Raw genomic sequence first — 72,089 nt, 5'->3', positions numbered from 1 at the left:
GTTTGCGTGAAAGTTTGTGCGTGACATATGAGTGTCGGTGAATACCTCGTTGCTTGTAAGGCAACTACCCGCATGTTCCAAAGTTGCGATGATCTCTGATGAGAGATGGCCTAATCATGTGGTGACATGAAGGGCAGCAAGGTGGTACTGTTGTAGCATGCCAGCCTTGCGTCATCCGACGAATTCCGACGTTAACGTGGACGGAGTCACGTTATCGTTCTTTTCCCCTCCGTGCTACCACATGTTTCATTTGCCAGGATGCGGTTTAGTAAGTTGGTAACCTCTTTCCGTGTACACACCAAACAGAGAGGCCGGGATGATGGTACCTTGGCCCAGGATTAAAGCCAGTCATCCGGTCAGGGGGCATGGGTGTTTCCGGTTGGGACCGAGAGGGGGGGCACCCCCTTAGAGCGCGCGTATAGAAATTTGATCCCATGCTACGCGAGGTTGTAGCCTCCCCGTCTCAAGGTTTTTCTTGAACGTTGCCGAGGGTGATCCCTGGCTTCGGAATGTTGAATTGGGTGTGTACTGGTTAGACGTGTTTCTTCCAAAACACCGTAAACGGAACTAGTCCCCGTGACTACTGAAATCTGTTGGCTGTGGTTAAGTACAAACTCTGCAGAGTCAAATTCTTCCAAATCATTATATCCATGATCTAGTAGTGAAATCAGTATATCCATATCTATCCGTGTGGAAAACTTATCCCCGGTGAACAAGCTCAAGTGGTAAACCCAGTTTAAATGTTATTACTATTGTGGATGGACTAACCTTATTTTTGTCTCGTACTTGTAATAATTTATAATCTCGAGCTACTGAATTATTGAGCTACAATATAAGCCCTTTATGCGACATCGCGCAGACGTCCGACTGTGGCGTGTCTTTGCTTCTTAGTTTAAATATAAGCCTTTATGTGATGTCGCTCAGACGTCCGACTCTGGCACGCACTGCCTTTATTTTCTGTTATAAGCCCTTTATGTGGTGTCGCCCCGACGCCCGACTGTGGCATTATTATTCTGCAGTTTCCTCTCGAGGAGTCATTCAGACACTCGTTTGGCACCAGTATTACTATTCTGCAGTTTCCTCTCGAGGAGTCATTCAGACACTCGTTTGCCACCAGTATTACTATTCTGCAGTTTCCTCTCGAGGAGTCATTCAGACACTCGTTTGGCACCAGTATTACTATTCTGCAGTTTCCTCTCGAGGAGTCATTCAAACACTCGTTTGGCACCAGTACTACTATTCTTGCAGTTTCCGCTCGAGGAGTCATTCAGACCCTCGCTTGGTACCCAGTATTTATTATCTCTATGTCTGAGCGCACTGGTTAACTTGTTCATATGCTTCATGTTTACATTTGTTATATCTTATGTCCGAACTGTCTTGCGAGTACTTTCATAGTACTCACCTGGCTTGTTGATTTGGCCAGATGTTGACGAAGGCGATCTCTTGGATGAAGAGTTTGATAGCGCGTCCGACGCCTAGAGGAGTCCCAGTCAGTCCTGCACGATCCCGGATATTGGTCACTTGTATTATATTCGCTTCCGCCACCCGAAATAAGTCTCCTCGAGCCTCACTCCGACGCTCGAAGAGCCGTAGTCTTTAGGAGTCATATCACTCGCTTCGCGGTGATATTTCCACCACCGTTTTTACCGCGAGTTAGTAGTTATGCCACCCTATCCGCTGTCTTGTTTTATCGGCGTGCATGTAATAAATTGTTGGGCAGTTTCCGCTCAACTTTGTATTATATTCAATACTCCTGGTATTGTTCTTCTGTGACCATGATATTGTCTAACAGTGAGAAGGAATTCTTCCTTACTGGTCCGTAAAAGGGATTGGTCTCTCAATAATTATATTATTGAAAAACCGGTCGTGACATGAATGTAGCAGATCCGTTGACTAAACCTCTCCCTAGAGCTGAACATGATCAGCACCAGGACGCAATGGGTGTTCGATTCATCACAATGTAACTAGATTATTGACTCTAGTGCAAGTGGGAGACTGTTGGAAATATGCCCTAGAGGCAATAATAAATGGTTATTATTATATTTCTTTGTTCATGGTAATTGTCTATTGTTCATGCTATAATTGTATTGTCCGGAAATCGTAATACATGTGTGAATACATAGACCACAACATGTCCCTAGTAAGCCTCTAGTTGACTAGCTCGTTGATCAACGGATAGTCATGGTTTCCTCACTATGCACATTGGATGTCATTGATAACGGGATCACATCATTAGGAGAATGATGTGATGGACAAGACCCAATCCTAAGCAGAGCATAAAAGATCGTGTAGTTTCGTTTGCTAGAAGCTTTTCCAATGTCAAGTATCTTTTCCTTAGACCATGAGATCGTGCAACTCCTGGATACCGTAGGAGTTCTTTGGGTGTGCCAAACGTCACAACGTAACTGGGTGACTATAAAGGTGCACTACGGGTATCTCCGAAAGTATCTGTTGGGTTGGCACGGATCGAGACTGGGATTTGTCACTCCGTATGACGGAGAGGTATCTCTGGGCCCACTCGGTAATGCATCATCATATTGAGCTCTATGTGACTAAGGCGTTAGTCACGGGATCATGCATTGCGGTACGAGTAAAGAGACTTGCCGGTAACAAGATTGAACAAGGTATTGGGATACCGACGATCGAATCTCGGGCAAGTAACATACCGATTGACAAAGGGAATTGTATACGGGATTGATTGAATCCTCGACATCGTGGTTCATCCGATGAGATCATCGTGGAACATGTGGGAGCCAACATGGGTATCCAGATCCCGCTGTTGGTTATTGACCGGAGAGGCGTCTCGGTCATGTCTGCATGTCTCCCGAACCCGTAGGGTCTACACACTTAAGGTTCGGTGACGCTAGGGTTGTAGAGATATGTGTATGCGGAAACCTGAAAGTTGTTCGGAGTCCCGGATGAGATCCCGGACGTCACGAGGAGTTCCGGAATGGTCCGGAGGTAAAGAATTATATATAGGAAGTCAAGTTTCGGCCACCGGGAAAGTTTCGGGGGTTACCGGTATTGTACCAGGACCACCGGAAGGGTCCCGGGGGTCCACCGGGTGGGGCCACCTATCCCGGAGGGCCCCGTGGGCTGAAGTGGGAAGGGAACCAGCCCCTAGTGGGCTGGGCGCCCCCCCCCCCATGGGCCTCCCCCCTGCGCCTAGGGTTGGGAACCCTAGGGTGGGGGGCTTCCCACTTGCCTTGGGGGGCAAGGCACCCCCCTGGCCGCCGCCCCCCACCCTAGATGGGTTCTGGCCGGCGCCCCCCCCCCTCCCAGGGGGCCTATATAAAGGGGGGAGGGCAGTAGTATTACAGCCTTGGGCACCTCCCCCTCCCCCTGCAACACCTCTCTCTCTCGTATATGCTCGGCGAAGCCCTGCCGGCATCCCGCTACATCCACCACCACGCCGTCGTGCTGCTGGATCTCCATCAACCTCTCCTTCCCCCTTGCTGGATCAAGATGGAGGAGACGTCGTTGCACCGTACGTGTGTTGAACGCGGAGGTGCCGTCCGTTCGGCACTCGGTCATCGGTGATTTGGATCACGGCGAGTACGACTCCGTCATCCACGTTCATTGGAACACTTCCGCTCGCGATCTACAAGGGTATGTAGATGCACTCCTTTCCCCTCGTTGCTAGTATACTCCATAGATGCATCTTGGTGAACGTAAGAAAATTTTAAAATTATGCTACGATTCCCAACATTTGATTTAAAAAATGGCGTGGACTAAAAACCCGGATGGACGTAGTAGCCCTCCATTTTTATTTACTCCGCATATTAGATTTGACTGAAGTCAAACTTTGTAATACTCTCAAACCTTTCCGATAATTGAAATTAAAATTTGGCGCATTTTTATTTGTACACACTCTCACACGTTTCCGATAATTTGGCGCATGTGTGGTTGTTCACTTAAGGGAGGGTAGTGTACCACACGTGAATGACAGGAAGTTCGACCAGGACACGTGGGCGTGGATCGTTAGTTCATCGGAAGTGTACTAGTTTTCTTCACTATACATTAAATAAAGAGTTTCGTTTCGTACTTACACAATTTAAAATGATTGTTATGGAGAGAATAAGAAAACCACTCCACTATATATTAGTCGTATACACGAGAGTACTATATGGACGCAGCTTCATTGACTTAGTGCACCTGCCTTTGGATTTATGACAGGTGGGCCCAAAATGTGGCTGGCTCACCTGTCATACAACCAAAAGCATGTGCAGTGAAGGCACCGGAGCTCAGTCCGTACTACAGTAGTATATATATAAGCGGGAGCCTCAGCGCTTGTTCGCTAGGGTTTGCACTCTCCACACGCTCACCGCACTACATATATGTTACACGCTCGAGGCTCAGCATTCATTTGCTAGGGTTTGCTATATTCACAGTCTATCACCCTCTCTTCACCAGATCTAAACAAGACTGTGTTGGCCTCTTGTCTCTCTCTCCCCCCTCACAGCTGGTGAAGGAGGCGTCCCTATCCCGTCGCACCGGGAAGGGGAGGAGGTGCAGCGTTCACTCTATTGCCTTCGGCGAGGGAGGCAATCCACTGTCGGCTGCGCTGTTCTCTTTCACCCAACGCATGTGCGGGAGGGCCACCGACCCCTTCTTCCTCGCTGCCGTACGTAGTGTGGGCAGATCCGACCTCCCGCCGCACGCCTTGCCACATCCCGACGACCCTAAGGTATAAGTTTCTTTGAAACCGTCGTTGCTCTAGCTGCATGTGGATCTTTTTCGATCTATAGTCGAATCTAGGTCTTGGTTCAAAGAGGAAAGAAGGGTGCGGTGGGCTGGAGCAAGAATCTAGGACGTGGTTCAATGAGGAAAGGAGGGGCGGAAAGTAGTACAGACTGGCTATCCAGCCGCTTTGTAGGTCGAAAAGGGAAAAGGGGGTAACCCAGTACACACATTTGTAAGGAACCGATCTCTTTGTTGAAAAGGGAAAGAAACTGGGGGGTCGGGTAGTTTGTGCAGGACTAGATTTGCTGCCCTCACATAGGAAGAAGGTTCAAAGAGAACAAATATGGGACCAGCGCATATATGCTGCTTGGCTACATACTCTGCATCACCCATTTATACGTGTGGACGCACATACGAATATTGTTTCAAGAGAATGTCTCTGTTAATATGAATCAATGCAACCGTTTTAGAAATGCTACTGTCCTACTTTTTTTTCCATCCAAGATAAATTAGATGCTTCTTTCTGTCACCGTTTGTTTCATCCTCCTTTATCGACAAGTAATTGTTTCCTTTTTTGCCTCTGTTAAAACAGGGGTATCGATCCAACTTGTTGCTATTGCGACATTTTGCTTCGCTACTCGAAACACTTATGTTTTAAGAGTGTTTTGTGCAGTTCAACTTGAATGTCACACCGGTGACTTTGCTTAATTTTGGTGGAACTGCACAAAAGGAGATCGAGATTTGTTTCCAGTCTTCGTGGCGAGTTGTTTCAAATCTTGGTCTCAACCACATGATGTGCAGTGTGCTTTGAGATGTTGTGCTACTTGTTTTGGTACTATTTTAAATAAATGTTGAATTGAAGCTATTGTATTGTTGTCTTTTCCCATTAAGTAGTGAACAAAAATGGGACCAACCCAGACATGATGCTTGTTGCTTTGTTACAACAAATTCAGCATCACCCCCTTTATAAGCCAGTAATTGATGCCACTCTCAGAATTAACTACTGAATCTTATTTCAAAACTGCAACACTTGTTAGGGATTGGCGGGATTACCATTTTTGTGGCCACATGTTTCATCCTCCTTTATTAGCCAGTAATTGATTCCTTTTTTGCCTCTGTTTAAACAGGGATATCTATTCAACTTGTTGCTATTGCGACATTTTGCTTCGCTACGCGAAACACTTTGCTTGATTTCAGTGCAACTGCACAAAACGAGATTGGATTTCCTATTCGTGTTGGCAGATTCGTATTTTATCTTGTCCGTCTCATGAAAGGTCAGTACAGGCCTTCATCCACATGATTGTGTAGTGTGCTTTGAGATGTTGTGCTACTTGTATTGGTACTGTTTTAAATAAATGTTGAATTGAAGCTATTGTATTGTTGTCTTTTCCCATTAAGTAGTGAACAAAAATGGGACCAACCCAGACATGATGCTTGTTGCTTTGTTACAACAAACTCTGCATCACCCCCTTTATAAGTAGATGGAAGCACATACTGTTGTTGCGCCCACTCTGCCCTGGAAATGTTTATGCTTTTCGTTAATCTAATGCCGCTGGTAAAATTAAGCAATGCCACTCTCAGAATTAATTAACTACTGAATCTTAGTTCAAAACTGCAACACTTGTTAGGAATGGTACTATCCTGCTTTGTAGTTCTTTCTACATGTTTAACCAAGGTATTGTTAAGATAATGTCTCTATTAAAATGAATCAGTTGCATTATTTTAGGAATGGTACTTTTCTGCTTTGTCGTTCTTTATACATGTTGAAACAAGGCATTGTTAAGATAATGTCTCAGTCAATATGAATGAATCACACTGATGGAGAATTGCTACTCTCCTGCTTTGTTTCCCATTAAGATAAAGTAGATCAGTAGATGCTTTTCTTCTGGGAGTACAAGTCATCAATAAACCCAAGTTGTCGCTCCTCAACACGATGATCACTTCACTCACCATATTCGCTCTCTGTGCCCTCAAACTCCCACCGAAGATTCTAGAGCTGCTTGATAAACTCAGAAGAAAGTGCCTTTGGACAAGAAAAATGGAGCAAGGAGATAAATGTAACTCCCTTGCGGCTTGGGACATGGTTTGCCGACCAAAACAAAGTGGTGGTCTCGGTATCATCAATCTCCATGTCCAAAGCGAGGCCCTTCTCCTCAAATATCTTCACAAATTCTACAACCACCATGACTTGCCTTGGGTGGAGTTGATATGGACAACATACTACACGCACAAGATCCCACACGCGTCGGATCCATGCGGATCATTCTGGTGGAGAGACGTGCTGAAACTCACACCAATATATCGAGGTATATCCAGGACAATTGTACATGTGGGAGACACGGTTCTTATGTGGAAAGACCTATGGTTGGAATCTGTGCTGGAAGAATCGCACCCGCGGGCCTTCTCCTTTGCATTAAATGAGGATATCTCTGTGAAAGATTTCTTGGGATCCACCTCCCTCCATGAAACGTTTCATCTTCCCCTTTCAGTGCAAGCACATGGAGAAGTCCGTGACCTGCAACAAAAAGTGCTACACATTGGTAATCTTGAGGACTCCCACACACATGACAGGTGGGTATATTGTTGGGGTTCGACAGACCTCAAAGCTAATAGATACTACAAATTCTACTTTCGGGATGTGAAGGCCCACCAATCCTACCACTGGCTCTGGAAGTCCAAAGTCACGCTAAAAATCAAGATGTTTGGATGGTTGTTACTCTCTGACCGACTCAACACTCGCAACATGCTCAAGAGAAGGCATTACAACATCGGAGATGACTTCAGCTGCCTCTTATGCAACCAGCAAGATGAAGAGGATGTGGAACACATGATCTTCCAATGCCCTTTCAGCAAATACTGTTAGTCCAAACTAGGGATCATGTGGGAAGAATCTGGCTCCAGACTGCACTGGATAAGCAAGGCCTCTAATGATTGGAACAAACCCCTGTTCATGGAAATCTTCTTACAAGCAGCTTGGAGCATATGGAAAGAAAGGAATAACAAATACTTTAGAGGCATCCCTCCAACATACCACGGCTGGCTTGATAGGTTCAAGCAGGATTTCACCCTTCTCCAACACAGAACAAGAGTAGACTTGAGAGACTTTATTCTCTCTTTTGTAAACAATCTTTCACCCCACTAGCCAATCTAGAACTTGGTCAAATCACACTCTCCCCCAAAGTGGTGGATGAGATGCTTGTAAATATGGATTGTACAGTGTACCTTACTTTTTGAGTAATACAATCATAGTCGGAGTCTCTCCCACTGTACAAGTTCCCAAAAAAATAAAGCCGGAGAATACCATGTGGAAGTTGACTTCAAATGCTAGGGGATTGTATAGATCTTACATATTGTATATGTATGTAGCCAGTAGTCGGATAGATAATACGAAAACTTGTTGTTCGACCAATCTCTCGGAGAAGGAGAGGTCGATCACTTCTCTTGGTATGCACGACGAACTTCTGTACTTAATGGTTTCCTTCATTTTCTTACTAGCTAGCGTGCCGAGGGCCTCTCTATACGTATAGTACGTAGCGTCAACCAAGCACAGAGATAAGAGAGGACACTTTTCTCTCTATTAATTAATTAGCTACCTAACACAATATATGAAACATCTTAATTAACCATACAAAACCCCCAAATCCACCCCCCTTTCAGAAAAAAACAAAAACCCCAGCCACTGAAATGCTGACAAGTGGATGCCTATTGGTCCCGGTTGGTGCCACCAACCGGGACCAAAGGCCCTCCTGCCTGGGCTCCCCGCACCGGCCACGTGGACGGCCTTTAGTCCCGGTTCGTGTAAGAACCAGGACTAAAGGGCTAGAGCATTAGTAACGACCCTTTAGTCCCGGTTCCAGAATCGGGACTAAAGGCCCTTATAAACCGGGACTAAAGGCCCTTTATCTACTAGTGTGTGGAGAATAATAATGTAGATAGTATTGTAGCTCAAAATTCTGAGATTTTCTTATGGTACGATGTAATTCTTTGAGATATTTGTACTAATGCAATCTATCTATCTATACCTATCTATCTATCTATCTATACCTGTACTAATTACAGACTTCCAAGAAATTACCACAATAATCAGTAATTAGGAGCCGTTAATTCGGTGGGACCAAGTTATTACGGGGGAGATTAGCCCATCCGTTAATTCGGTGGGACCAAGTTATTACGGTGGAGATTAGCCCAATAATTCCAATAATTCCCATATTAATCATAAAAATGAGCCGTTCACTAGCAGGATCAAATAAAGAGATCAGATCCTTTTTTCAAGTTGAAAAAAGATCAAATCCTAATTTCCTTCAATCTATTGTTCCACCGTGGCTTCCTCCATATTCTTTCTCCCCATGGAAAATATTCCACCATCCCTCTCTCCCTTCCTTTCTATTCTATCTATCACCCTCATGAAACCTATTCCACCATCCCTTCTCTCTCCTCCATAGAAAAGTCTCTCAAACTAATTGAAGCATGTTGGGGCATGGATCTGGCGTACTCAAGGGGCTTGCTGCCTCAATTTGTTCCTCATCTGGATCAAGTTCTTTTTTCTCGCACTATTTTTTTGCTGATGTTTTGTCCATTTGCTATTCTATCTTTTCTTACGGATTCAGATTCAATTAGTTTTTCTTGTGTGATTTGTTCGTGTTGTGCTCGAATCTACTCCTAAAAACTGCAGCCACTCTAAAATTCTTGGCAACCTCCAATTTGTGAGCGAGATTTGGCCCACCAGGCCACCCTTCAGATCTGATGTGGTAGGTGACGAGCAGATCAATCTATCTAGATGAAGTTCATGCGCCGGCCATGTAGATCCAGATGGCGGCATACTGCAGGGTCTAACCATCAGAGGATGCTCCCCCAATTTGTTTCCCACTAATAGTTTGATCGCAGATCGATCCCTTTTATCTGGTGTTCATGGTGGTAGTCGTGCACCCTGATGCCACAGCCACACCCACACACGGACACACCATTGGTTCTGAAATGTTTTTTTTTTCATCTGATTGAGGCAAATCCATCTAGCCGAAGTGCATGGCACAGACCATGTTGATACTCCAGATGGCGGCATACTACAGCTGCAGGGTCTAGCCATCGGATCATGCACGCCCAATTCATTGCGCACTAACAGTGATTGTAGATCCATCCCTATATCTGACTTCATGGTTGCTTTCATGTTAATGTTGTAGACAGATAACCTGCACACTGATGCCCCGGCCACAGCGACACACAGACACGCCATTGGTTCTGACTGATTTGTATTCTCTGATTGCTTCATATATTGAACTTTATAGTTGTATCCACACATCTCTGATTTTCCGTTGTATATCTTAGCATGTCAAATTTGGGCTATCTCTCAACGATTGTGTACCCCCAACTTAATGTATCAATACTTCAGTTATGTGGATCTCACGAATCATTGATCTCCAGTTATGTGCATATCTAGAAAGGTAAATCGACTCAAAGTATAAAAACCTAATCTGTTATGTAGTACCATAATTAATTTTTCCCTAGAACTAACACCATCAATCTTTTTTTTCATATGTAAGAAAGACCACCAATTTTTGTTTTAATTTTTTCTCCTTCTACCCAATTATGACAAGAGGCAGCCCGCTGCATCGTGTATGTCGTAGTTGCCAAGGTTGCGAGATCATATAGATAACTAACTGTTTTGATTTTCGTTATCAACCAGATAGACTTGGATGATGAATTAGTTTGTTTTATGACTGGCCGATGATTCCAACGTTGGATTCCTAAGCTCAAGCATTCAGTATGTGGAGAGAAACTAAACGACCCTAAGTGCATGCAAACCAACGTCATTAGCTACGACACTTAGTAAATTGTTCTTTGTGGCGAAGGTGAGGCAGAAAATATAAATGTGGGAAATAAAATGTGAAATAAAATAATGAAAATTGTGCTGATCAAATCCATCAAAATATAAATAAGGAACCCAAATATATTCTTTATGCATAGATACAAGAATAAACTGTAAATATGAAAAAGTCAGTGTTGTAGGAAATTCAATATCGATAAAAGGCACACATTTATCAAGCATGCAACAGCCAAATAACTACAGTGCGACTAAAATCATAGAAAGTACTTACAAGTATTTTATACACTAGCCCGTGCGACCAAGACCCTGTATGGGAGAGTTAACATCTTCAATGGCCTGCCCAGTCTTCAGTTACGGCTGATGTTGTTGCTTGATTTGCTGGTCCGCCACAATCTCATGTTCAAGGAAGTTACTTGCGAAGCTGCCATGTCCTGGTTGTTGTAGGGTAGAGAATTGACTTCTCATGAATTTGCTTCTAACCCTCTTTTAGCCAGCAATATAGTGCAGATGGTTAGACTGTGAAACACTTGACAATGAAGCTCTTTGTCAACTACTAAAACATTGAGGGTTTCTGTTATAAATCTGAATATCTATTTTTTGTGGGCAATTTGTTTGCAAAAGGAAAGGCAATGTGAACTACTATTGCTTGAGTATCGTTGCTGCAGAACTTCTGATTTTCTGTCAATTGTGTATGACAACTACTAAATTGAAGGTTAAATAGATGGCATGTGAAATACTCGGCGCTATCAACTAGGAGTCATAGCATTGGTAGGGTAAGTGAAGTTATACTCTGTCGATATTATCATCTACACACAAGAACTCACATATATTTTCTATTCATATACACTTTTTGTGACTACATAATTCCCAAATTAGATAGTTTCAAATGGTTTATATCTCCAAATTGAAGACCACATTTTAATGATGTTGTGTCTTCAGGTGATTCAGTATAAATCACAGTGTACTTCTCAATATAATGTACTCCCTGTGATCCATTTTAATTGTCGCTGATTTAGTAACGGCGACAATTAATATGGATCAGAGGGAGTACTAATTTTGCTGCTTTGGCCAAGGTAAGAGGTTTCTATAATGATGGTCTTCTCTTTTTGCGAGAATGGTGTCTTCTCATGCTGAGCGAAATATATTTTAATGCTTTTATTAAACCAACAACAAATCTGAATGTGGTCATGTATTTAGGTAATGGTATGTAGCTGTGTTTAGTTGTTTCAATAAAAATAAAATGAATGTTGGTTTCTTATGTTTGCACAGTCACGCGATAGAGAGCTTTATGGAACTTCTTGGAAATGCCAAGATGTGTGGAGCGTTTACAATCTCTGGTGATCTTAAGAGAAATTAAGATTCTAGGAGAAAATTTAAGTAATAATGTTTCTGATCAAGACGTGTCTGTTTACGTAAATTGCATTGCATAATAACTATTCGAAGATATTACCTTGATGTCTGGTCTTATATAGTTTTTTGTTTATCTTTTTTAAATGGATGTTGTATCAACTTCGCACATGTACTATAATTTCATTATAAAGGATAATCTATCAGAATAGTTAATGCAAAATGGTCATTCACCACTCCAAATCTCTGTTTTATTCATTATTCACTCCCACTATATTGTCTATCTCTTTTCTTTCATAACTATTATTTCTAAAAGGTCTATACATTTAAATTAAGTATCCATAGTATGTTTAACCTTTTTTTCCTCACCAACGAGTAATTTATGTAGTACTCCCTTTATAAACTAATATAAGAGCGTTTAGATCACTACTTTAGTGATCTAAACGCTCTTATATTAGTTTACGGAGGGAGTACCAGACTACTAAACTTCAAAGCTAAATATAATGTGTTGGGAGGTGCTTCTTTTATATGCATATAGTAAAAATCTGAAGCATGTATTTCCTGCTGCTATCTCGCAATTCAATTTCACATTTCTTATGGATGATAAACTTACAGTAAGCTTACGTGAAACTTCTTTTTATGCTTATAGTACTACTAAATTATGAAATATTGTTCATTCTCCAATCTATCATGTCCGCTTATTTTCCTTTCCACTTTTGTTTGATGAATAAGCTTGCACTATATTGAACGAAGTTTAATTATCATGATCTAGAGAAATGAGAATGTTACACTCCCTCCGATCCATATTAATTGTTGCTGATTTAGTACAAGTATTGTTTAACTTTAATCATCTAAGATGTTTCTAATTATATCAAATGATCTTTTAGTTGCCGATGGTAGAATAGAATACAAAAGATATGCTTAATCTTGTATATATGTTGACAAAGTATGTAAGTTGGATTACTGCCTCACGTTGATGACATTATATCTAAACATTTAACAATGTTTCTTTCGGTGATATTCCAAATAAATATTTAGCCATCTAGGTAACGAAACATATTTACGGCTGAAATTACATCGATTCACTTAGACACTCACATGTCTTTGTGTTTACCAAAGGTCCAAGTTACTTCCATTGCTTCTGTAGCGTGTTCCAATATATTTACATATTATGTGCAAGTAGGCACTTATATTAATATGTGGGTTACACCATAGATAATTTGTGTATATTACATACACATAAAATCTGAAGTGAAATATAAAGTGAGAAAATGACAAAATGTTAAAACTAGCCCGTGCAGATGCACGGGTTGGACTCCCCAGAAATTCCCACGTTAATCAGAAATTAGGAGCCGTTAATCTGATGGGACCGAGTTATAACGGTGTAGATTAATCCTTAAAATCCTGGACAGAAAAAACAACCGTGTTATAACAGTGTAGATTAATCCTTATAATCCTGGTAAAAAAAACACAACTCATATAACTAGCACTTATCTCTCCAACCAAAAAAATGAAACTCACGTATCTCTCCCACGACCCAACTCTCTCGGTCTTTCACATATCTCCATCTCAAAAAAAGAAAATCTCTCACGTATCTCTACAAAAATCTCTCCCAATCTCTCATGTATCGCTCCAATAAGAAAACAAAAATACTACAAATCTCTCATGGATCTCTCTCTCCAGTGGGAAAAAACTCACGTACGTATCTCTCCCCCACAACTGAATTCTTTCCATCTCTCACGTATCTCCATCTAAGAAAACAATCACTCCCGTATCTATCTCAAACTCTCACAGAAAAAATCTCCTGCACATGGGTTCCCGTGGCTCCTCTCGACGTGGTCCTAAAATTGCGAGATCCATTGATATTGAATTGAGGTCAATTGTGCAGCGGCCTACGGCACAGGGTGAGACAGAAGGAACGATCTGCTAAATGGCTGCAGATTTCTCAGGTAGCCAAGCCCTCATCTATCCGTACTAGAAACAGATCCGTCTATAGGGTCTGATCATGATTGAAGTGGCTAGATCTTCCTTCTTCATCTCTCAATATATTTGGATGATCATATCAGTGGTGTTCCCAGTGGACATGATTTGTTTTCTTTACTAATATGATGAGATTAATTACAGTCATAGAGATTCATGCCGTGATGTTATGCATGTACGTTTGGAACTCCTTTCTACCTTATATGCTTCATCCTTAGGATCTGCTTCCTCTGTCCCTCCAAAGGAAAAAAACCCACGATTGATTCAGGTTTGCAGCTTCTCCCAGTTCCAGAACCCTGCCATGCGATGGATGAACATCCCCATCAAAAGCTCCGACATGGACGGAATAAAGCTCCGGCTACGTTAGTCCTCCCAGCACAACAGAATAAGTCTTTCCAGTATGACCTTGTTCTTTGGGTAGTTCTAACTATCACTCCTTCATCTATTGTTGGATCTGCTTGCTATGCGTATGAGGTATAGTTTGAACAAAAGACCCATTGTGATGGTCCAGACAATCGAGACGTCCAACTATAAGTGTGTAAAGAAATGTCATTAACAGTTTTAAATCAGACCATGCTACGCATATGATGCCTTATCCTTCACCGGCGCGGAGTCGACCATGCTGTGGTTCTTCAAGTCGTACATATATTTTCTCTTATATTTGCTCTTTCCAGCGCATCATTAATTTCTGACCCCTGTATAATACAGCTCAGCATATATGTGTTATGGATCGGACAAAGCTTTTACTCTGGCTACCCTGTGGACAAGGATCAACACACAATATGGTGAGTATCAATGCTTGATATGGTGCATGGTTGAACTTAATATTGGATGAGAAAATTACATTTTTTTGTTTTAGTAAGTCTACTTTGGTTATGAAATAACGAAGTATCGATAGAAAAATTTCTCAGATTGGAATTGTTTTTAACAATGTATGCCTCCAACTATTAATGGTTGTAGAAAATCATGATTTTTATTTGCGCTTGAATTACGAGCTGTTGCAAATTTATGATTGGAATGACTGGGTGCTCTTAACGTTCCCCTATTAACTAAGCGATCATGGTTTGTTTGTTCAATAATCGCAACATATTTTGACATGTAGTACGTACTGAGATAGAAGAAAATTTGTGACCTAAGGCCATGATCGATGTAGTATATGTACAGTATCTAAGAGCCAGCTTTTCAATTTATACATATTCCATGTGATTCATGTGCATGCAATAGAATTCCTTTAAATTTAAGGTTCATTGCTATTCAACTAAAGCTCATTCGATGTTGTGACTTTCTTCAACTTCCAAACCTATCAGGTTGTTGGTTTACTTAATCCCCATTTATTGGTTCTATCATTGCCTGGTTTTTCAACTTGAAACATTCGACATGAAGTTTCAAGCATATCAAATATCTGAGAATATTCTTCTTATTGTTATAACTGAAATGAGTTAATTTGCAGGAGAAATAGTTTCTATCAATAAGAAAAACATATTATCTTCGCACTCCATAGTTCATGTAATTTAATGTTTTCAGAGATGACTATAGTACGTAAAAATAATAATATTTTTAATTAGTGAACATATATAATACCAAGCATATACAAATACAGAGTAGACCTGTGAAAGTAAGTAATATATATTAGGCTACTATGTACGCTTTTGAAATAATATAAATAATTATTTCAAACTTCCTCAAACATATAAAGGATAAAATCATATCAATAATTAATATCAAGTTACCCAGCACATACTATTTTTGCATCTCACCTAATAACTATTGTATTTCCATCCAACTGACTCCTTTGTGGAAATACATTCTCCTATGAATCCCCATCCGAAAAAACTTTATGACTTATTAGAATGAAAAATATTAGATGGCACATCCCAAAATATATCTAGACAACAAACCACATTATGTCATATAAATTGTATGTAATATTAAATAACTAGGCCGTGCGAATGCACGGGTAGGCGACTAGTACCTACTAATAAAGCAACATGTGTTTCTCTGATTTTTTTTATCCGTTCACCGCTAAAAGATTTTTTTTTTCTATCCGGGGTGGTACTAAACTTTCGTACGTGCATCTGTTACCAAGGAAAAACGACATGTCCGAATTTCCTACGTGGGCCGCGTGTGCTACAGCCCAGTAAGGTCAGCCCATTTTTCCTGCCTATGCAGCAACAAAATATCCTATTTCCCGCACATTGCGGCAAATAGTTCAAGCTACGGACAGGAGGCCCAAGACTGGGCCCGCCCTTTTTTTCCGTGTTATGTTCATGTTTATACTTTTCTTTTTCTGTTTCCTTCTATTTTTATTTCCTATTTATTTTTTAGTTTTCCCATTACAAGTCTATTTTTCCATTTTTCTCCGAAATTCGGAATTAAAAAAATATTCAGAATTTTAATTTTTGATCAATTTTTCTAGAAAGTAACGAACTCCAAAAATATTTTCCTATTTTCAAAATTATTTGGAATTTTACTTTTTGTCGACCCAGAATATGTTCAACATTTTTAAAAATTTGTCATTATTTTTCAAGATTTAAAAAATGTTCCAAATTCGAAAAATATTCTTGTTCTAGCGATATGTTTGAAAGTTGAAAATAATATTTACATTAAAGAAACACATTTTCGAATATATGTGAATTTCTATAATGTTCCATTCAAATTTTTGTTCTTGCTATTCCAAAAAATGCATGGAATTTTCAAAAAACTGTTTGTAATTTGGAACAAAAATTCTTGCAATTTTAAATCTTTTATCGTTCTGATATTTTTTTCCAAAATTTTAAAAAATATTCCCATTTTTTAAAAATTGTTTGGCTTTTTCCATATTTGTTCAAAATATTAAACATGCATTTAAAAAATGTTACAAATTTGAAAAATATTCTTGTTTTAGTGATATGTTCAAAAATTGTAAATAATTTTTGCATTAAAAATACATTTTCTAAATTCCTTCTAAATGTTCCCATTTTAAAAAAAATCACAAATTCGAAAAGTGTTTGTATATTCGTAAAGGGTTCTTGCTTTTAAGAAATGTTTGTGAATTTCCAAAAAATGTTCCGTTCAACTGTTTTTGTTTTGTTTTTTTTAATGTATGGAATTTTTAAAAAAACTGTTTGTAATTTGGAAAGTTGTTCGCATTGCCAAGTATATTTTGTAGTTCATCATTATGATTTTTTGGAAAGGTCAAAAAAATGAAGAAATGTTCGAATCTGATGTTGTCCTATACTCTTAAATATTCACATTGAGCATTGGTTAGCAAGACGCGTTTGTTTGAGTGGCTAGCAACATGTGGTCGGGTCTTTGAGGTCATGACTTTGATTACTCACATACTGGGCCTGCTCCGCATCCGGACATCGAGCTAAGTCGGATTGTTCATAACAATGGACACCATAAATTATTGACGGTGGTAGCTTTCATGTGCCAATGAAAGAGAATATGGTGGTTAATTATAATTGAAAGAAATTGTGGGCACGTGCCGATAAAAGAGAATATATTGGTTTGGCTCTAATTAAAGGGCGCCATGTTGAACTAGATAATACGGACATGTAGGGGTCTTGATCCATTCTTATATTGAGATAGAGGCATGTAACTTTATTATCCCGTTGCAAGGCACGGGCAAGTGCGCTAGTAATTAATAAAATATTTTAATCATCTAATTGATTTTCTTATGCATGGGGCCTAAATTGTGATTTCGGTTGGGGCCCCTGATTTCTGGGGTACGGCCCTGCAATCACCTCACGCACATATGCAACAAGAACACACATACGCACGCGAGACGTTTGTTGATGGTCACAACAACATATCGTCCCTGTGATTTTCTTTATCGCATCAACTCACAGTGTGATTACAAGCTGGCCGGTGGCGGCGAGCAGAGCTCCGTGAGGGCAGGATCGAAGATGGGCACTCGATGTTTTCCGTCACATTTCTGCCATGCCGTCGGGTGGCGCCCCGTCCCACGAGCAAGGCGGGTCGATGTTTTTCGTCACATTTCTGCATTGTCGTCGGGTGGCGCCCCGTCGCACGAGCAAGGCGGGTCGGGAAAGACGACGTCGAGCCGCGACTCCCACCAGTCAAGCGCCAGCGCCGATGTATAAGCAGTCCACCAGCTCGCCGTTCTCACCCACCTGGCTACAGAGGCCCGTCCGTCCGGGAATACTAATCTCCTCCTGGTGAATCGTGAGTGGCTGCAACGGTTGCATGTGTGTAGACCTGAACATCAAACTCGATGAACACGAGCTTGGCGGCAGGGCGGGAGGAGAGCCGAGGAGACGCAATGGGGGCTAGTGACGACCGTGAAATAGGAAGAGGCGAGGTCATGGGGCAGCCTAATATGAAATTACCAAGCTGCCCTCAATCTAAATTCAGCGTTGAACCATATTAACCGTTGGATCTGCTTAATACTATCCCTTAAATTCGGTAGTATGATGTACCATAAAGAATCTCTTTGGGATTTGCATCAGACGCCATGGATTTGTTAAATCTCAATTCATAAGAAAAAGGCTGTGAAATTCATTTTTGGAGGGAAATACTATACCCTGGGTGCGATGATGAAGCAGCAATGGAGAGGGAGGGAGTTGGGGATGGGGGCAGCGATCAGCCCGCGCCGTGCTTTGCATACGATCGCCGTGGGCTCAATTGTCAGTGAGGGCGTACTGGATGGACACCGATCGATGGGCCATGCATGTTCACAACGATGCACTCATATTCCAAATCAATGTCACAGCAGCATTATTAGTATTATTATTCCAAATGAATGTAGAATTGATACTGCAAAATTAATATGTTTATTTCTAGCAGACAAAAACATATCATGAATCTCTGTATGGTGATAGCAAGGCCATGTTGAGATCAATCAGCTTCTGCAGTTCATCATTTTCCTTGATCAGTGCCTCCACCCCCAGCATATCGAAAAGCGCGAACGCGCAGTAGTCAGAGACCCGGTTCACCTCGTCTACACAAACAGGCAGCTCGGAAGAATGCGGGCCATCATTGTATTCGCTCATGTTGTCACCCTCGTAATTCTTCATGAAGGCGCCGCATAAGTTCAACATGCTCGCGGTGGCGTCGTAGCCCAGCTCACAGATTTTGAGATGGCGCGCCATCGACGACGTGATGTTCTTGGTGTTGTGCAGTATTTCCTTGATGTTGCCACCCGCGGTGACGACACGGCCCTTGAGGATATCGACGGGTATAAGTGCCAGGTCGCGGTGGTTCTTGGCGTGGCGCTCCGGTTGTCGGATTGGAGGGTCGAGATGCAGAATTCATGGGTCACATAGTTGTACCCTGCGTTGTATCTGCGGGAGTTGTCCGAGGCGTTCTTGCACGCTTCAAGAACAAAGGCGGTTGGTTCGGGCTTGCCACCAATGTCACTACTGCTCTTAGCAGCGATGGCACAGGAAATAAGCATGATGACTATAGTAGAGAAGATGATGGTGGTCATATGTGATGTTGCCATTAATGCAAGGTCTGCGAGCCTTGAATTGGTCAAGTGGTGGGGATAAATGGATAGAGACCGGCGCCGATAGCAGAAATGGATGGATGGTTGGATGGATTGAGGTGATATGCATAGGTATTTATACAGGTATCTAGTTTGGCAGTGGATATCCAAATGATGAGTGTACACTTAGTGCAGAGATATGTAGATATTATGATGCTCACTTTGGATCTCATGATATTAATGCATAAGTGTGCGCTAATGCAACACAGCTTGATCAAGGATATCGAAATGATATATGTTCATTGTATGCTTGTACAGATGTATAGGCACTTCATAAATGTAGCATACAACTTGGGCATGAATATCAAAATGATCAGTGCTAAACTATGAACAAATATGTTGCTCCTCATTTAGGATCTCCTCGTATGAATGTATTTTCAAGTCACAAATATGACGATGCTCGTTTTAGATCTCCTTGTAATAATGCACATGATTCTAACTTTCATAGATTCATTGAAGCAACATCTCTTGATCATGGATATCTAACATATTCATTAATACGTCAAGGAAATCCATCACCTTTCAATCCATGATAAAAAACATTTTTCTTCAAGATCTCAACTGTGAGAGGTGCCGTTTTATTTGTAAGATTGATTTGTACACATTGTTGTTACTTCTTCGGTGTTTCTTAATTAGCTCTAATTTTTATTTGATGAGAAAAAACTATAAGAGGGGAGGGGGTAAATAATCAAGCTTTGTTTAAATTTCACTAAGCTTAGGATTGCAGAACAATTAAACCTCAACACAACTGTCTCGATGTCTACATCATATTGTTACTGCTTATGCAGGCTTATTTAACACACCTTAAGCATGCACTGCGCTTATCAGTAATTCAGTTTTGTTCACCGTACAATAGGCACACCATCGCAGAATAGTGCAATCTAATTAACATGATCGATGCTTCTTTGTTTCTGTATTGTAGACATAACTATGTTATATATTTTCTAAGCATCCAGTTGCTTTTTGCATCTGAACATGAATGTCTTGGCACAGTTGTGTACATGATTTGCTATTGCTGTTGCGGTCTATGTCATGCATTATGCTTGATTTTCTATGACCTAACTAGAATTTGTTTATTAGGGTGCCTGTTGGAAAGGCTCCCCGGGAGAAGGAGAAGAATCCTGCCAGAAAATCCACATTAGATTTGTCAATTGGAGATTATGCAGATAGCAAGAATGATCTTGTCATCAACCCTGCAATAGCACAACGTTTGATTCTCTGCAGGAGGCATATGATTTCTACAATCTATATTCATGGGAGTGTGGCTTTGGCCTCAGATACGCGAAGGGTAGCCTATGCAGACTGAATGTCCAGTGGACCAAATGTATGCTGGACATTGTGTATTGATGTCTGGTACATCACCTTCTCATTTTTCTCATTTGAATTTTCAAGTGAACCAGTTTGATTTCGATTTCTGGGCTTGTCTTACTATATTCATTAACCATGCCTACCTCTTGCTGACAACAATGTATCAAGTAGGTGTGGTTGCGCACTATGATCAGGCTGCTGAGGACCGACGACGATGGTTGGCATATATCTGAGCACATGACAGAGCATAATCACCTTCTGTCTCAGAATTGAGAGAAACTGCATTGACAATCACATAGACACATTGAAGTGTATACCAAGGATCTGGTTAAAGAGCTAAGGGAGAACAATGTCAGCACATGCAAAGTCTACAGTATAATAGGTAGTCCTTTCGTTCTATTGCAGGACGACGTGTCGTTCCTTCTCACTCTGAATTTGCTGATATAATCTCGTAACACATTTTACACCTTCACACAGAAGAACTTCATAGGTAAACATATGTGTTGTATGCTAATCTTTGCTACCTATATTATAGCACTAATTGTAAACTCACTAGGTATTGGGTTGGTTATACATATCCCACATGTTCTGAGGATCAAAGGCATATCAATTAGATAGCAACCCATGGGCTAGAATGCTCGATCATGAGCTAGTTACAGTTAGAAAGAGGTAAGCGCTGTGAAACTGCTGTATTGATCTCACCAAGTGTTACAAGGATTACATATAGGACAGAGCTCCCGAGAGAATAAGCACGCAGGCTATGCACAGAGGAGTGAGGGTGAGATCCTAGAGAATAGGGCTAAGTTACAACAGCACAATATTACAATAGTACAACAGTACAAATGTGTACGCTAACAGTTACCACTATATTCACGTGTCAAACCCAGCTGGACGGAGAAATCTACATAGGTTCACCATACATTAGCTATCATCACATATTTGAGCCAGATTTTCCGGTTAGTGGTTGCACTTCTGCTATCCTTTTTTATACCTTTCTAATCACTGGAAATAAAACACTTATAAGCTGTCCTATGCAATCATCTGCTTGTTTCTGCGCTGCAGATGCTTGCCCTTGCAACCATTGATGTTCTCAATCAGGCCCACACCCAGAATCAATTCATTGGAGAGTCAATCCAATATCCACCTAGAGTTTTGCCAATTTGGAACATAGCGTAAACTAGTCCTTTTATTTTTAACTTGCACAATTCTGCTCTATTTACTAATGTCGTGTTTTATGCCAATTCTAGCTCTACATCCATGCCATTCTCGAAGATGGTTACACACTCTACATGTGGTATATGCTCAGTAGGCTAATCCATGTCCTAGATCCTTGCTCTAGTCTCCATGATGCCATGTTTGGATGTGTCAATGAGTTCTTTGTTGGCTGGACTACTCAGAAAGACGATTGGGGCATGAAGTTTCCTATGGTGGTTGACACGAAGTTCTGACCAAGTTTATAGCTTATATCGTTTCTCTATCAAGGAGGAGTCTACTCTAGGCTTTGCGTTCTTCACCTTTTCCACTACTATGACTGTCAAAGGCTTAAATTCTCCCTAACCAAGGTATTTTTTCAACGCATCAAATTTATCTTTGTTTTCTATAAAATTCAGTTTTCATTTAGCAATTTGTGCATCCCATTTGTCAGTACAACATCACCAAGCTTAAAAAGACAACCGTCCATGATATTATGAAGCTTCAGAGGAACATGTCTCCACTTGCGGGAGATGCTCTATGGACTGTACTTGCGCCTTGTGATGGTTTTCGAGATCTTGAATGAAAGAAGAAGCTCCTCGACTACTTATATCCACAAGAATGCCGCAGTTTCCATTTCAACTTTCTTGAATGCAATGCTAACTTGTTTTGCAAGCATTTGTCACGAAACCAACTATCTTCTATGATTATCTTGGGTTTAGTAATTGATGTTTTCCAACAAAGACCACGTATTTTAATTATTCTTGAAAATTTTGTCATGTGAATCACATCTGCCCCTGAAGCTATCAATCAGTTTCCGAATTCAATTTCCAAACCTTGATATGTGTACCGTTTATAGAGATTATTTTTTCGACAAGGGGGAATATATTAATATCGCGGAGATACCAATTACACCCAGCCTTTACACCAACAAAATATCACAAAGACATTCAGGATGCACACAACCTGAAAAAGAAAACAAAAAAGAAAGGAAAACAAAGGCCCGCCCAGAGTGATCAACTATTATGGGTTCATATTTCATATTTTCGCCACACATGTCACAAAAATCCAATACAAGATCATTTTTCTTTTGTTCACCGTCCAGTTATGTTGACTTCACTACACCATCTTTCACTTATTAATGGTCCCATTAGTGCGAACTGAGGGTAACTCATATGGTTAGGTTCCTTGTGGTGGATCCAATCCACCCGGGTTCAAGTCCTAGACTTTGCATTGGTGGTCGCATTTTTCTGGATTTGTTTCAAGTCTTCCAATGATGGTTCAGTGGGAGAGGATAGGTGTGCGTGTGTGAGCTCATAGAAATTATATGTGCGTCTGTACTGTGTTAAAAAAATGTCCCATTAGCACCCGACCTGTCTGTGCCACTATCCTCTTGTGGATTGTATTCCTTTGAGTTAAATGCACTAGAGGTCCTAAAAGTTTTGACGGGGTGTCACTTTAGTCCTAATTCTTACAAAATGCACCTTTATGCCCTAATTCTATAGCACGTGGTTCACCCGAGGTCCTTTTTTCACGAGTGCTCGTTGACCTGCCTGCGTGGCGCGTTGATCCATGCCACATCAACACAGGGCCCATCCGCCAGGCGAGAAACGTCCTAAAAGTTCCTGGGCAGTGTCACTTTAGTCCTACTTCTTTCAAAATGCACGTTTAGGTCCTAATTCTGTAGTAAGTGGTTCACCCGAGGTCCTTTTTTGCACGAGCGGTTGCTGACCTGCTCGCGTGACGGTTGAGCCACACCATGTCAACTTAGAGGCTGCTGTGGTTGCTCTTTTTTACAGAAAGCCCCTTGTAAGCCCCCCTCTTGACATTTCCTAGCCCCTACCGAAATCCTCTCTCTCTCTCTCTCTCTCGTGCCCACGCCATCACCATGGCTAGGACAACAAGCTCCTCGATGGGGAAGCGCGTGACAAAGAGGAGCATTGCAGCAGCATCGTCGGCGCCACCTCCTCCACAAGCTCCTATCACCCAACCTCAAATCAGAGCAAGTGGTTTGAGAAACATAATGAAACAGTGCAAATCGAACTAAATCAATACCTACAGCTAGTGATTGAAAAAAACTAGGTTTTTTGTTGCAATGTTCGTCATCTACTAGTGACCCTAAGTCGACGTGGCATGGGTCAATGCGCAACCAAGCAGGTCAGTGAGTGGTCATGCAAAAAAGGACCTCGAGTGAACCACTTATTATAGAATTAGGACCTAAACGTGCATTTTGAAAGAAGTAGGACTAAGGTGATACAGCCCAGAAACTTTTAGGACCTCCAGTGTATTTCTCTCGCTTGGCGATTGGGCCCTTTGTTGACGTGGCGTGGGTCAATGCGCCACGCGGGCAGGTCAGCGAGCGCTCGTGAAAAAAGGACCTCGGGTGAACCACTTACTAAAAAAATTAGGACCTAAAGGTGCATCTTGAAAGAATTAGGACTGAAGTGATACGCCGATGAAACTTTTAGGACCTCTAGTGCATTTAACTCTATTCCTTTATATATGTAGGTTTCACATGTGCTTCACTGCTTCTTGACCAAACGTGAACAGTTCTACACGACGTGGCTCGCATTCGGTCCAGCACAGTCACAATTTCTGGCTGGGCCAAGTCCGTCTAAATAACGCCGTGTACGGATGAATACAAACGTGAACAGTTCTACAGGACGCAGGCCAGGCTGTGCTTTTGCGAATCACAACGTGCCACCAACGATGCCCCTTGTCGCTCGAGCGCCAAAACGCCGCCCTCTGTGTTGGTTGCTTTAATTAGTAACAGATCGACAAAGTTTTGCATCATACTGCTTTGATAATTGCAGTGATTATGATGAACTTCTTGAGGACGTCTATGTTCCAGTTGTCTGAAATCATTAGAGAAAAATCCGGTCACCTTTTGTTAGCCTTTTGGATTTGCATGGAACGGCACGGTTTTGTCAAATCTCGTTTCAGAAAAAAATTGGAAACCAATCTATGGACATAAATACTCCATATATGATGATGAAGCATTATTCTTATTATTCTAAATGAAAATAGAATTGATGTTGCAACATTAATATGTTTTTTTCTGGCAGAAAAAACATATCATGAATCAACACCTGTGTGCTATTCGTATGGTTCTAGCAAGGCCATGCTGAGATAGATCAGCTTCAGCAGTTCCTTGTTTTTCCCTCAAAAAAAAAAAAGCAGTTCCTTGTTTTCCTTGGCAAGCGCCTCCGCCCCCGGAATTTGAGGAAGAGCAAACCAACAGTAGCCCGAGACCTTGTCCACCGTGTCCACACAGTCGGACAGCTTGTAGTAGAACGGCAAAACACTATCGTCATCATCACCATGGTAGTCCCCCATCAAGGCGTCGCAGAAGTTTAGGAGGCTCGCACTGGCCGTGTATTCCATCTCACAGGTTCGGAGATGGCGCACTGTTGCCGACGTGCTATTCTTGGGTCACGTATCCGCGGGAGTAGTTCGAGGCTTTCTTGCACGCTTGCACCATGAAGTCAGTCGGCTTGGGCTTGCCACCGACATCGCCGCTGCTCTGAGCAGCGATGGCCGAGGAAAGAAGAATGATGACAATGGCAGAGAAGACGGTGGTGGTCATATGGGATGTTGCCATTGCTGCAAGGCCCTGTGAGAAGCCTTGAATTGGCTGGGAGTGGTGGGGATAAATGGATAGAGACCGATGCCTAAGGCAGAAATGGATGGATGGCTGGATGGATTGAGGTGATATATGCATAGGTATTTATACAGTTCAGGTTGTGGGGGTTCATGAATGTGAGTATCCAGTTTGGCACTGCATATCCAAATGATTAGTGTGCACTTAATGCAGAGATATGTAGATATTTTGATGCTCGCTCTAGATCTCCTGATATTAATGCAGATTTGTGTGCTAATGCAACACAGCTTGATAAGGATTTCGAAATGATCAATGTTCGTCTTATGCTTTTGCTTGCGCGGATGTGTTGGTGGTTCTTAAATGCAGTATACAGCTTGAACATAGATATCAGAATGAATAGTGTTTAGGTATGCACAAATATGTTGGTCTTCATTTTGGATATCCTCGTGTTAATGACTTTTCTATTCACAGATATGATAGGTGCTCTTTTTTATATCTCCATGTATTAATACAGACCGAACTTCCATAGATTTATTGAAGCAACACCTCTTCATCATGGATATCTAAGATATTCATCAATGTGTCAGGGGAAAACCATCACCTTTTCATCCTTGATGAAAACAATTTTCTTACAAATCTCAACTGCGAGAGGTTGCCGTTTTGTTTTAAGATCGATTTAGAAACATTGTTGTTGATTCTTCTGTGTTTGTTTGCCGTTTTATTTCTACTTCCTCCGTCTGGAATTTGTTGTCGCTCCAATGGATGTACTATGTAGCACCGAGTATAAGATTGATTTAGACACATTGTTGTTATCTCTTCAATATTTGTTGATTAGCTCTAATTCTCGTTTCACGGGGAAAACAGTAACCGATGAACATTGTAACATGGATCTGCCCAAGTCCGACTCCAGAAAATAGAAAAGCCAAACTCCAGAGTCCCCACAAAAATAAAGTGTCTGACTCCAGAAATGTACTGTGCAGATTTCACAGGAAACACTCAGCAACAAACTGTAAAAGAAAAAATGCCTGCAAATCAAAGAGGTAGTGAAGGATTCGGCAATTGAAGGGACTAGAATGGACTTTTCGCTGAACCAGATTTCCCATGTACACCATCAAATCTGAGATGCCAAAGCACAAAGATACAGACTTGCGACAACAACCAACCAACCGGTTACGACTTACAACAGCAGATGATTCCCCAGATGACAGTAAGATGGGCCAACACTGGCAGAATTCAATTCAAACATGCCGGAACGGATCAAACTATATGGTCGGGCGCTCTTATTTATCTCACAGGCGTCTCCGGATCCTCCAGGCAGGGAGGGCAATATGCCTCCTATATATATATGGTATCTCCACTATGCGGTTCCATGGAACTATCACCAGACTGGCCTCCTCGTCCACGGCGACCGATGCCTCAAGACATGTACGCCGCCTCGCACACCGGAGATCAACCGTCTTTGCCCGATGACTGGTACACGGCGTCCATGATGCCATGGATTGTCGACAGGCTCAGGCCGGGGAACCTGTGAGGAGCATCGGGGCGGATCTCGATCTTAACAAACGGCCATTTCATTATGGAAGCTGCACTGCGCTCCTCGGGGCCGTCTCCAACCGCGCAGAAGCGGACGTTCGGGCCGCCGTGGCGTTCCTTGATCCACTTGAAGCACTGCAGCTTCCCCGATTCCCACGAGCTGTAAACTGCTCATGCAAGGATACAATTTGTTGCCATTAGTATATTTCAGGTAACAGATTCACGGCTTGCAATATGTAACACAGATGAAGCGGTCGAACAACAGTTGTGACAACATTAGAGACGAACCATTATCTGATGAGACCACATCATCCAGGCGATACAGCAAACATTTGGCAATGCTCGGAACCAGGGACCCTGAAGTAACTATGCAATTGATACTTGAAGATTTGATAGCAGGCTCAGCTGTTGATTTACACAGCGCTTCTTCCAGCAACTTATGAGCTGCATAGCAGGGGAACGGTATTGAGTATTCAAGCATACAAAATTGAATCAATAGTAAGCTTAGATTGTACATGTAATTCAGTTTTTTTTAGAGTAGACAAACAATTTCAGTGCAGAAAAAGGTTATTAAAGTTAACAAGAATGCTATCAAAGGATAACATCACTTGAACATATTTCCCAACCAAGGGTACATACAGAAACCCAAAAACAAAATTCTAGATTGTAACATATTATTCATTACGTAATGTATTCTCTTGGTGGTAAACATGTATAGCATGATCATAGCATAATCTAGTGCGCCAAGAAACTGAAAGCACCCTCTTCTTTTCCACTTACTGAAAGTAGAAAATTCAGCAGTCTCTTGATTTGATATTACAGTTATTATCTTGGATTACATAATTTGCATTAAGCAGCGCTATTAGGCACTAGCCGACTTTTGGAAATAATACTTATAGCCACAATGGATGTCCACAACCTTTTTTGCCCAACCACAAACAAAATATCAAAAGTATCTCTTAATTGAATATTGATACTTTCTCATTAGTAAAAGAAGTTCCCCCAAACTAGTATGAATCAGAATACCTGAAGAAAGCCAGCCATCAGTATATTTGTCTGTCGAACTATACAAATCACTCCAGACTTTAAACATGCGGTGGTCCAGAATTTTTTGCAAACCCTGAAGAAACACCAACGCAGCTGAGCTTAGTGGTTCAAACATGACACAAACAGAAATATATTAGAATGCAGAAATTAATGACTGCAGCAATAAAAAGTCCAACAGTAGCAACTAAACATAAGCTGAAGAGCATTCCAATACCAAATGATGGCAGGGAAGTGTTTATTCAGTTACGATGCTCTGAAAATACTCAGTATAGAACTTACAAGACCTCATATTTGCGTACTTACCATTTCTTAACCAAGTTTTTTGCTAAAATCTAAACCTCTGTACCAAAGTGCTTGCAATGAAACACAAACTGCTGGTGAATCACCGCAGAAGGAGCATCTTACCATTGTTCTGGTGTCCACTTATACTCATATACCTACTGCAGTTAAGCTGCCTGATCCTAATTTACAGAACACAGACACTTTCTTGACATTTCCACATCACCTTGATATAAAACCACCCCCACCCTCACACAAAGTCAAAAAAGGAAAAAAAACATATGGTAACTATTTAAATACGGTCAGTGCTTAATGTAAAGCTCATAAGGAAATCTTAACATTTCTAAACAAAACTAGATGCCTTGTGTTACAAGATCAGGATATGCATGTTGAAGGAGTTGTACGAACAAAAAGTTTGCACACTGAATTGGCTAACATAGCACTACCACTTTCTAGACACCATTGAAAATTAAGGCCAGGTATGAATTCACTCATGTTATATGAGTTGTTCAGTTATTTTCATGAAACAGAATGAAATATTATAGTTTTAACAAGAGTAATACGGACACTGGATGTCAGCATATGTAAAAGGCCACTTCTAAATGCAACAACACTACTTAATCATTTAACAAAAGTTAAAAGGAAATAGAGTAAGATAAAGTAATTATTGTGACACCTTTGCATACTTGTCTCCAATAGCACGATGCCTGTAGGCAAGCTTCCTTTTATTCACATCATCAAAAGGAGAACTAAAGCAGTCGGCCTCAAAATCATATTTTGTCAAGTCTTTCCCGTCATCATACTCATGTAAAGAACTGAGATAGGGTTGATTGTAGTTCTCAATCTGCATACGTGAGAGAACAAGACTATCAGTAGATAGCAATGACATATAACATGGACACACATTGTAAAATGTGCAGCCAGATGGCCTGTCCATAGCATCAAAAGAAGAAACACAGTACAGTTTCGGTATTTTAGGCACAATGACGTGCATAAAGAAACACATTGCTCTAGTAAGCTGTGAGCAGACAAGATTTGAGGTGTCGACTGACCTCCTCATAGAAGAAGTGCTCATCGCAGAGTTCAAGAATGATGTTCTCCCAGCGCTTCCCTATTTCGGTACCTTTTTCATGGTCCTTGAGGCCTTCAAAATGCCCGGCAAACGACCCATCTAGCAGGGACTTGAGCAGAATAAGCGTTTCATCCAAGTCCCACACGTACACGTTGATAGGCTGATCTGCCGCGGCATCACCAGTCGAAGCTTGGCTATTAGCCGAAGCGGGGACAACCTCCTCCATGCGGCACCTGTCGACAAACACAGATCACATCACGCAAGAATCCACGATTGCACGGACGAGCTAAAACCAAACAACGCCGTCAGGTCGGCACGCTATCGAACGGCGCCGCTACTTACAAAATACCATTCTAATGTTACCATGCACGCTACCGCTAGACGGCAAGACGGAAGACCGCGTGCAACCCCGAAGCTCGATGCTATCATACTACACTAACTACAGTATGTTCCCTTCCAAGACAGAGCCTAATTGTTTCAAGAATAAATGTTCATTCCCCTGTTCTATGTCGGGAATCATCGCCCCCTTTGCCCCGCGGTGCCGCCTTCATCAGATCAAGAAGAATCACTTTTGTCCTAGACCTAGGACAGAACGCATTCAGTTGAACAGAACCCAAGTAAAGTATCCTCTGGAGACTGTAATCAGCTGGCAATTGGTGCTTCCACAGACCAAACCGCGACGAATTGGATGGATTTGATTGGGACGGACTGGACTGGACTACCCATCCCATCGAGATCTAATCCGGACTAGATCGCCGAGAGCGAGCAAAGAAATCAGCAGAGCGAGACTGATCTCCCGGGATAACCCAATCCAGGCCAGCAGGTTAGGGTTCGCCACCAGCGCAGCTAGATAAAATCAATCTAGAACCGGGGCGGATCTCAAATCCAAGCCGGCGAGCTACAGAGGGGGAGGACAGCCAAGAAATCTCCGTGCTCGGCATGTGGCTGTACCTTGCTGAAGATTCGGCGAGGACCAGGCAGGCGCAGCGGGGACGGCTGTCGCGCAGGTACTCGGAGGATCCTACCGCGGAGGAGGACGGCCGCGGAGGTGGTGGCGCGGGAGATGCGAAGCCGGCGGCGGCGGGAGCTCTGATGAGCTGTTTGTTGCTCTGCTCTGCCCTGCCCTGCCCTGCCCTCTATGAGACAGGGACGGAGATATGGGGAAGAAGAACGGACGTGGCTTCATCTCATCCGTTGATCATAATTAACGGTTAAGATCGAGAGGGTTGAGCCCATGCTCCAAGGCTTTTCGTTTGGCAAGTTGCTATCCTCGTGACCCGGCAAAAAAGAAATTGTCATGCTTGCGTGCATGCTTTTCACTTTCTTTTTTTCATCAAAATGAATATTGAGACGGCCTTTTATTAGCTCGATCATTGTCCCTGGTATTCTGTAACGTTGTGCGACCGGTATTGTAGTAATTTCATAAACATGACAATTCTCATGTTCTCACAAGCCAATCTAGATGTTGGCGGACCGAATGACTCATCGGGTCTATTGTTTTGCTGTTTCATGTCCTGACGTGGCTCTTTAGATGCACGTCTAGGTGTCATCTTCGCGCTCTACCTCTGTCTTGACCGCCTAAGTGCCTCCGTGCGGCCCAATGTTCTTGCGCGTTGACACCCTGGATAGAACGTCAAAACTATCGGCATGGCGTTACACGACCGTGGACTCTTAGATGGTCGCATGGTTGGCATTGTCGCGCTACCTCTCTCGTGACCATCTCAACGTGTTCGCGTGACCCCTCGTTGTCGTTTCTCCTTCGTCTTCGTCATTGTTGCATAGATCCTAGGGCCCCTTTCACGGAACACACAATCAAAGATGGATAGAAATGCGAAGAGGTAGGAGAATAAGACATATGACACTATAAGGAGGTCTCCGGCTATTTGGCCCAGAAGAGGCCGGAGGATCGTTGGAAGGTACTAGCAGTTATGCCGATGAAATTGATTAGGTGACCACGACAATCGCCTTGGTCAAAGGGGCCAAGTTGACAACCAAGTGGGAAAAGAGGATAACTTTTGACATTTTTAGGCTTTGTTTCCGAGAGAAAAACTTATGTAACAAAACATAATTAGCGAAATCTATTTCTTCAAGGTATTGTCTTTCTTTAGACGTTCCGAATACTACTACCATTTTTCTCCTAAGATAAATAAAATCAACTGAGTGAGTCACTCGCCACATGGCATGCATGGTGAGCTCTCTAATTTTGCAACAAAAGTAAATTGGTGAGTCACTCGCCTGATACAACAAATCGAACCGTTTTGTCTACAAATGCTTTGAGTGACATGTAAGTTTTGTACACAGGACGATAAAGCTACAGGACAAACAGGGCACGTGGCAGGCCAGATGGGCGTATAACTTTTTGCAGCGCCTGGCGTTGTCACGATGCTGACGTGACGTGTCACATGCCCTGCTCGATCAGATGCTTGAATCGAAGCCTGCGTGTACGTATCCTGGCCACGTCAGTCGACACGTTCCTTAACACAAAACATGATTGCATGATGATTTTCAGGTGACAGTGAGTTATCCCTTTTGGGACAACTTTCTCTTGCAAGTTGTAGTTGATTCTCGCTTTCTCTAGTAGTATTATATATTCGCCGACTAAATAACCAAATTGTATGCGCAAAATTAATTTAGGCGTGTCGACAAGTTGTGGCTGTGTAGGATCTTCCCCTTGTTTTGTGTTAAGGAACAAAAATACATATAGCAAGACGGGATGTGAAAAGAAGGGCCATTTTCATGACTTTTTATGAGCTCGATGTGTGTGCATGATTTATGTAGTGTCGCCAAGTTGATATATATACCCCGGGTCTTTTTTTGACTCTCGGTCATTGATTTGCGATGGTGGTGGTGCCTAGTTTTGGTTAGAGGTTATTTGTATTCGTCGTTGGGGTTTTCACTTGGTTGTCCTCTAATCAATCATGCAGTTTGTGTGGTTTTAGGCCTAGTTTTTCATATAAACTGGATCAACTCCCTTTTTCTTAATGAAATCACAGGAACACCTGGCCCTCTGATAAGCTTTTGTAAAAAAGAGTAACCAAATTGTAAGCGCAAAATTAATTTAGGTGTGTCGACAAGTTGAGGCTGTGTATGATCTTCCCTTGTTTTGCTTTGGTGAGGAACAAAAATACATATAGCCATGTTTTTTTTTTACGTTAAGGCAACATTTTGTGACCTCGATTTTTGTACATGATTTATGTAGTGTCGTGTAGTCGACAATGACATCTCGCAATTTATTATCATTTTTATTCAGTTCTCGCACAAGACGAATTCCCCTAAAATTGGCGACGCCCGTTTAGGTTGTTGATGAACCAACCATGTGTCGACGTATCAAATCACTATCGATATTTTTGGTTCAGTGCGGATGTCTCTTTCTACATAACCTAGAATTCTGGCAATTCGGAGTCATAGGACAGAACATTAAACAAGAGACAAGGACAACTTTGGGTCATAAACGGCAACGACACCTCATGATTTTATTTATTTTGTTAGCAAACAAGGAAAATTCTCTCGTGGATTTGACGATGAGATATAGAGTTTAGGGTTTTCAATTTCATCATTTTTCTTTCTTTTTTCATTCCTATAGTGGCGGCGTTGGCTTATTTGGTACGGCATTAGTAGGGGCATAGTGATGGCGTTGGAAAATAAGTGAGCGTCAGAAGTATATGGGATCAACAATTTGTACCAGGCATAATATAGTGCTGGCGTGGAATAGCATGGAACGCCAGCACTATTATGTTTAGTTGTGGCGCGTTGTTGGTTCCCACGTCTGTATTGTTATTAAATTTCTATTATTTTAAATGGAAATAATGACATAACTATTATTTGGGAGACTGAGCCGGTATCTTCGGAAAGCCTGAAATAAATTCTGGAAAATGCGAGCACCAATGTCAAACCTAGGACTTGAACCCCGGTGGTTAGAGGTTATCTGTATTCGTCGTTGGGGTTTTGACTTGGTTGTCCGCTAATCAACATAACTATTCCAAGGATTGTTAATATATTTCATTTTCATGCGAAAATAGTGTCAATTGAGTGAGTCACTTGCTATATATGACAAATTAGACGGGTTTATCTTTCGGGAGAAAGTACAATCCAAACTCCTAAGTGTCCAACTTTAGGCTTATGTATATTAAGGATTAATTATATTCCTAATATGTTTATCTTTAGTGAGAAAGTACAATACAACCCCCATGTTCAACATTAGGCTTGTGCAAACGAAACCACAATACATAAACAAGGGCATTTCACAAAGAGTACATGTGGCAGCTCAGATAAGCGTCCAACTTTTGCACACCACCATTGTCACGATGCTGACGTGTCAGTTGCCCTGCCTGATCAGGTGATCGGTGACTGTACATGTCCTAAGCCACGTCACTCACATGTGAAAGATTGCACATCTCACTTGCCTGTTTCTTACACATTTTTCTGTTTTGAAAAATGCATTTTTTGTTTTGTTCTAGAAAGTACTCGCAATACATGCATATGACTTTGCTTTAATAATGGTATACCTGATAGTGAGTGAGGCATCGATGCTCATCGCAGAAAAAAAGAACCTTTTCTGTTGCAAATTCTCCTATTTCTTTCAGTTTTTCATTTCTCTTGCAAGTTGTATTTAGAAAACAAGCTGACAGCAAGGCACCAATCAGCGTGGGCAGGGATATCTGTTTCTTTCAGTTGTTTGGATTGTCGCATTTTTTTGGGTATATTTGTATAGTAATATAATTTAATTAACAATAGAATAACCTAACTAGAGAACCGCCGACCTATGTGCCGAACCAACCATGTGTCGACGTATCAAATAACTATCGATATTTTTGGTTCAATGCATATGTCTCTTTCTGCATAACCTAGAATTCAGGCAATTCAGGGTCATAGGACAGAACAATAAACAAGAGACGAGGGCAGCTTTGTGTTATAAACGGCAACGACGCCTCACAATTTTATTTATTTTGTTAGCAAACAAGGAGAATTCTCTCATGGATTCGACGATGAGATATAGCATTTAGGGTTTTCAATTTCATCATTTTTCTTACTTTTTTCATTCCAAAAAATGCACGCAGCCCATATGACTTTGCCATAGTAATATTGCAGCTTAAAGCGAGACATAGATGCTCATGTAAACAATTTTCTATTTCTTTTCTGTAGCAAGCTTTCCTTTTATTAGAGAAAAATTTATTTCTAATGTAAGTTGTAATAAAAAATAGATTATTAGGAGCACCATCTTGCTCATCGTGAGGCAACAGTGATGCTTGGATTCTCGCCTTTAGGTATTATATTACATGATATTATGTTTTAAATTAGCTGTATAATTGCATCCTTTAACCGCCAATCCATGTGGTGAACAGACCAAAGTTTTGGCATAAAGTTAGTTTGGTGAGTCGACAAATCAAGTTGCTATCGATGTTTTTGTCTCGAAGCAGACATCCTTTTCACATAACCCAAAATTCAGCATGTTCTAAGCCCTAGGACGGAACAAAAGACAAGAAATGACGGTGATTAATATATGACAATGACAACTCACAACTTATTATCATTTTTATTCGGTTCTCACGCAAGATGAATTCTCCTAAAATTGGCGACACGTTTAGGTTGTCAATGAATGTACATGTCCTAAAGACTAAAGCCATGTCACTCGCGTCTACTTTGCACATCTCAATGTCTTTTCCCCATTTGCAGATAACTATTTTGTTTTCGTTTTCACAGAATAGATGCAGTACATATGACTTTGCCTTAATAATGTTGCTGCTGATTGTTGAGGCATCAATGCTCATGACAAACCACTTTTAATACTTTTTTCTCTTGCAAGCTCTCTGTCTTTTTTAGATTTTGTTCTCTTGCAAATCGTGATTGCAAAGTCAACTTATCGGGAGCGCCATCCAGGTGATGGTGTGACATCAGTGCTCGCAAGGATATCCATTTCTTCCATCCTTCCATCCAAGGATTCTCGCCTCTCAAGTATTTGTATAGTACTATGTTTTAGTTAATCGAATAATTGTTGCGTTCGGCAACGACCACCTGGCATGCAGAATCACCCAGGGTTTAAGTGCAAATTAATTTGGCGCCAACACTATTGATATAGTTAATCGAATAATAGTTGCGTGACCACTCGGCATGCAGAATCACCCAAGGTTTCGATGCAAGTTACTTCGGCGGCAACACTATTGACATTTCTGTTTCGACACAAATGTCTTTTTCAGCATAACATTTTTGAGTCCTAGGACAGAGCTAAAAACAAGGAATGACGCAACTTTGACTCATCTGCAGCAATAACGCCTCGCTATTTATTTATTTTATTTGTCTGGACACATGAGTTTTCCTAAATTTGGCGCTTCTGGGCGACGCCGTCTAGGGTTTTGGATTCTCTGTTTTCATCATCGTCAATGGGAGGAGGAGACTCTGGTGATCTTGGCCAGGCAATTGTCCACCGGCCGGGGGTGCGGCAGGTACCTCACCCGGCAATTTGGATTTTTCCTTGTCAGCCTGCATTCAGATACAAAGTCAATGTTAACGCACAGTCACCGTTGGTTGCAGTTGTTGCATTGCAATGTTGCAGGAGCAGTTAACTGTGGTGGTCTGGAAGCTTACTTGTATCCAAGGAGGAAATGGTGGAGGAAGACAGAGATCTCAAGCTTGGCGAGATCGTTGCCCGGGCACAGCCTCGTGCCGAGCCCGAAAGGAAGGAACGTTCCGGCCCTCGGCGGCGGGCCCTGAGAATAAGGAGGAAAGAAAACAATCACTTCAAACTGTGAGGAAATGCAGATTTCGTTCAGAAGTTGAGTGCTGAAGAATGTGACCAACCTCCCATCTTGAAGGGTCGAACTTCTTGGGGTCAGGGTACACCTGAGGGTCCATGTGCACGCTCCTGTACCACAGCTGCACCTTCCACCCCTTGGGTATCAGATAACCTGAAGATTTTGTTCATGTCAGGTTACAGAGAGGTTCAGTCAACCATGAAACTCAAATGTGATGCATTGAGGATGAACACAGGATGTGTGTATGATGGTGGATTGATCTATAGAGTAGAGCGCATACCGTTGACGAAGACGTCGCGGGTCGCCTGGCGGAACGACACGAAGGAGATGTTGACGAACCGCAGCGTCTCGTCGACCACCTGCAAAAGCATCATGTTTCTTTCAGAAGATGATCACATTTTTTGCTTTTGATTTCAGGTTGCAGAGCATTGTTCAGACATAAGTGAGTGAGTGAGTGAACGAAAATTCAGAGTGGCAGAGTGTATGCAGAGGAATGTTGCCTGTGAGAGGTACTCCATCTTCCTGAAGTCCCGGAGGGTGAGCCCCTTCTGCCCCGGCGGGATGCTCCTCATGATCGCCTCCTGCTCCGCCTGGACAACAGCAAGAAGAAGAAGATTCAACAATTATTCATGGTGATCTTGTGAAGTGTCCATCCATGGCGCTCTTGCAGAGTTGCAGTAGGCACACCTTGGCCTTGGCGAGGATGTCGGGGTTCTCCTGCAGGAAGACGGTGGCCCACATGGTGATGTGGCCGGAGGACTCGTGGCCGGCGTTGAGGTACATGACGAGCACGTCGATGATCTCGTCGTCCTGCAGCCGCCGCCCGCCCTCGTCCTCCGCGGCGATCAGCCGGTCCATCATGTCCACCGGCGCGGCCGTCTTACTGCAGCCCCTGGCCCGGCGCTCGTCGAGCACGCGCTGCAGCGCCGCCACGAGCCTGCGGCGCGCGCGGATGGCCTTGTGGTACGCGAACCCTGGCAGGTCGATGGCCATGGCGCGCATGCCGTAGTTGAGCTCCGTGTAGGTGCTCTCCAGCTCGGCCGCCGTGCGCTCGTCGGCGCCGCCCATGAAGATCTGCACGATGATCCGGAACGTCATCCGGCGCAGCTCCGTGAGGAACTCGAAGTCGGAGCCCCGGTCGGCCCAGCCCCGGAGCGTGGTGACCACGGTGTGGTCGATGAAGGCCAGGTAGGAGGTGAGCGCGTCGAAGCCGTTGATGGGCGCCGCCGTGAGCTTGCGCAGCCGGCGGTGCTCGTCGTAGCCCATGTTGATGAAGGACTTGGGCCCGATGAGCGCCACCGTGGCCTTGGGCCAGCCGGTGACGAACGTGTCGTCGTCCATGAGCACCTGCTTGCACGCGTCCGGCGTCGTCACCATGATCGTCGGGCTGCTGAACATGAACGCCCTGTACAGCCCCGCCCGCCCGAACCTGACTTGGAAATGCAGATTCAGCATCATCACTCTGTTCAGTTGTCCATCTTCATCACTTTAATCAACACATTTTGATTCTCTTTGATACAAACGATAAAATAAACAGAAAGAATCAATATCTGAACACAACTTTTTTTCTGCTTTGTTCAGTGCTATTGTTCGTCAGACAAGTACAGAAAAAAAACCAGTCCAGTCCTGCCATGGATTCTTGTCACCATCTCCATTAATTTCATGAACACAACTTTTTTTCTGCTTTGGTAATAAATCATATTTTGATTCGCTTTGTTGCAAAAGATAAAATAAACAGAGAGAATCAATCTCTGAAGAATGCAATCATCAAAGTGCCTGTCTGAAGAAGAAAATGTAGAGGCTGAAAGAAGCTAGTACCTACCTAATCACTAGATCACTTATTTTATCCTGGCCTGCTCTATGGAATAGCATTACTGCCTGCAGTAGAATATACTTACTACAATTGTTTGTTCACTACAATGTCTGATGCCGACCAAATTTGTTCGACTAACAGTAGATGACAAAACAAAATATCAGCAAGCAGGCCATATCTACATCAGGTACAGTTTAATAAAAGTAGCCACAGACATCTGTGCCATGGAAGGAATCTGCTGCCGATATTTTGCTGGGAGCCATGGGTGCAAAAACTACTTTTCCAGTGTCAAATCATCCTTTTTATACATACTCTTTATCACAAAAAAAGAAAGTATAAGCAGAGAGCATCAATGCCGAAGAATATTAATATTTCTAAATAGCAGCAAGATAGATATGCAGGCAGAAAGAAGCAGTCACCGATTTCCCTTTTCAGGCCTGCACTCAAGAACCGAATTACTGTTTCTATCAGAGAATATGCATCCACATTTTTTCATATAGACCGGACTAAATTTAGAAGCCCTGGCCACGAATGCCGACCGGATTTGTTCGATCACTGCTAGATGACAAAGAAAAATGGAAATCAGCAAGCATCTGGCACAGTTAAGAAAGTAGAAACAGAGATTTGTGCTGCTGCAAAGAGTAGACAGTGGTGGATATTTTGCTGGACAGTTTGTGTGGGTGGGTGCCAAGCCAGCATGCATTTCATATCAGACTGATGACCAATGCAATGTGTACATCAACCCTATGAAAATGAGGTTCGAAAATCGACAGCAATTGCAGCCAAAATCCTTCATTTGCATTTCTGGACCATAGTACATTGCAACATCCAAGCAAACTGAAAGGGGATTTTGGATGCATGCCTGAAGCCACCCAAGGTGATTGTCATCTCTGAAGAGCATCGTCTGATGGATGGGTCAGGTTAAATCTAATCTAGATGGATGCCAAGTTGTGAACTAGATTACAGAAACAGATACATCAGAATTCAGAACAAGACAACTCAGAATCCTATATCTTTTTCCAAGAGGGAAGATGGGAACAAGCAGATGGTATGGGTGCAAAAGAAAAGAGCATCCCACTGACTGAAGAAGATAGGATGCTAGCTACTAGGTGATAGATGTTGTTGATGATGACGACGGATCTTTGCCACTGCCTTCCAACACGGCCTGAACTGATGTGTACTCACTCAAATAAAGAAAAAAAAACCCTCACATATTGGTCGTAATAACATGTTATATTATGGGACAGAGGGAGTGTGTAAGTTTGTATGCATGAACACGCACAAAAGGAGGAGCATCTTGTGATGTGTGCGGCGGTCATGCATGCCCCCAAAGTAGTTCATGTGATCCATCCTTTCACCAACAACAAATCCTCCAAAGCGCATTTTTGCCCAAGACATACAAACACATCTCCAAAGCAAAAAAGGTTGGGCTTATCTTTCCAGGACCAATCAATCCTTTTGAATTCCCATAAATTATTATTATTATTATTATTAAAGAGAATCTAGGAGAGGGTATCTTGCATGCTAAGACTTGTCTGATGCATTGCAAGAAGACACCAGTCAAAAAGTTAAAACCAGAAACAAAATGAAAAAAAAACTAGTGTTTGATGTCCTCAGCGCGGTCTACGGTGGTCCGGGTCCAGCTTGGACTCCTCGGCCGAGGGCCGGCCGAAGCCCAGGCCCAAAGACCGGGCCCGGCCCGCACCGAAGCGCATGCATTGGACATGGGGGAGAGTGAGGGGGCGTGGACATTGCTGGTGTGCGGATGGGAAAGGAAAGGAAAAGGGAGTGACCGGCTCACCGTCGGGCGAAGGAGTCGATGAAGGAGTCCGGCCTGCCGGACTTGAAGGCCCAGAGGAAGGCCCACATGCCGCCGACGAGCGGCCACCCCATGTCGCCCGGCGGCAGCCTGCCGCGCCGCCCGGCGCCCAGCGACGCCGTCCAGTACCACGCGTGCGCCGCCCGCACCGCGGCGTCCAGCGCCACCGCGGCCAGCGGCACCAGAAGCCCCGCCAGCGCCGCCCACGCCAACTCCCCCATCGCTGATCACCGCGGTGCCGTCGCCGGCGAACGAACCAACCGGTGGTGGTACAGCACGCGTGATGCCTGTTTGGCCGAGAGCTTTGCTAGCGGCCTAGCGCCTCGTGTGGTCTTTGTACTGACGCTGCGAGGATTGACGCTTGGTATATATAGGCGGCCGGCCGATATATACCAGAGCCGATCGAGTGGGCACGTGGTTAAAATAATCCAACACTTTCCCTTTTTCATGCGCTTCTCTTTCCTGTCAGCGCTAATCTTTTTTTAGCATGCTGTGGTAATCAGCACCCTCTTATCCGTTCCAGAGTAATTACTTTTTTTTCACCGTTATTATTATGCATGGATATGTACTGATATAATGTATTTCCTCCTGCCATTAAATATCCCTGATTTTCTTCGCCCTGCTAAATCTTTGTTTCATTTTTTCCCAAAAGGCCTAAGGCTATTTATAAAGCATCACGTGTCCTTGCAAACATTTCCATCAATACAGAAAATAAAATTACATTCAAATCCTTGGGGTGCCGAAGTCTTCTTACTCTTGCATCGATCCACCGGCGGTGCACCGTGAGCATAACTCAATGCCGCTTTTGGGCCTCTTCCTTGGCCGAGCAAACTTTTTAAACCGAGAAGCTTGTAGAAGTAGTGTCCGAAAAGTCATCAATGCAGACCAGGAGAAGTCGACAACTGCGATTTGCGAAGCAACTCGTCGCCCCAGAGAAGAAAATGCCGATAAGGGATGTAGAAACTCCAAAGACCACAATAGCCAGTTGAATCCAAACGGATCCACCGGAAACCTCAACCGACCGGACTTGGAAGACCCGCCTGGTACACCCTTCGCCGGTGATAACACACCAACGGAACAGGGAAGGAGCGGGGAGAATATTATTTCTACATTGGAACAACATTGCCGCCTCGCCGCTCCGAACCAAACTCGAAGACTCCTTAAATAAAACCTGAAGAGAATCATCCGTGCCGCTTCACGACAGGTTTGGGTTTGATGTCAAGCTCGCCGCCGTCCTGGATCACAACTCCCTCTTCTTCGGTGACCTAACCAGGCCAGGCCGCCGTTGAAGACTGTCACACTAGATCACCAATGCCGCCATCGAGCACCGTCTGACGATGAAAACCACCTAAGCACACATCTCCTTCATCATCCCACCGGAACCCTTCGACGCCTCCACGAGCAAGCTGCCTGCAGATCAGGACCTCCCCGTCACTGTCGGCGCCGCACGGGCCTTGTCCGAAGACGTGCCCTGAGCCCCTGACGGCGGCGAGAGGGCGAGTAGATGGGGGGGGGGGGGGGTAGGGTTTCAGACGGCCGCTTGGTCCTCTCTCCATGAAACGTTTTGTTCTTGTTTTCTTTGTTAACTTCTTTTCTAAATATCTTTTTAATTCCAATCGATTACTTTTAAATTAACTTATACTACTTGCGTGTGTAGGAGAGAGGACAGCAGTAACGTCAATTGGACTGGACATCTATAACCGTCCTTGGAGCGGAGCGTACGTTCTTGGTCGACGATGCGTGCAGTGTGATCATGCTGCATGGCGCCTACTGCTTTTTGTTCTTTCGTTCTTGGAGCGCTGGAAAGCTAGTTAATATGGAGCCGCTGAATTTGTCTTTTGTAGTAGCAGCATAATGGAAGGAAGACATTGATCGCTCTGATGTTATTACAGGGCGGCAAGGCAAACATGCTAGCTGCCTCTATGCTAGCTAGCTTGTTTTCATCAAGACTTTACATAGGTTATGTATACACCAATTTTCTTTTATCATAATGTTAAAAGTTGCACACACGGGTGCATGAATTTTATTTTATTTACAGATATCAGCTAGAGGTACCAGCAGTGAGTGTCTAGACCAGATCAGATTTGATTTGACACACGTCAACCAGGGTGCATGCGTGAAAAGTTGAGGTGTGAAAAGATTGTTGGTGTACCATGTGTAATGTGTTGTCAGGTGTAACTTTTGTTCACATGGAAAATATGCATACAAGTTTAAGCAAGCCAGGAGGTGTTGCAGCATGTGCCTTTTAGAGTGGAGTGAGTGAATGGTGGTCAGGGTCAACAATTGAAATTCCATTGCTGTCCCGAGCCGGAAAAATAGGAGATCCCTTGAGACACACATCCATCCACGATGCACTGTATGTGATCATCATGTCTTATTTTTGTGTAAGCCTGGTGAGTTAATCAAAGTAAGAATATATCGCACACTGTTAAGACGGATCATGGTGCTAATTATGTGAAAAGATTTCCTTAATTACATATGGATCATAGATCTGGCGTTTTGCAGTACAAGCTTCCCTTATTTATTTATTAATTAATGGCATTCACTATTGGAAATAAAATTTCGTAGGTATTACAACATCCGCGACATTCCTTGACCGTCACGGATCAGCTCCAAGCATGTTTGGCCAAAACCAGAAGCGGGCCTTGACCGTCACGGACTGGCAGAGTTATGAACTCATGTAGGCGTTCTCTACTGCCAGAGTCAACCTCTACCGCGTGGTTGCGCAGCTCTGTCCCGTAGCCTCCCGTGGGTGTCACCTATACCATGTCACAGGTCTCCCGCGTCGTGCAGGGTCATAGGCCCGACAATGGTACTGAAATGATTCTGTCCTAGTTGCGGCCACATTGGTGACCTCCTTTTCCTCTTTCTCAAGCATGTTGATTTGTTTGAATTGCTATATAAACGGTACATATGTTAATTTGTTCAAGATGTTGATTGGATATACTCATATATGAACTGAATTTGTTGTATAAAAAATTACAGAATGGCTGTATATATGTTCATTTGTCCTAAATAGTGTGACGAATGCTTGAATTACTATATAGATGTGTTATGATTGTGGCATCTTATATATGGTAGCATTTTAGGATTCATCCTTGTATGTTTCATTCTTATCTTTCCTGTTCCCTCTCACCTCATGTCGAACAATGTGGAATGCAAAAAAAAAATCTGCATTAAAATACATCATGATTTAGAGTTTAGGCCCTAGGATTTGATTTAATTTCCATTAAATCTAACTCAGTCTAAAATATAAGCTTTGTGGTTATTTGGGTAATATGTGATGTACTTATAACATTTGTTAGATTATTATTTCATCAAGAGCACAACACCGTACACAAACAAATTGGTAGCATTGAGACTTGTATTTCTCAACTTTCTGCATACTTTTTCTTAGACAAATAAATTAGGTTGTATTTTGCTAACATGGGTCCTATTTAAGTTATATTGCACAAAATCAACCGTACATGAGTCTGTCTTAGATTTGTTCTCCTAGGGGTGAACTTAGGTGATTATAGTTGTAACACTAATGATGATCGTACATGAATATTACATAATTATAACAAAACGTAATATGTTGTTAATTTTATATCTCAACAAGGATATCATGGAAATTGCAATTTCATCTCGTCGCTATTGTGACATTTTGGTGCACTACACTAGACACTTTTTTCGACGAGTGTTTCGTAAAGTGTAACTGGAATTTTACAGCGTGACGATATTATCTTTTGATGAAGCTATACAAAAGCTCCAACCCTCAAGTAAGTATAAATAACTTCATTCGAAGAACACATCACATTGAGTATGATTCGGAAATTCCGGATGGCGTAGTTGGCGAGGGTCTAAGGTGTCGGATGTTCTAGGGCTGATGACAGAGCTGGTAAAAATCTCCTCTCTCAAAAAAGTGGATGAATGGTCAAGAGTGGTGTCTACGATGTCCGAGCGAAGCTCATGTAGATGAAGACGAGCCAAGATTAACGTTCAGAATGTCACAAATAAATCAGGGTCTTGGAAAGACACTGTTTAGCATAACCACATCATAGACGGTTCATGTTTCGAATTTTGCAAATCGAACAAGAGGGACTTGAAAATTTTGGTGTCCAGTTTCTTGCATGAAATGTGTGTGTGCAATGTACAAGAGAAATGTTTCTATTGAGTATTCACTCTGTTCACTGTGTATGTTCTATTTTTTTTGAATCAAATGTATATAGATGCATTTTAGTGTGTTTGTTCACTCATTTTAGACCATATGTACTCCATAATGATATATCAAACACATCTTATAATAGTGAACGGAGGGCATACAATGTTGATTAATTTGGAGTTTAGGTGATGTATAATTAAAATGTTGTTCATACTGTTCTTAGTTAAGTTGTGTAATGATAATTGGACTATTTTTCAAAATCCCAAAAAGGCACCAATGATGATTGACGATATGGTTGCGCGTCTCTGGAAATGTAGCTGGGTCAGGCCTAAACAAACTACCAGTGAGGTGCTCTTATGGCTGCCCATCACTAGTAGCCCCATTTGCGATGATGAGTGGCTGCTAGTGATGGGCGGCCCACTTGTCACTGATAGGCCTTTGGGCCTGTCACTGATAAGGTTCCCTATAGTAGTGCAATCAAGGGATGGATTAATTGTATCACTATTAGGTTTCATGGGCCTATATATGTCGAGCTATCAATAGCAGAAATATGATGTTTCCTACTTATAAAGAATCAATTCCTCTCCTAGTAAAGACAGATGCTCCTTTTGACTTGGCTAACATGACCAAAATAGGAAATTAAGATAGGGAGATTGGAAAGTTTAGGCTCATTAGCTTATCGATAAACAAATCCATGGAAATTACATTTGGTTTGCTGCCACAGTTTTCTTTATACTATTTTTGTTATTTTTTTATTGCACTATGAGTGCACAATGTGTGTGTGTGTGTGTGTGTGTCTATATATATATATATAGGCTGACATTCAGCCATTTATTTCTAATATTTCTCTCAATATTCTCCTTACGACAACAAATATGTCATTGTCACAAGAAAGACTTCGAAATAGCAATTCTATTATAGATGTCGCAGATTTTCTGTCCCAAAGTGTCGGCTTTCGCACCATCAACATTTTTATATGAAAAACCCCATCTGAAAAAGAAGAGAAATTTTACCTCTTAACCCCTAATTGTGGCACGGACGAGGATTTATGGCACGCAAGTGTGGGGGCACTCAGGTCTGTTGTGCCGGTCTTTTATTTTGGCTTCTGATTTTTAAATTTCTATATCTTTTAAACGTAAATTCCAAATTAAGTTATGTTTTCATATTCGTGTTTCGTTTGACCAACGCTTTGAAATAAGGTCCATTTTGAATATATTTTGATGACTTTTAAATATATATGTTAAGTTTCAATGTTGAAACTTAGTACGACCGACCGATAAAAATCAATTATTTTGTGTCGACGACTGACAGAAAAAATTGCTTAAAATTATATCTCTGAAACTTGTTGAAAATGGGCATTTTAATGCAAAAACTGTTAGTTTCATTGTTAAAATTTAAAGCTTTTTGAGGGATTTTCTCTTTTACCGTGCCATCATGTGAGATTCAACTACTTCCTGAATCGTGAGGCAAATCGAGCGAGCGGCATGGCTTGCAGGTGAGTGCCCCGCACTTACGTGCCCCTGCGAATTTCTGATTGTGGCACTATGACGTATTTTAACCTATTTAAAAGTTGTTACTCCCTTTGTTCCATAATGTACTGCCTACACTTTTTTCTTCAAAAGTCAAACATTGTAATGTTTGGTCATGTGTATAGTGAAAAATGTCAATATTTATAATACCAATTACATATCATTAGACATATCATGAGATATATGTCCACATTGCATATGCTTGGTATTGTAGATATAGATAAATTTCTCTATAAAATTGATCAAAGTTTGCTAAGTTTGACACCTTTGAAAAAATCTATATGCACTACACTACTGTGAAACCTAGACAGTACACTATTTTACTGTTTGGTTGTGATTATATTATTAAAAATAGCAGCAAGATACTACACTTGTTAGCACTACACGATATCTGACTTTTGTTTTGAATGATTTGAAGATTGCTGACCATGACCTATTACGCAGCCTATACTGGATATCAGTGCCCGTTAATTTTGTTGGAGGTCATGGTCAGAGCTCTTGTTGCTGCTATATGTACCATCCAAAGCATGCATGGACCGCAAACAGGACGCGTGTGTACTCTTGCGCCATCGCCCATGCGTGCATGCACCATTGCAACCCTACTCTATCTAGCTACAGGGATGCAATAAAGCAACAAAAGTAAGGCTATAGCATCCGCAGCCTAACTAGGTGATGTGTTCATGTCATAGCCTTGTGATCTCTATGTATGCACTACGCAGCGAAAAGGAAATATATCATATATACGTATATCCTGTAGGTCCAAACATTGGAGATGGGTAGAAAAGGTCCATACATCGGTCCCCAAGCTTGACAACTACCATCTCTGTATCAAATATAAGACGTTTTTGTATTCAGCTACTAGCTTAAGAGCAAGAGGAAACATACTGCTGAAGAACTATAGGGGTATAGGTATCCATCCATATTTTTAAGGAGAATATGCGTATAAAGGCATCGCTGTACAAAAACGTCTTATATTTTGATACGGGAGAATTCAGCTACACCAGTAGAAAAGAGGGTTTTGGTTCAGGCCGGGTCAGCCCATTAGTCCCGGTTCAGTCCAGAACCGGGACCAATGGGGCACCGGTCCCGGATCGTGAGGCCAGGGGCCTGCCGGGCCTCGTTGGGGCATTGGTCCCGGTTCGTCTGGCCCCTTTGATCCCGGTTGGTGGGACGAACCGGGACCAATGAGCCTCGCTCCTGGCCCACCACCGTTGGTCCCGGTTGGTGGCTTGAACCGGGACCACAGCTGCCCTTTAGTCCCGGTTCATGCCACGAACCGGGACCAATGAGGTGCCTATATATACCCCTCGCCCACGAGCAGAGCACTCCAGTGCTCTGTTTTTCTCTGGCCGGCGAGGGCAGGGCTTTGTGGTGCTCTAGCTCACCTCCTATGCACATGAGGTGTTCGATGAAATGCCCGAGCCACACTAGTTAAGCTTTCTCCTCTCGAAGCTCGACCTCAAAGCTCCATTTTCCTCGAGATTTGTCTAGGTTTAGCGGCCCGTCACGTCCCATTCCCGTCTTCACCGCCGTCGATCGCCCGCGCCGATCTCGTCGCCGGCACCACCGTGGTGAGCCTCTTGTTCTTATCTTCTTTCTGAAAGAAAAAATTCTTACTTTAGATAGATACTTGTCTAATTTTCTTACTATTTTATTGCTTGTTATTGTATAGTGCGATGGTTTTGGTATCCGCCCCGTCGGCCCTCGTCCTGTCTATGATTCGGATGTGGTATATATTATCTTTATAACTATTGGTTCATTTATTGTTTATGAAAATTATGCCGATCAACGTGACATAGATTTTATTTATCTAGGAGGAATGTGAACCTGAAATTCCAACCGACCATATTGTCGAGAGGTTAAATTTAGTTGAAGAAGAAAACAATTTCTTGAAGGAAAAAATAAAAAAAATTGAGGAGGAGAAGATGATATTGGAGTTGCATGTTGCGGATGTCGTCGATGATCACAAGATCACGATGGATGCAATGCGCTTGAAGATTAGAAAGATTAGAAAATATGCCATTCATACCGAGGCTTGCTATCATTATGCCGTTGGATCAATTGTTACCTTGGTTGCGATTATGATCGCATTTGTTTTCGCATTGAAATGTTTTACATAGTTTCAATGTATGGTTTAATTAATTAGATGCTCTGGAGAGCTATATGTTGTTAGATGAGAACTATGTATGTACTTTGGTTTTAATGTGATGATGAACTTCTATTAATTTGGTCACTTAATTATCTATTCATGATGTTCTGTAATGGTTTTTGACACACTTAATTATATATAATGCACGCAGATGAACCGACAATGGATGTACGGTGACAGACACACCTCCGAGTACATTAAGGGCGTGCATGATTTTCTCGAAGTGGCTGAGGCAAACAAGTAGAATGGTTTTATGTGTTGTCCATGCCCTAAATGTGGGAATATGAAGTCTTACTCTGACCGGAAATCCTTCACACCCACCTGCTTTACAAGGGTTTCATGCCACACTATAATGTTTGGACGAGGCACGGAGAAATAGGGGTTATGATGGAAGACGGCGAAGAAGAAGAGGACGATGACAACTATGTGCCCCCTGAATACGGTGATGCTGCTGAAGATCAAGAGGAACCAGACGATGTGCCCAATGATGCTGCAACGGGGAAGCTGCTGAAGATCAAGAGGAACCAGTGCCCGATGATGATGATCTCCGCCGGGTCATTGTCGATGCAAGGACGCAATGCGAAAGTCAAAAGGAGAAGCTGAAGTTCGATCGCGTGTTAGAGGATCACAAAAAAGGGTTGTACCCCAATTGCGAAGATGGCAACACAAAGCTCGGTACCGTACTGGAATTGCTGCAGTGGAAGGGAGAGAATGATGTGCCTGACAAAGGATTTGAGAAGCTATTGAAAATATTGAAGAAGAAGCTTCCAAAGGATAAAGAATTGCCCGACAGTACATACGCAGCAAAGAAGGTCGTATGCCCTCTAGGATTGGAGGTGCAGAAGATACATGCATGCCCTAATGACTGCATCCTCTACCGCGGTGCGTACAAGGATCTGAACGCATGCCCGGTATGCGGTGCATTGCGGTATAAGATCAGACGAGATGACCCTGGTGATGTTGACGGCGAGCCCCCCAGGAAGTGGGTTCCTGCGAAGGTGATGTGGTATGCTCCTATAGTACCACGGTTGAAACGTCTGTTCAGAAACGAAGATCATGCCAAGTTGATGCGATGGCACAGTGAGGACCGTAAGAAAGACGGGAAGTTGAGAGCACCCGCTGACGGGCCGCAGTGGAGAAAAATCGAGAGAAAGTACTGGGCTGAGTTTGCAGCTGACCCAAGAAACGTATGGTTTGGTTTAAGCGCGGATGGCATTAATCCTTTCGGGGAGCAGAGCAGCAATCACAGCACCTGGCCCGTGACTCTATGTATGTATAACCTTGCTCCTTGGATGTGCATGAAGCGAAAGTTCATTATGATGCCAGTTCTCATCCAAGGCCCTAAGCAACCCGGCAACGATATTGATGTGTACCTAAGGCCATTAGTTGAAGAACTTTTACAGCTGTGGAATGGAAACAGTGTACGTATGTGGGATGAGCACAAACAGGAGGAATTTAACCTGCACGCGTTGCTGTTTGTAACCATCAACGATTGGCCCGCTCTCAGTAACCTTTCAGGATAGACAAACAAGGGATACAACGCATGCACGCACTGTTTAGATGACACTGAAAGTATATACCTGGACAAATGCAGGAAGAATGTGTACCTGGGCCATCGTCGATTTCTTCCGACCAACCATCAATGTCGAAAGAAAGGCAAGCATTTCAAAGGCAAGGCAGATCACCGGAAGAAGCCCGCCATGCGTACCGGTGATCACGTACTTGCTATGGTCAATGATTTACACGTAATCTTTGGAAAGGGTCCCGGCGGACTAGCTGTTCCGAATGACGCTGAGGGACACACACCCATGTGGAAGAAGAAATCTATATTTTGGGACCTACCCTACTGGAAAGACCTAGAGGTCCGCTCTTCAAACGACGTGATGCACATGACGAAGAACCTTTGCGTGAACTTGCTAGGCTTCTTGGGCGTGTATGGGAAGACAAAAGATACACCTGAGGCACGGGAGGACCTGCAACGTTTGCACGAAAAAGACGGCATGCCTACGAAGCAGTATGAAGGTCCTGCCAGTTACGCTCTTACGAAAGAAGAGAAAGAAATCTTCTTTGAATGCATGCTCAGTATGAAGGTCCCGACTGGCTTCTCGTCGAATATAAAGGGAATAATAAATATGCCAGAGAAAAAGTTCCAGAACCTAAAGTCTCATGACTGCCACGATTATGACGCAACTGCTTCCGGTTGCATTGAGGGGGCTTCTACCGGAAAACGTCCGATTAGCCATTGTGAAGCTATGTGCATTTCTCAATGCAATCTCTCAGAAGGTGATCGATCCAGAAATCATACCAAGGCTAAGGAGTGATGTGGCGCAATGTCTTGTCAGTTTCGAGCTGGTGTTCCCACCATCCTTCTTCAATATCATGACGCACGTCCTAATTCATCTAGTCGACGAGATTGTCATTCTGGGGCCCGTATTTCTACACAATATGTTCCCCTTTGAGAGGTTCATGGGAGTCCTAAAGAAATATGTCCGTAACTGCGCTAGGCCAGAAGGAAGCATCTCCATGGGCCATCAAACAGAGGATGTCATTGGGTTTTGTGTTGATTTCATTCCTGGCCTTAAGAAGATAGGTCTCCTTAAATCGCGGTATGAGGAGAGACTGACTGGAAAAGGCACGCTAGGAGCGGACTCAATAATATGCAGGGACGGACATTCTTGGTCTCAAGCACACTACACAGTTCTACAGAACTCTACCTTGGTGACCCCGTATGTCGATGAACACAAGAACAGTCTGCGCTCCAAACACCCGGAGCAGTGCGACGACTGGATTACATGTGAACACATCAGGACTTTCAGCAGTTGGTTGGAAACACGTCTCAGAGGTGACAACACTGTTTGTGATGAGCTGTACTCGTTGTCCAGGGGACCATCTTTGACTGTATTGACTTACAAAGGATACGAGATAAATGGGAATACATTTTACACGATCGCCCAAGATCAAAAGAGCACCAACCAAAACAGCGGTGTCCGCTTTGATGCAGCAACCGAGAGGGGAAAGGACACGTATTATGGTTACATAGTGGACATATAGGAACTTGACTACAGACATGATTTTAAGGTCCGTTTGTTTAAGTGCAAATGGGTCAATCTGTGAGGCGGGGTACAGGTAGACCCACAGTACGGAATGACAATGGTGGATCTGAAAAATCTTGGGTACACTGACGAACCGTTCGTCCTAGCCAATGATGTGGCACATGTTATCTATGTGAAGGACATGTCTACCAAACTGAGAAAAAGAAAAGTTAAGGAAGCGAATACATCATACGATGAGCCAAAGCGCCACATAGTTCTTTCAGGAAAAAGGGACATCGTGGGAGTGGAGGGCAAGACAGACATGTCTGAAGATTATGAAAAGTTTCATGAAATTCCTCCCTTCAAAGTCAAGGCTGACCCAAGCATCCTGATAAACGATGAAGATTATCCATGGTTATGGCGCAATAAGCAAATGACACAAGCGAAGAAAAAGTGAAGACTTTCTCCCGCAACTATTATGATGATACCATGCCAACTTTGTAACAGACGAGTATGATACCATTGTTCGATTTGTACACGAAGTGCATCCAGTTTTTGCCGTAACCCTCTCAACTTTCTTGCACATGCTATGTGGATGAAATGATGATACCATGCAAACTTTCAACCTTTTCAGAGTTCATTTGAAATGTTTTTTAATTTCAGGGTCTTATAGCTCAAAATAATCAATAAATGCATGAAAAATAAGAAATGAAGTCAGAAAGGGTTGAAAATTGATGATGTGGCTTTGAATGGTGCATTTTGAACACACAAAAAGTCAGGAGTTCAAATAAGTTTTAAAAAATAAAATCCCTTTGTAACAGACGAGTTTCCGTATGAAATCTTGATACTTCGAAAGAGATTGTCTGTTTTGTACACGAAGTGCATCCAGTTTTTGCCGTAACCCTCTCAACTTTCTTGCACATGCTATGTGGATGAAATGATGATACCATGCCAACTTTCAACCTTTTCAGAGTTCATTTGAAATGCTTTTCAATTTTAGGGTCTTATAGCTCAAAATAATCAGTAAATGCATGAAAAATGGTGCATAAAAAATAACAAATAAAATAAATAAGTAATTAGAAACAAAATAATATAAACTTTAATAAAATATATAAGTACAAACAAAATAAAATAAACTTTAATAACATAAATAAAATTTATGAAACTAAAATTATCAAAGTATTTTCTGTTCAAAACATTAATTATAAGCAACCTCTAGTATTATTGAAACTAAAATTATATAAAATTGATGCAACTAAAATTATCGAAGTATTTTCTGTTCAAAATCATTGAAAGCAAAAAGAATTTTCATAAAGAACTTTTTTTGTTAGAAACTTTAATAGCAAAAAGAATTATCATAAAGTAAAATAAATAAGTAATTAGAAACAAAATAAAATAAAATAAATACGTTTTTTGTTGTCAGTAGAAACAAAAGAAAATAAATAAAGCAAAAAATAAAAAACAGGCAAAAAATAAAAAATATGCCACCTACTGGGCCACCACGGCCTGAATACGACTAGAAACCCATTGATGGGCCAGGATTCAGGCCCACAGAAGGCCCAGTAGGCCCATCAGGCATAGCAGTGACAATTAGGCCCGTAAGCCTGCAATGGAGAGGAGCTCGAGAGGGGAGCGGCAGTGGGGCTTATAAACCACTGCGCACCCCTCTCAACTAGCGAGGTGGGACTAAACTTTCAACGCGGGCGCAACAGCACAAGGCCTTTGGTCCCAGTTGGTGGCACCAACCGGGACGCCACCAACCGGTACCAATGCACCCCTTTAGTCCCGGTTGGTGCCACCAACCGGGACCAAAGGCCGCCGCTTCCCGCCCTTTGGGCTGCTGAAAAGAGACCTTTGGTCCCGGTTGGTGGCACCAACCGGGACTAAAAGGGGCATTGGTTTCGGTTGCTGCCAAGAACCGGTACCAATGCTCTCCGTATATAAGCAGGACTTGTAAATTTTTCAGTTTCATCAAACATTTGCCCCCCGACGACGCCGAACTCATCGATGCCGCCAGGCTGCCCGTGCTCGCCGTCGCCGCCCCGCGCCCTTGCTGCCCGTGCTCGCCGACGCCGCCAGGCTGCCCGTGCTCGCCGTCGCCGCCCCGCCGCCCGCTCCTCGTCACCGCCCACTCCTCGTCGCCGTCGCCCCGTGCCGTTGCCCTGCCCCGATGCGCCGCCCCGACCCGTGTCCCTGCCCCGACGCGCCGCCCCGGCCCGCGCGCCCCTGCCCCGACGCGCCACCCCGGCCCGAGCCCCTGCGCTGACGCCGCCCCACGCCCCCGGCCTGGCCCGACCACACGCCGCCGCCACGTTCGGTCCGGCCGCTGGCCTTCCTCTCTATTTTTTTCATATATATGATATTTTTTTTCAGATTTTTTGTTCATATATATGATGATTTGTTTTTTTGCATTTTTATAAAATGTGCATATAAAAGTTAGATTTTTAGTACATTTGGGTACATTTTAGGTTAGTTTCATTTTTAGAAAAGTTTTATATATTTAGGAAAAGAAGGAAGAGAAGGAAGAAGGAAGAAGAAGAAAAAGTTTTATATATGCAAAAGTTACATTTTTAGAAAAGTATTATATATCTAGCTAGGAAGATAATGAAGAAGAAGAAAAAGAAAGAGAGGAAAAAGGAAAATAAGAAGAAGAAAAAAGAAGAAAAAGAAGAGGAGAAGATGAAAGGAATAGAGGAGAAGAAGAGAAAATAGAATATTCTATTTTCTCTTCTTCTCCTCTATTCCTTTCTTCTTCTCCTCTTTTTTTTCTTCAATCTTCTCCTCTATTAATATCTTCTTCTCCTCTTTTTATTTCTTCTTCATCTTCTTATTTTTTATCGGATATGTCGTTGTCGATATACCCCGTGTCCCGATAACTTCAACACGAGGGGGGGGGGGGGTTCGACCTACCCCCTCCCCGATAACATTATTTTCCCATGTATGTATGTCGTCGTTGTCGATATAACCCCCTCCCGGATAACTTCGACCGTGATAACTTATACCACGGGAGCACCCCCGGGCCCTCTCGCTCGACCAAAACTCTTGAGGACACCCAAACCCTAGAAATAAACGATGTCGGTCTCCTGCCCCCTCCCGCCGCGCCCCTACCCTTGAAGCGTTGCCGAGGCCACCCGAAACCCGGAATAAGCTAGGTCTACATTTGCACTAATATATCCACCTGCTGTCATGTTTGTGTAATAATTGCCATGTTGTAATATTTGCAGAAACAATGGAGCACAGACGAGACGAGGAAGCAGAAGAGGTGTTGGGGGACATAATCTTAGCCAGAGGTGATGTCTTGTCGTATCTTAACGACAATGATGGTCTGGAAGAACAGGGTGAAGAAGCAGGCTACGGTGATCGAAGAGTGGAGGAGGAAAGACATGATTATGATGGCTCCGGTGACCCAATGCTGGTGCAAGAAGGAGCCCGTGGTGACGGCTCCGATGACCGAACAGAGTCCGGCCAGGTAAATATATTAGTTAAGCCTGTGATGACTAGCTAATTGATGCATTCATTGTTTTGGTATGTACACATATTAATTAACTCTCGTCTTTCTTCTTTTTTCTAGCCCTCCGGATCGAGCACAACTTCAGTAAAGAGACGAGGCCCGAAGAGAAAGTTGCGCTCGGATGAAAGGTTTGAGATCACAGCAATCGCGCGCGACGGCCAACCGATTGAAGCCATCCGGACAAAGGAAGCATTTGCTGCTCAGTGCGGGGTGTTGGGAATCGTAGCATAATTTAAAATTTTCCTACGCTCACCAAGATGCATCTATGGAGTCTACTAGCAACGAGGGGAAAGGAGTGCATCTACATACCCTTGTAGATCGCGAGCGGAAGCGTTCCAATGAACGTGGATGACGGAGTCGTACTCGCCGTGATCCAAATCACCGATGACCGAGTGCCGAACGGACGGCACCTCCGCGTTCAACACACGTACGGTGCAGCGACGTCTCCTCCTTCTTGATCTAGCAAGGGGGAAGGAGAGGTTGATGGAGATCCAGCAGCACGACGGCGTGGTGGTGGATGTAGCGGGTCTCCGCAGGGCTACGCCGAGCTTCTACGAGAGAGAGAGAGGTGTTGCAGGGGAGGAGGGAGGCGCCCAAGGCTGTTGTGTGCTGCCCTCCCTCCCCCTTTTATATAGGCCCCTGGGGGGGTGCGCCAGCCCCAAGAGATGGGATCTCAAGGGGGCGGCGGCCACAAGGGGGGGAAGGGATTGCCTTGCCCCCCAAGGCAAGGGGGAACTCCCCCCCTTTAGGGTTCCCAACCCTAGGCGCAGGGGGGGAGGCCCAAGGGGGGCGCCCCAGCCCACTAGGGGCTGGTTCCCTTCCACTTTCAGCCCACGGGGCCCTCCGGGACAGGTGGCCCCACCCGGTGGACCCCCGGGACCCTTCCGGTGGTCCCGATACAATACCGGTAACCCCCGAAACTTTCCCGGTGGCCGAAACTGGACTTCCTATATATAATTCTTCACCTCCGGACCATTCCGGAACCTCTCGTGACATCCGGGATCTCATCCGGGACTCCGAACAACTTTCGAGTTTCCGCATACATATATCTCTACAACCCTAGCGTCACCGAACCTTAAGTGTGTAGACCCTACGGGTTCGGGAGACATGCAGACATGACCGAGACGCCTCTCCGGTCAATAACCAACAGCGGGATCTGGATACCCATGTTGGCTCCCACATGCTCCACGATGATCTCATCGGATGAACCACGGTGTCGAGGATTCAATCAATCCGTATGCAATTCCCTTTGTCAATCGGTATGTTACTTGCCCGAGATTCGATCGTCGGTATCCCAATACCTTGTTCAATCTCGTTACCGGCAAGTCTCTTTACTCGTACCGCAATGCATGATCCCGTGACTAACGCCTTAGTCACATTGAGCTCATTATGATGATGCATTACCGAGTGGGCCCAGAGATACCTCTCCGTCACACGGAGTGACAAATCCCAGTCTTGATCCGTGCCAACCCAACAGACACTTTCGGAGATACCCGTAATGCACCTTTATAGTCACCCAGTTACGTTGTGACGTTTGGCACACCCAAAGCACTCCTACGGTATCCGGGAGTTGCACGATCTCATGGTCTAAGGAAAAGATACTTGACATTGGAAAAGCTCTAGCAAACGAAACTACACGATCTTTTATGCTATGCTTAGGATTGGGTCTTGTCCATCACATCATTCTCCTAATGATGTGATCCCGTTATCAATGACATCCAATGTCCATAGTCAGGAAACCATGACTATCTGTTGATCAACGAGCTAGTCAACTAGAGGCTTACTAGGGACACGTTGTGGTCTATGTATTCACACATGTATTACGATTTCCGGACATTACAATTATAGCATGAATGATAGACAATTATCATGAACAAAGAAATATAATAATAACCATTTATTATTGCCTCTAGGGCATATTTCCAACAGTCTCCCACTTGCACTAGAGTCAATAATCTAGTTACATTGTGATGAATCGAACACCCATTGCGTCCTGGTGTTGATCATGTTTTGTCCTAGGGAGAGGTTTAGTCAACGGATCTGCTACATTCAGATCCGTATGTACTTTACAAATATCTATGTCTCCATTTTGAACACTTTCACGAATGGAGTTGAAGCGACGCTTGATATGCCTGGTCTTCCTGTGAAACCTGGGCTCCTTCGCAAGGGCAATAGCTCCAGTGTTGTCACAGAAGAGAGTCATCGGGCCCGACGCATTGGGAATCACCCCTAGGTCGGTAATGAACTCCTTCATCCAGACTGCTTCCTGTGCTGCCTCCGAGGCTGCCATGTATTCCGCTTCACATGTAGATCCCGCCACGACGCTTTGCTTGCAACTGCACCAGCTTACTGCTCCTCTATTCAAAATATACACGTATCCGGTCTGTGACTTCGAGTCATCCGGATCTGTGTCGAAGCTAGCGTCGACGTAACCCTTTACGACGAGCTCTTCGTCACCTCCATAAACGAGAAACATATCCTTAGTCCTCTTCAGGTACTTCAGGATATTCTTGACCGCTGTCCAGTGTTCCTTGCCGGGATTACTTTGGTACCTTCCTACCAAACTTACGGCAAGGTTTACATCAGGTCTGGTACACAGCATGGCATACATAATAGATCCTATGGCCGAGGCATAGGGGATGACACTCATCTCTTCTATATCTTCTGCCGTGGTCGGGCATTGAGCCGTGCTCAATTGCACACCTTGCAATACAGGCAAGAACCCCTTCTTGGACTGATCCATACTGAACTTCTTCAATATCTTGTCAAGGTATGTACTCTGTGAAAGACCAATGAGGCGTCTTGATCTATCTCTATAGATCTTGATGCCTAATATATAAGCAGCTTCTCCAAGGTCCTTCATTGAAAAACACTTATTCAAATAGGCCTTTATACTTTTCAAGAATTCTATATCATTTCCCATCAATAATATGTCATCCACATATAATATGAGAAATGCTACACAGCTCCCACTCACTTTCTTGTAAACACAGGCTTCTCCATAAGTCTGTGTAAACCCAAACGCTTTGATCATCTCATCAAAGCGAATGTTCCAACTCCGAGATGCTTGCACCAGCCCATAGATTGAGCGCTGGAGCTTGCACACTTTGTTAGCATTCTTAGGATCGACAAAACCTTCCGGATGCATCATATACAATTCTTCCTTAAGGTAGCCATTAAGGAATGCCGTTTTGACGTCCATCTGCCATATCTCATAATCATAGTATGCCGCAATTGCTAACATGATTCGGACGGACTTCAGCTTCGCTACGGGTGAGAAAGTCTCATCGTAGTCAACCCCTTGAACTTGTCGATAACCCTTAGCGACAAGTCGAGCTTTGTAGATGGTCACATTACCATCTGCGTCCGTCTTCTTCTTAAAAATCCATTTGTTTTCTATGGCTCGCCGCTCATCGGGCAAGTCAGTCAAAGTCCATACTTTGTTCTCATACATGGATTCTATCTCGGATTTCATGGCTTCTAGCCATTTGTCGGAATCCGGGCCCGCCATCGCTTCTTCATAGTTCGAAGGTTCACCGTTGTCTAACAACATGATTTCCAGGACAGGGTTGCCGTACCACTCTGGTGCGGAACGTGTCCTTGTGGACCTACGAAGTTCAGTAACTTGATCTGAGGTTTCATGATCATCATCATTAACTTCCTCCCCAGTCGGTGTAGGCACCACAGGAACATTTTCCCGCGCTGCACTACTTTCCGGTTCGGAAGGGGTGACTATCACCTCATCAAGTTCCACTTTCCTCCCACTCAATTCTTTCGAGAGAAACTCCTTCTCCAGAAAGGACCCGTTCTTGGCAACGAAGATCTTGCCTTCGGATCTGAGGTAGAAGGTATACCCAATAGTTTCCTTAGGGTATCCTATGAAGACGCATTTTTCCGATTTGGGTTTGAGCTTTTCAGGTTGAAGTTTCTTGACATAAGCATCGCATCCCCAAACTTTTAGAAACGACAGCTTAGGTTTCTTCCCAAACCATAATTCATACGGTGTCGTTTCAACGGATTTAGACGGTGCCCTGTTTAAAGTGAATGCGGCAGTCTCTAAAGCATAACCCCAAAATGAGAGCGGTAAATCGGTAAGAGACATCATAGATCGCACCATATCCAATAGAGTGCGATTACGACGTTCGGACACACCATTTCTCTGAGGTGTTCCAGGCGGCGTGAGTTGTGAAACTATTCCACATTTCCTTAAGTGTGTACCAAATTCGTGACTTAAATATTCTCGACCACGATCTGATCGTAAGAATTTTATTTTCCTGTCACGTTGATTCTCAACCTCACTCTGAAATTCCTTGAACTTTTCAAAGGTTTCAGACTTGTGTTTCATTAGGTAGACATACCCATATCTACTTAAATCATCAGTGAGAGTGAGAACATAACGATATCCTCCGCGAGCCTCAACACTCATTGGACCGCACACATCGGTATGTATGATTTCCAATAAGTTGGTTGCTCGCTCCATTATTCCGGAGAACGGAGTCTTGGTCATCTTACCCATGAGACATGGTTCGCACGTGTCAAATGATTCGTAATCAAGAGACTCCAAAAGTCCATCTGCATGGAGCTTCTTCATGCGCTTGACACCAATGTGACCAAGGCGGCAGTGCCACAAGTATGTGGGACTATCGTTATCAACTCTACATCTTTTGGTATTCACACTATGAACATGTGTAACATCACGTTCGAGATTCATCAAAAATAAACCATTGACCAGCGGGGCATGACCATAAAACATATCTCTCAAATAAATAGAACAACCATTATTCTCAGATTTAAATGAGTAGCCATCTCGAATTAAACGAGATCGAGATACAATGTTCATGCTCAAAGCTGGCACTAAATAACAATTATTGAGGTTTAAAACTAATCCCGTGGGTAGATGCAGAGGTAGCGTGCCAACGGCGATCACATCGACCTTGGAACCATTCCCGACGCGCATCGTCACCTCGTCCTTTGCCAGTCTCCGTTTATTCCGTAGTTCCTGCTTTGAGTTACAAATATGAGCAACCGCATCGGTATCAAATACCCAGGAGCTACTACAAGTACTGGTAAGGTACACATCAATTACTTGTATATCACATATACCTTGGGTGTTGCCGGCCTTCTTCTTGTCCGCTAAATATTTGGGGCAGTTCCGCTTCCAGTGACCACTTCCCTTGCAATAAAAGCACTCAGTCTCGGGCTTGGGTCCATTCTTTGACTTCTTCCCGGTAACTGGCTTACCGGGCGCGGCAACTCCCTTGTCGTCCTTCTTGAAGTTCTTCTTACCCTTGCCCTTCTTGAACTTAGTGGTTTTATTCACCATCAACACTTGATGTTCTTTTCTGATCTCTACCTCAGCTGATTTCAGCATTGAATATACCTCGGGAATGGTCTTTTCCATCCCCTGCATATTGTAGTTCATCACAAAGCTCTTGTAGCTTGGTGGAAGCGACTGGAGGATTCTGTCAATGACCGCGTCATCCGGGAGATTAACTCCCAGCTGAGACAAGCGGTTGTGCAACCCAGACATTCTGAGTATGTGCTCACTAACAGAACTGTTCTCCTCCATTTTACAGCTGAAGAACTTGTCGGAGACATCATATCTCTCGACCCGGGCATGAGCTTGAAAAACCAGTTTCAGCTCCTCGAACATCTCATATGCTCCATGTTTCTCAAAACGCTTTTGGAGACCCGGTTCTAAGCTGTATAGCATGCCGCACTGAATGAGGGAGTAATCATCAGCACGCTGCTGCCAAGCGTTCATAACGTCTTGGTTCTCAGGGATTGGTGCTTCACCTAGCGGTGCTTCTAAGACATAATCTTTCTTGGCTGCTATGAGGATGATCCTCAGGTTCCGGACCCAGTCCGTATAGTTGCTGCCATCATCTTTCAGCTTGGTTTTCTCTAGGAACGCGTTGAAATTGAGGACAACGTGGGCCATTTGATCTACAATACATAGTGTAAAGATTTTAGACTAAGTTCATGATAATTAAGTTCATATAATCAAATTATTTAATGAACTCCCACTCAGATAGACATCCCTCTAGTCATCTAAGTGAAACATGATCCGAACTCGACTAGGCCGTGTCCGATCATCACGTGAGACGGACTAGTCATGATCGGTGAACATCTCCATGTTGATCGTATCTTCTATACGACTCATGCTCGACCTTTCGGTCCTCCGTGTTCCGAGGCCATGTCTGTACATGCTAGGCTCGTCAAGTGAACCTAAGTGTATTGCGTGTGTTCCAAGGCCATGTCTGTACATGCTATGCTCGTCAACACCCGTTGTATTCGAACGTTAGAATCTATCACACCCGATCATCACGTGGTGCTTCGAAACAACGAACCTTCGCAACGGTGCACAGTTAGGGTGAACACTTTCTTGAAATTATTATAAGGGATCATCCTACTTGCTACCGTCGTTCTAAGCAAATAAGATGCAAAAACATGATAAACATCACATGCAATCAAATAGTGACATGATATGGCCAATATCATCATGCTCCTTTGATCTCCATCTTCGGGGCACCATGATCATCTTTGTCACCGGCATGACACCATGATCTCCATCATTGTGTCTTCATCAAGTCGTCACGCCAACGATTACTTCTACTTCTATGGCTAACGCGTTTAGCAACAAAGTAAAGTAATTTACATGGCGTTATTCAATGACACGCAGGTCATACAAAATAATAAAGACAACTCCTATGGCTCCTGCCGGTTGTCATACTCATCGACATGCAAGTCGTGATTCCTATTACAAGAATATGATCAATCTCATACATCACATATATCATTCATCACATCTTCTGGCCATATCATATCACATATATCACTTGCTGCAAAAACAAGTTAGACGTCCTCTAATTGTTGTTGCAAGTTTTTTACGTGGTTTGTAGGTTTCTAGCAAGAACGTTTTCTTACCTACGTATGACCACAACGTGATTTGCCAATTTCTATTTACCCTTCATAAGGACCCTTTTCATCGAATCCGTTCCGACTAAAGTAGGAGAGACAGACACCCGCTAGCCACCTTATGCAACTTGTGCATGTCAGTCGGTGGAACCAGTCTCACGTAAGCGTACGTGTAAGGTCGGTCCGGGCCGCTTCATCCTACAATGCCGCCGAAACAAGAAACGACTAGTAGCGGCAAGAAGAATTGGCAAACTCAACGCCCACAACTGCTTTGTGTTCTACACGTGCATAGTAACTACGCATAGGCCTGGCTCATGATGCCACTGTTGGGAATCGTAGCATAATTTAAAATTTTCCTACGCTCACCAAGATGCATCTATGGAGTCTACTAGCAACGAGGGGAAAGGAGTGCATCTACATACCCTTGTAGATCGCGAGCGGAAGCGTTCCAATGAACGTGGATGACGGAGTCGTACTCGCCGTGATCCAAATCACCGATGACCGAGTGCCGAACGGACGGCACCTCCGCGTTCAACACACGTACGGTGCAGCGACGTCTCCTCCTTCTTGATCCAGCAAGGGGGAAGGAGAGGTTGATGGAGATCCAGCAGCACGACGGCGTGGTGGTGGATGTAGCGGGTCTCCGCAGGGCTACGCCGAGCTTCTACGAGAGAGAGAGGTGTTGCAGGGGAGGAGGGAGGCGCCCAAGGCTGTTGTGTGCTGCCCTCCCTCCCCCCCTTTTATATAGGCCCCTGGGGGGGGTGCGCCAGCCCCAAGAGATGGGATCTCAAGGGGGGCGGCGGCCACAAGGGGGGGAAGGGATTGCCTTGCCCCCCAAGGCAAGGGGGAACTCCCCCCCTTTAGGGTTCCCAACCCTAGGCGCAGGGGGGGAGGCCCAAGGGGGCGCCCCAGCCCACTAGGGGCTGGTTCCCTTCCACTTTCAGCCCACGGGGCCCTCCGGGACAGGTGGCCCCACCCGGTGGACCCCCGGGACCCTTCCGGTGGTCCCGGTACAATACCGGTAACCCCCGAAACTTTCCCGGTGGCGGAAACTGGACTTCCTATATATAATTCTTCACCTCCGGACCATTCCGGAACCTCTCGTGACGTCCGGGATCTCATCCGGGACTCCGAACAACTTTCGGGTTTCCGCATACATATATCTCTACAACCCTAGCGTCACCGAACCTTAAGTGTGTAGACCCTACGGGTTCGGGAGACATGCAGACATGACCGAGACGCCTCTCCGGTCAATAACCAACAGCGGGATCTGGATACCCATGTTGGCTCCCACATGCTCCACGATGATCTCATCGGATGAACCACGGTGTCGAGGATTCAATCAATCCGTATGCAATTCCCTTTGTCAATCGGTATGTTACTTGCCCGAGATTCGATCGTCGGTATCCCAATACCTTGTTCAATCTCGTTACCGGCAAGTCTCTTTACTCGTACCGCAATGCATGATCCCGTGACTAACGCCTTAGTCACATTGAGCTCATTATGATGATGCATTACCGAGTGGGCCCAGAGATACCTCTCCGTCACACGGAGTGACAAATCCCAGTCTTGATCCGTGCCAACCCAGCAGACACTTTCGGAGATACCCGTAATGCACCTTTATAGTCACCCAGTTACGTTGTGACGTTTGGCACACCCAAAGCACTCCTACGGTATCCGGGAGTTGCACGATCTCATGGTCTAAGGAAAAGATACTTGACATTGGAAAAGCTCTAGCAAACGAAACTACACGATCTTTTATGCTATGCTTAGGATTGGGTCTTGTCCATCACATCATTCTCCTAATGATGTGATCCCGTTATCAATGACATCCAATGTCCATAGTCAGGAAACCATGACTATCTGTTGATCAACGAGCTAGTCAACTAGAGGCTTACTAGGGACACGTTATGGTCTATGTATTCACACATGTATTACGATTTCCGGACAATACAATTATAGCATGAATGATAGACAATTATCATGAACAAAGAAATATAATAATAACCATTTATTATTGCCTCTAGGGCATATTTCCAACACGGGGTTCTTGTTAGGGACAAGATCCCGATCAGCATCCACCAATGGTATAAGCCTAAGAAGGAAGACCCTGAGGTGTCTTATGTCAATGATATGCAGAAAGATGATCTTTGGACTGAGCTGAAGGCAAATTTCACCCTACCGCCTGAGGAGGATCCGGAGAAGCCAGTTAAAGAGCAATTAATCAAGTCTCATGCTCTTAAGAAGATGGCAGACCTATTCAGGAGGTGGAAGAATGAGCTGAAAACGTTTGTCAACAAAGAAGAGACACCAGAATTCATTGGCAAATATGAGAAGATCAGAGATCACTGGCCCGCATTTGTGGCCCACAAGACATCGGAAAAGAGTAAGAAGTTGTCAGTGACAAACAAGAAAAGTGCTGCGAAGAAGAAGCTTCACCATCGCACGGGGTCAGGTGGCTACCTCAAAGCCCGGCCTAAGTGGGCCAAGGCTGAGAATGATCTGCTTGATAAAGGGATCGAACCAGAGACAATGAACTGGCCAGACCGTTGCCGGACTTGGTTCTTCGGGGCTGGTGGAACCTTGGACCCTGTATCAGGGAAGCACATTTGGACGGACGAGCTTTTGAGAATACCAGTCAAGAGGCTTCAACACTATATCGATGCAGCGCAGCAAGGGACGTTCGTTCCAGACAGAGAGAACGACGAGCTCACAATGGCCCTCGGGAATCCTTAGCACCCTGGACGGACACGAGGCACGCCAAGCTCCGTTCCGTGGAAGGCTGGTTTTCCGGACGCAGGCGGTTACAAAAGCCAGGAGAGGAGGAAAAAAGTGGAGCAGACCCAAATTCAGAAGCTGCACGAAAGGGTTCAAGCGCTAGAGGAACGAGACGTAGCTCGCAGCAATTGACCTGCCGAAACTACCCCGCCATCTCAGCGGAGAAGCAGCGTGGCTTCCACCGAGATGCTTCAGCCGGAGCATGTCTTGACGGCTCCTGCTAGCTACCCCGTGGATGCTATCACGGAGTCTCAACATTGCCACCTTATGACGCAATGGCAGAACTTCAAAGTCAAGGCGGCTGTCGGCTCTGTTCGACCTCCTGAACCTGGCGCAACTTTTCACTGTCGTCCGATTCCAGAAGGATATGCTAGGGTGACGGTGGACGAAATAACGGAGGGATTTGAGGACCTCCGGCTTGACCACACTACCGATGAAGGGGAGACTCGGCTGGGTTCTGCTGTGAAGACTCCATGCCTATGGCGGAAGGAGCTCATCAACCTTCCGAACTGGACGCCTCCGGCGAGTAAGGGCACTCAGCCTCCTCCTCCGGCTAGTGATCAGGGCACTCAGCCTCCTTCTCCGGCGCGTGGCGACACTCCGCCTCCTCCTCCGGCGAGTGATCAGGGCACTCAGCCTCCTTCTCCGGCGCATGGCGGCACTCCGCCTCCTTCTCTGCCTGCGCCGGCGCGCCCGAGTAGCCAGCCTCCTCCTTCTCCGCCTCGTCAGCAAGGGCGGAAGAGACCCGCCGCCGCTCCGGCTGCTCCGGCGCGTCGTAGTCCTTCTCCTCCACCTCGTAAGCAAGGAAAGAAGACAGCCGCAGCCGCTCCGTCTGCTCTGCCAGCGTCTAGCAGTACAGCCAGAGGCGGGAGGCAATACAGATTCGGTCCTTCTATGAAGACTCCACAGAAGTTACCATACGAGAGGACCGAGGAGGAAACCACGAAGATCGTGCGAGCCGAAGTGACGAATTTCTTTGAAGGGGTGAAAGCAAAGAAACATCCACCTTCGGAGGAGAAGTTAGATCCGGTGAAAGCGAAGTGCACTTTGGCTGCCCTGACAAAACCACCAAAGTCTCCGCCGAAAGGCAACTATGAGCGCATTATTGCAAAGACATTTGTCGAAGCGGAGCGGTCGGGAAGTACTGTCAGTGATCAAAGGTTAAAAGAACGACGAGCTGGGAAAAAAATTGCCCAGCTCGGCGAACAAGCGAACCAATCGTGCCCCCCGCTCAAGGTGTCTAGCGACATCGTCGCTAATGATCCGAGGATGGCGCCCGGTTATAGCAATCTTGGAGATTACCTGCCCGATGATGTACATTATGATTTCTTGGAGGTGGACGAACACAAATACCATTACGGGAAGCCTCTCGTAAAAAATGAAAGATCTCTAACAACGATGATGCGAAGATTACATGATTGGTACATGAAAACCTGCAGAGAGTCTGGGGGGAGGAATACTTTGACGCTGAGAGTTAAAGAGGAGCATGACCTCGTTGGAATTGAACTGTTGAATGTTCCATTTGAGGAGTTCTTTCAGTTTTTCAATCAAAAGGCCCTCGATAAATCAACGGTCACTTGCTACTGTCTGTAAGTAGTACTACTTCTGTCATTAAGTCTCTCTATATAGGTCAGCTCTTTCATTGCATGTATTTATAATTATCCTCACTATATTATGCAGATTGAAGATCGCCGAATTGAAGAAAAGAGAAATCGGTGATATTGGATTCATTAACACAAATCTCATAGGTGCAACTGAGGTTAAATATCATGCCGAAAATACCGAGGCCAACTTGCTACGATCGTTGGTAATAAATGAAAACAAAGATATAATACTCTTTCCTTACAACTTCAAGTGAGTGTTACTGTCTTGTGCATATTCGGTTTCCCTTATTAGTCCAGGTTATAGTAATGTAATTGATGACTTATGCATGCGTGCGCAGCTTCCACTATATTCTCCTAGAGATTAACCTTGAGCAGGGACTAGTAACCGTCTTAGACTCGAGACGAAAAGATCGCCAGGTCTATGCGGACATGACTCAAATGCTCGAGAAGTAAGTTCAATCGATCATTATCCACCATATCAGCAACTTTGTTCATTTCCTGATATCAAGTAATTGTTTTCTTTGTCTGGCAGGGTTTGGAGAAAATTTACCAAAAAAGCTCCGGGGCTGCCGAAGAACCCGCAATTTAGACACCCGAAAGTAAGTACTATAGTAGCATGTTCCGCGCATCTCCTAGTGATTCAAGCGCTAGTTTCATCAATACCATTTAGCATGCTTGCTTATCAGTTTGATTGACCTCTATTTCTTGTAAAGTGGTTGTGGCAGGAACAAGGGAATGATTTCTGTGGATACTACGTTTGCGAGTCCATCCGCCACACGACCTGTGAGCGGGGCTACTCTGACGAACAATATGAAGTGCGTAAGCAATAATATTCACAATTTTATTTTATTACCATCATTTGTGTTGAGTTTCATTTATTCATATATATATATATATATATATGTATTGACCCCCTTCTTCAAATTAGATCTTTCGGATGCGGGATGAACTCCTAGCACCAGATCGTATGCGAGCAATTCAAGAGGAATTGACGGCATTCTTCCTTGACCACGTGATCGCTGAAAACGGAGAATACTATGTGGACCCTGTGTTCATATATAATTAGGAGATTATATTGTAAGAGATAATTATTGTATATATGTAGCCGGTAGTGTCGGATAGATATACGAGAACTTGTTGTTCGACCAATCTCTCGGAGAAGGAGAGGTGGTCGATATCACTTCTCTCTGTATGCATATGTTCATGACGATCTTTTGTTTCCTTCATTTGCTTACTAGCTAGCGTGTCTAGTCCTCTCTATACGTATATAGTACGTAGCGTCGACCAAGCACGGAGATAAGAGAGGACACTTCTCTCTATTAATTAGCTAGCTAACACAATATATGAAACACCTAAATTAACCCCCCAAAACCCCAAACCCCCCCCCCCCCTTTAAAAAAAACAAAAACCCCAGCCCCTGAAATGCTGACGCGTGTATGCCTATTGGTCCCGGTTAGTGTCACCAACCGGGACCAAAGGCCCTCCTGCCTGGGCTCGCCGCACCGGCCACGTGGAGGCCCATCTGTCCCGGTTCGTGTAAGAACTGGGACTAAAGGGCTAGGGCATTAGTAACGACCCTTTAGTCCCGGTTCAAAAACCGGGACAAAAGGCCCTTATCAACCGGACAGATAACCCTTTTTCTACTAGTGCTACTAGCTCAAGAGCAAGAGGAAACATACTGTTGAAGAACTATAGGGGTATAGGTATCCATCTATATTTTTAAGGAGAATATGCGTATAAAGGCATTGCCGAAAACCGACCGGAAGACCCCCCCCCCCCCCCCCCCCCCCCCCCCCCCCCTCTTTTTATTGCCGGAATATGATCTGAACCCGGGTGATGAGGTTGTACATCCATAGACCTTGCTTTCTAGACAACACGCGTTAGATAGAAAGATGATAGAGACAGATGAAAATGGGGCCTAATTGAGGTAGAAGCTAGCTATATATGTGTAGTTAGGTTGACGTGCATGGGGGCCATGAGTGAGGTGATGCATCATGGACGTGTCATGGTCAGGCTAGACACGATCGAGCAGCCGGGTCTCTCTCTAGCAAGGTTGATAATAGATCGACGCGGACACATGCACGCGTTGGCCTCCAACAGATATGTATATCACGCATGCACCACTTTATTTTGCTTTCCTGTGCCCCCCCCCATGTTGGCTTACCCAGTCGCCCATGACTGTCCTTAGGTTCTTGCCGACACATTGGAACCTGTAGCTAGCTAGGATCCACGCGGTTCTATGTACTGTGCATCGATAGAAGCGGAGGCTGAAAGAGAAACGAGAAAGGATTTCTTTCTTTATTTTGTGGAAAGAACTTCCAATTTGTTCATCATCTGTCATCGCAATATAGAGAAATGAGATAGAATTTCATTATCACGAAAGTTATGGACAACTTCCTCAAGAGAGAATGGAGCACCAAAAGGTGTCTTTTCTTGTAGTACTATATTGACTTGATCATATACTATTCCCTCTGTTCGGAATTATTTGCCGCAGAAATGAATAAAAATGGATGTACTTAGAACCAAAATACGTCTAGATACACCTATTTCTCCCACAAGTAATTTCGGATGGAGAGAGTACTTTCGGTTGATCAATGCTCAGTTGCGGGAGCAACTAGTATAAAAGCTGAGCTTACAGTGAAAGAATAGAAAAAAGAAACCTGAGCTGTTGGATTAAACATGGACGGCACAGATTGGAGTGGAGGCATCCCAGACAACTTATGGTACATTTCACGAAAACCCCCCTACTACCAGTTAGATGTAAAACATGACTTTTGCAGTAAGATCCCCAACTTTCTCATATCCAATCGTTTAATCCTAAGTTCAAGTCTTCACATCGTTGATGCCCAAATTGTACAATATTTGCTTGTACTAGATCATGGATTATGCAAGAAAACTTAATATGGTTAAGCCAATCTGTCCTACTTCATCCCAAGCTGGACCACCCCAAACACAGATATGAGAATACATGTCAAGCACAAATTTCTGAATACATGTCTAAGTGGATCATCCTGGGCAGAAATATTTAAGTGCACGTGGTAGTATAAAACATGACATGATCATTTTGTAGTACATGAACAGCGAGCCCCGAGTATGGACTGAAGTGATGCCCGCTGAATAAACATTGCTCCCAAAACTTGCATCAGGTTTGTTATCTTGATAGCACATGAAAGAAAAATATATTCCCTTTGTCTCCAGTTATAGTGCTCCTTGCTCTTCAATCTTCATGTTCTGGAAATGATGACACCAAACAAATCATTCAGTTTGCAAGGGTACCTAAAGTATTTGCTCATGAGCTAATCAAATGAATATGCATCAACAATACATTGTACTAGCAGGAACATATCTGCTCACTGCTAGCAGAAAAAAAATACTTATTCCCCAAATTATTTTTACCACCGTGATTGTCTAACTAGAGAGATGATATGTTAAGCTTAACATCCAGTCCTTCATTTTGTTATGCAGAAGCTAACAGATAATCGACCAATCCATCACAAGCACGGGGAGGCGCTGAAACAAAAAATGACTTATCCTTCATTGCACTGAAGTTCTTATTCTGATTGATTCCATTGGGCACCAAGCATTACTTTAAAAAAAATGCATGGTTAAAACTTAAAAGGAACACTTTTCTGGAGGACTGATATGACATTGCAATGCCAGCACTTTCTTATTGCTGCCCACGAATTTTGGTTCTAATAAAAGAAAACTGAAACTCTAACAGCAACAAACAAATAAATATATTAAGATGTCACAAAGGCACATCCGCACACAGATCCAAAGCAAAAAAACATGAGTCAAATACATGGAAGAGAACCATTTTCTGCTCTTGTATGTAGAGACTAGAGATTCTTAAAAAAAATCTTGCTTCAATACCGGCGACGCGTCTGCTCGTACTGTCGATCGATAGAGAGAGATGAATGCCGGGTAGAAACGACGGACGGAGCAGTGTTTTCAAAATCGGCGGAATATAGGTCTATTTAGCAAAACCGGTGTAAAACAAATACGATCTGAAACAACTAACCAATCACGTAATTAAAGGCTGCCCATTTTATTTTCGGCAGAAAAACTACGTTCCAATCAGGCCTTGAAGCACACAAGAGAGAGTTGTATAGGTCCGCTGTTTGAAACAGAGATAGAAAATGTGAATGGGAGATGAATTCTAATCAAGCTTGATGTGATTTTGAGTCTTCTGAAAGGGGTTGTGGTTGCCTAGTCATGTGAAAGAGATGGATACGCTACTTCCTGAACATATCACAGTACAAATATGAGCTATGATGACACTTGTTGACAATGTGCAATCTTCAGACCAATGTGCTTTTGGATATCATACAACAACAAACAGCATGCTTTGTTTAAACTATAATGAAACCAGTCAAAGCCATCCAAGTTGTTCACTGGTAGGAGGGAGAGGGGGAGGGGAGTGGGAGAAACCGTGCTGACCTTGATGCTGAGCCTGCGAGGCGAAGGAGGCGAGCAGATCGAGCACCACCAGCTTTGCCTACGGTGAGATACTGCTGGATCTAGGAGTACCGGGGAGGAGGCAACTGTGGAGGCACCACCTCCCACTCGAGCACTATCAGCATGACTCCGTTAAGGTACTGATGGGCAGCTGAGCGGGTGGGGCGCCCATGGTCATTGGGGTGGAGGAGACCGTGGCGGCGGCGGTCATGGGAATAGTCGTCGTCCACCAGGTAAGCACCAGATCTGTGCAGCCGCCACCGTCGACGAGCGATAGGGGAACAGGACGGCTAGGGAGATCAGTCGTTTGAAGAGGAAGGACCTGAAGCAGATTAGTTGGGAGCGAAGGGACATTTTTGCACAAAATTATATACTTATGAGTACAGACCCCTCCGCTCCGATCTGTGCCATACGCCCCAAATCCAACGGTCCAGAATCATTTTTCTATTTTTGCACCTGATGTGCAGATTCTATACTAGTCGCTCCCCTCAGTTGCCGATGACTTATACCTGCACCCTGTGTCACCTACTTTGTTTTTATTTCCACGGTGCTGTCGCCTAAGGTAGTAATAGTTAATTAACCACTTCGACATGATTCGAGGAGTCATTCGCCAGCTGATCCCTTGCTAATCCGGACAAATTTTAGAGGCCGGCCGATGCATAACAAGTTAGTACTAGTACATATAGGATGGGTGTGAACTCAATAGTGCTAAGTTCTTCTACCCTTTTGAGTCTTAAAACATATTGAATCCAAATAACTACCAAATCATTGAGAGAGCATATACGATGGAGAACATGCTCTCTAGTGTAGACATGTTCTGATGTAATGTACATACGAAAACAGTGACATGTGAATCTTGAACTTTGTCAATGGTGGCGATCACTGCCATACCTGTCACCGAATATGCTTCTTAGAAAAGGTGGTCAAAATGTATCAGGATATGCTATATGTCACTGGTGTGATGCCCACACGAGCAATGACGTAAACGTAAGTGGAACATGCAGGCGGTGCGGGCCCGTTAGTTTTTGGCCTGGTTTACACCCAGTTCCAGCGTGCGGTCGCGCAGGTCGGTCTGTTTGGTTCTACCTTTGTTTTCCTGTTACGCTGCGGTGCAGTCTCTGGCCCAGATCTGCGCATGGAGGCAGAGGATGGCTAGATTCAAATTGGTTTGCCCAGCTCCTGCATGCGGTGGTGAGGACCGGTCAGGGTGGCGTGAGCTCGCTAGTTTCTGCGTGCGGCGGTGATGATCTTCATGTTTGGCAGTGTGTGCTTGATCTTGTTTTGCCCGGTGGCGCTTGGTTGGTCTCGGATCCTGGATGGTTGGTAAAAGACTCAGCTCTGGATGAAGATCCCGCATTGACTTCATCAATGCCGACGGTAACGGCATCTACGGATGTCGTCTTCTTCCTTGGAAGTATCGTTGTAGAGCTCGTTGTTCTTCCTACCCCATGACTTGGGTCTCCGGGTGAAAACCTAAGATCTGGCTTTGTTAGATCGGGTGACGGTGATGTCCTCGATATCACTTCCTCCTTGGAGACGTCATCTTGGAGACCTTGACAATGGATTTCGATGGTGTGCACGGTTGCTAGTGGAGCTTGGGGTTGTGGTGGTGTCTGCAGGATATTTTTTTCTTTCTTCTTTCTTTTCTTTTTGCACTAGCCTTTTTACTGTGCTTTCCTCCTTGGAGGGGCTCTTGTAATACCTTCTTCTGATCAATGAATTTGGCAGTTCTCCTGCCGACATAAAAAAAAGAACGCTCGAATCGACGCGTTGCCCAGATTTGGCGTACAGTGCTGTGAGCCTCTTTCAACTGGTGACCAACAAATATGTATCACACATGCACCACTTTATTCTGCTTTTCTCTGCTCCACCCCCCCCCCCCCCCCCCCCCCACCCATGCTAGCTTATCACCCGGCCATGACCGGGCCGGCCTTCACTTTATTGCCGACACATGAAAACTTGTAGCTAACTAGGTTCCACGCGTTGGCACATACTGTACCTTGATAGATGCAGAGGCCGAAAGAGAAATAAGAAATTATTCATTGTCATAAAAAGTTACAGGCAGATTCACCAAGAGGGAATGGACATTGTTAAAAAGTGATTTTGCTTGCATTGACTTGAGTACATGCATAACACCATGAAAAAGACCTGAAGTTGGTTGGCACCACAAGCTGGTGGGCAAGCAGCCCGAGCACTAAAAAACTAGGTACTTGACTGTACGTTGCAATAGGGGCA

The 72,089-nt window shown here is 43.8% G+C and overlaps 2 protein-coding genes across 2 annotated transcripts; both read right to left on the bottom strand.

Moving 5' to 3' along the window:
• Positions 1 to 26,478: 26,478 nt before the first annotated feature.
• Positions 26,479 to 30,601, bottom strand: LOC109777069 (protein phosphatase EYA). Its single transcript, XM_020335725.4, has 6 exons — positions 30,302 to 30,601; positions 29,331 to 29,583; positions 28,955 to 29,122; positions 27,979 to 28,072; positions 27,241 to 27,396; positions 26,479 to 27,119 (listed from the first exon to the last, which is right to left on the bottom strand). The coding sequence occupies exons 2-6, from the start codon at positions 29,574 to 29,576 to the stop codon at positions 26,869 to 26,871; spliced, it is 915 nt and encodes a 304-aa protein (XP_020191314.1). The 5' UTR covers positions 29,577 to 29,583; positions 30,302 to 30,601; the 3' UTR covers positions 26,479 to 26,868.
• Positions 30,602 to 35,492: 4,891 nt separating this feature from the next.
• LOC109777068 (ent-kaurenoic acid oxidase 1) lies at positions 35,493 to 40,088 on the bottom strand. Its single transcript, XM_020335724.4, has 7 exons — positions 39,714 to 40,088; positions 36,787 to 37,528; positions 36,600 to 36,689; positions 36,380 to 36,458; positions 36,146 to 36,252; positions 35,933 to 36,054; positions 35,493 to 35,827 (listed from the first exon to the last, which is right to left on the bottom strand). The coding sequence occupies exons 1-7, from the start codon at positions 39,950 to 39,952 to the stop codon at positions 35,725 to 35,727; spliced, it is 1,482 nt and encodes a 493-aa protein (XP_020191313.1). The 5' UTR covers positions 39,953 to 40,088; the 3' UTR covers positions 35,493 to 35,724.
• Positions 40,089 to 72,089: the final 32,001 nt, after the last annotated feature.

The sequence above is a fragment of the Aegilops tauschii genome, chromosome 7, assembly GCF_002575655.3.
Source record: "Aegilops tauschii subsp. strangulata cultivar AL8/78 chromosome 7, Aet v6.0, whole genome shotgun sequence".
Taxonomy (NCBI): domain Eukaryota; kingdom Viridiplantae; phylum Streptophyta; class Magnoliopsida; order Poales; family Poaceae; genus Aegilops; species Aegilops tauschii.
The sequence above is the reverse complement of the archived record's forward strand: the minus strand, read 5'-3'. Positions and strand labels throughout refer to the sequence as shown.

Coding starts and splice junctions, on each gene's coding strand:
- LOC109777069 (XM_020335725.4), bottom strand. CDS start 29,576: ATGGAGGAGGTTGTCCCCGCTTCGGCTAATAGCCAAGCTTCGACTGGT. Junction 29,123..29,330: donor AGCACTTCTTCTATGAGGAG/GTCAGTCGACAC, acceptor TCACGTATGCAG/ATTGAGAACTACAATCAACC. Junction 27,120..27,240: donor TGTGGTCTCATCAGATAATG/GTTCGTCTCTAA, acceptor TTGCATGAGCAG/TTTACAGCTCGTGGGAATCG.
- LOC109777068 (XM_020335724.4), bottom strand. CDS start 39,952: ATGGGGGAGTTGGCGTGGGCGGCGCTGGCGGGGCTTCTGGTGCCGCTG. Junction 36,690..36,786: donor ACATCCTCGCCAAGGCCAAG/GTGTGCCTACTG, acceptor GCTGTTGTCCAG/GCGGAGCAGGAGGCGATCAT. Junction 36,055..36,145: donor TCGACCCTTCAAGATGGGAG/GTTGGTCACATT, acceptor CCTTATTCTCAG/GGCCCGCCGCCGAGGGCCGG.